Source organism: Daphnia magna, linkage group LG1, assembly GCF_020631705.1.
Source record: "Daphnia magna isolate NIES linkage group LG1, ASM2063170v1.1, whole genome shotgun sequence".
NCBI lineage: Eukaryota > Metazoa > Arthropoda > Branchiopoda > Diplostraca > Daphniidae > Daphnia > Daphnia magna.
Genome location: NC_059182.1, coordinates 18,606,827 through 18,676,588, shown reverse-complemented (window position 1 = coordinate 18,676,588; position 69,762 = coordinate 18,606,827). Strand labels below are relative to the sequence as shown.

At 40.9% G+C, this 69,762-nt stretch overlaps 7 protein-coding genes and 2 long non-coding RNA genes across 19 annotated transcripts; 7 read left to right on the top strand and 2 right to left on the bottom strand.

The window, feature by feature from the left end:
- Positions 1-6,059: 6,059 nt before the first annotated feature.
- LOC116916598 (NK1 transcription factor-related protein 2) lies at positions 6,060-9,694 on the bottom strand. Its single transcript, XM_032921859.2, has 2 exons — positions 8,607-9,694; positions 6,060-7,292 (listed from the first exon to the last, which is right to left on the bottom strand). The coding sequence occupies exons 1-2, from the start codon at positions 8,688-8,690 to the stop codon at positions 6,327-6,329; spliced, it is 1,050 nt and encodes a 349-aa protein (XP_032777750.2). The 5' UTR covers positions 8,691-9,694; the 3' UTR covers positions 6,060-6,326.
- A 12,932-nt stretch (positions 9,695-22,626) lies between these two features.
- On the bottom strand, positions 22,627-24,946 carry LOC116933234 (hexosaminidase D). Its single transcript, XM_032941064.2, has 4 exons — positions 24,191-24,946; positions 23,555-24,114; positions 23,243-23,477; positions 22,627-23,179 (listed from the first exon to the last, which is right to left on the bottom strand). The coding sequence occupies exons 1-4, from the start codon at positions 24,740-24,742 to the stop codon at positions 22,868-22,870; spliced, it is 1,659 nt and encodes a 552-aa protein (XP_032796955.1). The 5' UTR covers positions 24,743-24,946; the 3' UTR covers positions 22,627-22,867.
- Positions 24,947-37,650: 12,704 nt separating this feature from the next.
- LOC123470780 lies at positions 37,651-39,498 on the top strand. The gene is given in 2 exon segments (XM_045171602.1): positions 37,651-39,135; positions 39,138-39,498. Coding segments are annotated over 2 exon segments (1,497 nt in total). The 5' UTR covers positions 37,651-37,865; the 3' UTR covers positions 39,365-39,498.
- Positions 39,499-42,539: 3,041 nt separating this feature from the next.
- On the top strand, positions 42,540-43,364 carry LOC123475200. The gene has a single exon (XM_045177541.1). The coding sequence runs from the start codon at positions 42,552-42,554 to the stop codon at positions 43,362-43,364; it is 813 nt and encodes a 270-aa protein (XP_045033476.1). The 5' UTR covers positions 42,540-42,551.
- A 164-nt stretch (positions 43,365-43,528) lies between these two features.
- Positions 43,529-45,894, top strand: LOC123475198. The gene is given in 2 exon segments (XM_045177537.1): positions 43,529-44,087; positions 44,090-45,894. Coding segments are annotated over 2 exon segments (1,917 nt in total). The 5' UTR covers positions 43,529-43,552; the 3' UTR covers positions 45,472-45,894.
- Positions 45,895-49,913: 4,019 nt separating this feature from the next.
- Positions 49,914-52,959, top strand: LOC123471294. Of its 3 annotated transcripts, none has more exons than XR_006645708.1 (9): positions 49,914-50,064; positions 50,417-50,609; positions 50,670-50,828; positions 50,883-51,060; positions 51,146-51,322; positions 51,387-51,497; positions 51,555-51,623; positions 51,706-52,205; positions 52,268-52,830. It is a non-coding gene; the product is annotated as an uncharacterized LOC123471294 (long non-coding RNA). The 3 variants fall into 3 exon arrangements; XR_006645705.1 differs by lacking the exon at positions 49,914-50,064 and adding an exon at positions 52,836-52,959 and having other exon boundaries at positions 50,190-50,609; positions 52,268-52,772; XR_006645704.1 differs by lacking the exon at positions 49,914-50,064 and having other exon boundaries at positions 50,189-50,609.
- A 2,879-nt stretch (positions 52,960-55,838) lies between these two features.
- Positions 55,839-58,887, top strand: LOC123472405. 7 transcript variants are annotated; one of them, XM_045173880.1, is made up of 9 exons: positions 55,839-55,993; positions 56,348-56,540; positions 56,601-56,759; positions 56,814-56,991; positions 57,055-57,252; positions 57,317-57,427; positions 57,485-57,553; positions 57,636-58,135; positions 58,198-58,677. In XM_045173880.1, exons 4-8 carry the CDS (start codon positions 56,841-56,843, stop codon positions 57,827-57,829), a joined length of 723 nt encoding a protein of 240 aa, XP_045029815.1. In that variant the 5' UTR covers positions 55,839-55,993; positions 56,348-56,540; positions 56,601-56,759; positions 56,814-56,840; the 3' UTR covers positions 57,830-58,135; positions 58,198-58,677. The 7 variants fall into 7 exon arrangements, 6 of the variants coding, with proteins under 6 accessions (XP_045029815.1, XP_045029819.1, XP_045029816.1 ...); XR_006646853.1 differs by lacking the exon at positions 55,839-55,993 and adding an exon at positions 58,764-58,887 and having other exon boundaries at positions 56,247-56,540; positions 57,077-57,252; positions 58,198-58,700; XM_045173884.1 differs by lacking the exon at positions 55,839-55,993 and having other exon boundaries at positions 56,247-56,540; positions 57,636-58,013; positions 58,080-58,135.
- A 1,730-nt stretch (positions 58,888-60,617) lies between these two features.
- LOC123470018 lies at positions 60,618-61,295 on the top strand. Its single transcript, XR_006643384.1, has 2 exons — positions 60,618-60,702; positions 61,120-61,295. It is a non-coding gene; the product is annotated as an uncharacterized LOC123470018 (long non-coding RNA).
- Positions 61,296-61,497: 202 nt separating this feature from the next.
- LOC116933208 (coiled-coil domain-containing protein 186) lies at positions 61,498-65,289 on the top strand. 3 transcript variants are annotated; one of them, XM_032941051.2, is made up of 14 exons: positions 61,498-61,772; positions 61,843-62,149; positions 62,213-62,351; positions 62,419-62,610; positions 62,681-62,800; positions 62,878-63,156; positions 63,234-63,376; positions 63,437-63,617; positions 63,688-63,927; positions 63,995-64,141; positions 64,218-64,478; positions 64,597-64,617; positions 64,747-64,896; positions 64,963-65,289. In XM_032941051.2, exons 2-14 carry the CDS (start codon positions 61,905-61,907, stop codon positions 65,044-65,046), a joined length of 2,202 nt encoding a protein of 733 aa, XP_032796942.2. In that variant the 5' UTR covers positions 61,498-61,772; positions 61,843-61,904; the 3' UTR covers positions 65,047-65,289. The 3 variants fall into 3 exon arrangements, with proteins under 3 accessions (XP_032796942.2, XP_032796937.2, XP_032796947.2); XM_032941046.2 differs by having other exon boundaries at positions 61,498-61,782; XM_032941056.2 differs by lacking the exon at positions 64,597-64,617 and having other exon boundaries at positions 61,501-62,149.
- Positions 65,290-69,762: the final 4,473 nt, after the last annotated feature.

Sequence of the window (69,762 nt, the reverse complement as noted above, 5' to 3'; positions counted from 1 at the left end):
GACCCCACTGTGATGGTTTGTAGTACAACGCCTGTGACGCCGTATATATAGCAGACACCTATTGAGAAGAGCTTCCTGCTCCCAGGCTCATTACAACACTACACGGCAGTTGAGCGATTGATGGCTTAATTAGTGTGCGCGCGCGTCAGCAAACGAGCGCACGGAGAACAGGAAGAAGAGAGTCGAACCTCTTCGTTGTCTCTTCGTTTCGCCATGCGTATTGTACAAGACTCGACGCGAAAAATGATCAATCACAATATTTTCTTGCTTTACACACAGCCAAATTATTTTATTTTCATTTTTTTTGTTTTCGTTTAGGTTGTTTTAATTTGCGTTAGTTGTGGTGCACGAGCCGGATGTGCGTCGCTGTTCTTGTCGTTAAAAACAAAAATGGCTCATGGAGCACAAAGCGAGCCAAAATGGTGTTAATGGCTCATTATAAGATTGCCAACTTGTCATTAACAACTGATGGACCGTTATAATACGCTTGGTTAAATTTTGACCAGCTCGGCGATATATGGCCGGGATCCATCAAAACAGTTTGGCTGCTATTAGTCGACTTTTCGGAGGGGGGAAATTGGCCATTAGCCTTTAGAGTTTTTGCGTGAAATTCAACAAGTTTTCGAGATGGATGAACATCGAGCCCTTTTCAAACTGGACTTTTATCGCCGTGTTTTGTTTTGTGTGTGGGTCTCTTTTTCATTAGAGATTCTCAACTTCCATTCCATTCAGCGTTTTTGTCACCAGGTCAGATGTGAACGAACGTAAACGAGTTTTATCGTTCACTTTTCAAAGTCATTCCCCCCTCTAAATATATTGCATATACACTGACGATGACATTCAAAGATCATTTAAAATCACAAATGCGTGTCGTATAGATGCTGATTTCATTTCAAAGTTGCCGGTTATCATAGTCGACAGTTGGCAAGTCTATTAAGTTTGTGGCGTATACATATAGGGGGAGAAAAAGGCAAAAGGGGTGGAGAGTGTCATGACTGGACCTCAGCAGCATCACTCATTGTGTAGAATATACTAGTCCCTTTTGTACGATGGATAACTGTATAACACGGATAATGATGCCCATAACCGGTGGTAAAGTGACGGCGAAGAGGGAGGTGGCTGCTGGAGTTTGCCGGCGAACTATTAAGGGACATCTTGTAAAGAAGCAGGGCAAACTGCCATTTATACTATGCCCTTTAATATGTATATAGATGAAGCCCGTGACGCAATCCCTCCAGAGACTTGTTACGGTCGTGTTAGTAGAGCCCCTTTCACCCAATTTAGCACGGCACTCTTTCGTCTATACGGAAAATTGTACACGGCCTATACCGCTGCTGTTTTGCGATTATATAGTCTGCAAGGAATCAAATTTTCCCCCCTTTTTTTTCTCTAGTCCACACCGCCCTGAAACTTATTTGAATGCAAATCAAAAAACGATGTCATATGGTGTTTCACCCCTCTTCGTGCCGTTATTTGCTCTTCAAGGCTTGCATGATTGGGATGGTTGCAATTGTTAAACGATAACTCTCTTCCGCTCATGTACGGGAGATTGAACGTTGAAAGTTAAGCGATAAACACAAAAATTATTTTTAATTTGATTAATTTCAAGTCGATTAAAAATGAAATTGCAATTCTGTCTTCATTTTCGGAGGTTATTGTCACTTGTGGCCATCCAGTTGATTCGAGGCTCGTTCTCTTATTCGGATAGCCATCCATCCACATCGTCGGAAAGGCGGAAACATTTCTTCGAAAAAAGAAAAAAAATGTTTGTTTTAGACGGTTATTTCATCATCATTAGCATGACCATAGAGTCTACACATAGAGACGTAACTATAATTCATCCCGGCAGCAAACTCTGGAGGATTTGTCATCTGGCTCGTCACTTAGACGCGTACACGCATAACAGCATGTCCTCTTTAGAGACGACTGATGTGCATATGGAAGCAAAACACATTTAAAGCAATCAGTATGTACACAACGAAAGCCGAAAGAAAATAAAAGGGAAATAACGATGAAAGAGACATTGAAAAAAAAAAAAAAAAAAGGGTATAGATACACACACACAGTCTGTGGTATGTCTATTTAACTGATCTCTCACTCTCTATACGCTGATGATATGCAGTTGTGGTAACTATTGGCTGCTCTTCTGTTATTCGCCTCAGTGATGGAATGGTGTCTTCTTATGTGACCCGCTTCGAGAAAGAGAAGCAAGCAGAGAGTTATTATTATTACGATGATGGATGGGGGCAAGTCTCTTTCTTCACACACAAAAAAAAAAAACTTGCGCTTTTCTGTGTATCGTTAAGTTAGGGCCTGGCTGTTGAATGACGTCTCGTTCGTAAACCCCTCGGCTTGTCCTCCCACCAAAAGCCCATCAGCGGCAGGGGAAAAAAGAGCATTCTGCGCGGGACGAAAAAGAAACTATACTTTTCAAATCGGCAGTTAAATATATAGAAGAAGAAGAAGAAGAAAAAAAAGTTTTAAAGTGGCTTTGCTCACGTAATGGAAGTAGCAACTAGGTGGCACTGACGCGCTCATGTGAATGGCAGTGAAAAGGCAAACCATTAGTGATGATGATGAGTCCCCAATCAAGTTCAAGTTTAGTTGAGTTGCGACATTTGGACGACAGCAAACAGCTTTTCAAAAGATACAATTATAGCTCTGTATGTGTGCGTGTGTGACGCAGAGTGACGCTGTATATACGACGTCCGTGCGTCTATAGATATACCCTATTGTCATTAAGGCTGGAATGTTTTCAAATCAAGGCTGGAATGCAGCCACCAGTCACTCGACCCTTCCTTATTGCCTTTTTGTCTTATGGGATTGGAAGAACGGCGTCGGTTCGGTTCATATACGTGTGGCGTCGCGCTGTAGATGACGGGCAACCAAAAAGAAAAGGAAAATCTGTTATATAGTCTGTGCTATAGATATATACCAAGTGTACAATCAAGAGAAAGAGCCTGAACGGGGAGAGATAAGGAAAAGAGAGAAAGAAAAAAGTTCCAATCGGTCGGGAATGTTTACCTTTGCTCATCGTTGAGTGCAATCTGCTCTTCGTCGCGATAGAAACAACAAAAACTCAAAAAACCAACTTGTCCCCCATTTCGATTATTCATCTGCCGTCAAAATGGCACGAAAACGAACAGATAATTAGACATGGCTCAATATACGCAGCACATCCGTTTTGACACTCGGCTCCTCTACATTATCTTGTTTTGGACGCTTTCCTCTGCTCTTTCCATCTTCGTCTCCGCTGAATTCTTCTTCTTTGACTTTTTTTTTTTTTCTTACCCAAGCGTTTCCTTTCTCTTCATTTTTTTTTCTTCTTCTTCTTAAAAAGACAGGCCCACGCATTTCCAGTTTTGAAATGTCAAAAAGAAAGAGAGAGACTCAAAACTCTTATCGTCATCATCGTATGGGTTTGTATATACATCAGGATAACATCCTTCCGTTTTCTTTCTGCCCTCAAACAAAACGGGCCAGCTCGTTAGCGCAGCTCATGGCAAATTAATTTTCGTCGCATTCCTCCCAACAGCAAAAAGAAACAAAAAAACAGGAAAGTGCAGCTATGCCGATGACGAGCCTTGACAGAAGTCGTCCATTTCTCTCCGTGATGTACAAGTTGCCACGGATGGCTGGATATACTTTTGACGCTACGTTTTACGTGCAGTAGCGCGTTTAGAACCGACGCTGTACTGACGCACCCTAAAACGTGAACACGAATATGAACACACACACCCACACAACAAAAATGATATTCTCCGTCAGCTGTAGAGTTGAATGTTACGAAGGGAAATGATTTAAAAGACCAAACGTTTCTATGTGGCGAACGGAGGACAGAAACCCATTTGGAAAAGTGTTTTGTAGTTTTCCATGTGGACGTGGACTTGCCTTATTAGACAACTGCATATTACACGCAGAGCCGTTTTGCGTTCAAACAAAATCACCGAGTAAGCATCAAGAGGTGAATCATTAAAAGGTTTTCGGAGATATAGGTTGCCAGTTGATTAGACTCGTCACTCGGCTGCTCATTGGCGCAATAAGGATCGGCCAATTAGTTGGACCGATGACAAGTTGAACGACTGCTGGCACACACGACTACTAATATACTCCCGCCATGAGAGAAAGCTGATCGTTGTGCAGCTTTGCTCGGGCGAAAACTTGCTGCCCCCTTTTTGAATCTTCCACCGTGTATGGCAGTTGATCCGTTTCAAAGTTTTTCCCGGGTAACGCACCATGCGGGCTGTATAACTACATAACTCGACAAACTTTATTTTAAGAGCTTGGAGCTGATGCTGGGAACATTGTGTTTAGGCCTAATGATATAGATCGACGACTCGAAATATATAACCCGCCCAGTTGACTGACGTTTTCGAGGCGAAAGAAATCGGAATCGGTTGAATGGAGTGGGACGATCCTTTTCAACGGATATTTCTTGAAGTAAAAAAAAAGAGTCTTGTAAATAAGATGCTAAACTGTGTGCATGTAGTATACGTAGTCTGTGCGGCACGGATGGAGCGGATGAACATCATCCAACGCACTACCCATCAATAGTCCACAATGGGTTCGGATCGTGAACAAAGTGTCGGGGATCATTACCGTTGCCGGGCAAAAGGCTTCCCACCTTGAAACGAGGGATAGATCGTTAAATGCATTTAAATATCGTATTACTGAATTTTTTTTTTTAAGGTGAAAAAAAAAAAAGGATACACGAGCATACAACGATGTAAAATGTTCATCGTCCGCTGGAGATGTAACCGAACGTTGAACAAATGCTGACCAAGCCGGAAGGGGGGAAAAACAAAGTCGTTAACTTTGATTGGCGTTTTGAGGATTTTTTGAAAAGTGAAGATATCGTTTGTTTGAGCACGATGAAGCAGAACTATTACGAGTAGAACGATTAGTGGTGTAGCTATAACGTTTTGCTGGGACGTATGTGTGGAAGAATGTTGGCGTTGCACCAAACTTTGTTACAGCGAGTTAATGTCTAAATTAGTGGCGAAAGTCTTTTCATTTCGTTTTAAAATTTTTATTTCATCGCGTGTCTTCGATTAGACATTATTACTAGGTATATATGTGTCTTAAGCTTTAATAAAATGTCGCTTTAGTTGAATGTCGATCATTCATTATAACCGCACTTGGAACAATCTTACTGATTTGGCCCGATCGGCCCCAAGGTATATAGTCACCATTCCCAACCTAATTTTCTATTTGTTTTTGTTTTGTTTTTAAAACTTCGTTTGTGGTAGAATTCTAGGGAGAAAAAAAGAAGATCGACTTATTCCGGTAATGACGTCTAATGGAGCTCTACACAACAGGATTGAATCGCGTACACTCGATAGCGAACGGCCTACAGTCTAGTAGCTCAAGGCGAGGCCTTTAGAGCCTATATCGTTCTGCGTGCTGTAAAGTCTGATTATACGGGCCAGTAAACAAGCGCTTTGCTTCTATACAATCTATAGTTTGGATTTTTATTTTGCCAAAGAGTCCTACTGTTCGTTTGTCGTCATCCATCGTATACACTTGAAGAGGAAAACAACGGGGGGAAAAAAGAGAGAGACGGAAGCAGATAGGCTACGGCCCGTTGAGCAGCCGCACACGCGGAAAAAAAGGGGGGGGGGAGGCAAAAACAATTCCCCCTTCTCCTCTCTTTTTTTGAGTCTATCCATCCATCTATCTGTGTAATACCACGTAATGGGCCTTTCGATTGACTTGGTATAGAAACGCCATCCGTCTCGATGGCCGCGGATCAGGCTATTACAACTACACCCTGTCCACTTTGTAGAGCGACTAAGACACGCTGGAACGGCCCTGGGCATCTTAACGACTCCATGGTGGTCGTCAATCCCACGCCAAACTTTCAGCTAAAGCTGAAAAGGCTCCATACGGATTTTTCTCCGTTTTTGTACACAGCAGACTCTTTATTAATTGATTTCGTAGTTCCTGCTCCGATTTGCAAATTAACTCCTAGAACATACAACGTCTACGTTCTGCTTCGATTATACCACATACGCAAATTGGCCGCTTAAAAAATAGTTGATGGTCAAAACAGTTAACAGTAACATTAGACGCTTCACTGTATTTTTCAGAACAACACAATGATGGATATAATAGGGAGGATCAATAACTCGTCGATCGCGTTTCGTTAAGGTCAATCAAGATTTCACAGTTATTCAAACGACGAAGTCTGCCGAAAGACGGGAGGGAAATGTACAAGATGGCCAACAATTCCTCTATATTGTGATGTTTTCTATATGTACACAAATAGACAACGGACGCCATTCGAAATGCACAATAACACATTCAAATCGTTTCACAAAATTACACTACACAGTCGCATACGAAGGGAAATCACGAATGGCCAATGTGATGGAAACATGGGTGCCCCGCTCCACCGTTGGCATTGCCCAGCAAAAAGGTAGAGCGGCGGCACTGGCCAGGTAATGCGGATTGTACATCATGGAACCGACAAGGCCGGCCGAATAAGGTGAATTCTGCTGGCCACCTGCAGCGCCATTGCCCGGCTGCTGCTGCTGCTGCTGCTGGCCGTAGACGGGCGAATGTTGTTGCTGTTGATGATGACCTCCAGGCTGATTGGTACTGCTGGGCGGAGAGTTGACATCCAGCCCTGGATTCTGTTTCTTCCACTTGGTGCGTCGATTTTGGAACCAGATTTTCACCTGAGTTTCAGTCAGCGATAATTGCAGCGCCAAATTGAGTCGTTCGCAGACGGACAGGTAACGCGTCGTCTTGAATTTGTTCTCCAACGCTACCAGCTGCTCGTAGGTAAAAGCCGTTCTGGCCCGTCTCGGTTTGCCACCTCCACTTCCGCCTCGATCTCCACCACCGTTCGAACTGGAACAGCTACCATTACCCACTCCGTTACTGTGCTTCAAATTATCATCGGAACCCATCGAATTGATCATCGCCAAATTCTTCATTTTTTTATTCTTCCTCTTCTTCTTCTTCTTCTTCTTCTTCTTCCTGTCCAGTTTCCGGTCCGATTGCTGGGCGTCCATTTGTTGCTGGAGGAGTTCGGCTGCTGCCACCATTTTGTTGGTACCGTCCGTCGCGAGCAGATCGTCACCCGGCGACGTTTCCCAATCGCATGAGGACAGCGGCGGGGTCATTGACTTCATCGCAATCATCCATGTCGACTTCAGTATCTTCATCGTCGTCATCATCTTCTTCATCATCGCAATCGTCATCATCATCTTCGACTCCGTCGTCGTCGTCGTCGTCCCCAGACGAGGCTTTCTGACTGGTGATGGAACGGGCTCGATAGCTCCTCTCTATAATACGTTTTAAATGCAAAACAGATGCATTTTTTTGATTAGTAATATTTTTTGTTAATCCCCTGCTTGAATGCTGTCATTAGGGGGAAATGATTTTGTGTGTGTCAATAATTGCGAAAAGATGGCGACGATGCAATCCCGTGGGTTTGCGAATGCGCCAACCATCCGGAAAACCAAAATTCCCTGGACAGCGAAACGGACTGAATCGCCTCGCGAGAATTGCAGGCACTAAACGGGGAGAAGCTAATTCCGCGCAATGGATGCAACATGGGAGAGTTGAATAGTAGTAGGTCGAAATTAAAGAGGGAGAAACATTTGGCCAGTTGATGACTATACTGCTGGAAAAGTCATCATCTATCTTCCAGTTTTCTTTCGCTGCCTCTAAACGCTAATTTGAAACACCGGGGCTCCACTTTTCTCGTTCGATCTTTAACCCCCTCCACTGGGGAGAAAGTCTTCCCTCCTCCATCTCAAATGTTTCGCTTCTCTATGTCAACTCTCCTGGGCGACACCTTCAACCAAACCCCCTCGTTCTTCAGCATTTGCCAAAGAGACAAGGCGCGACCATTTCGCGGCATTTTGGAAACGATTTGAAAAGAAAAAGAAATCCCACCCTCACATAAATTGAGGGGGGGGGGGGAAACAAGCAGATTGACTTGAAACAAATTACGAGTGACAACTGAAGAAGAAGAAAGAAAAAAAAAAGGGGTTTGCATGACGTGTGTCATCCCTTGCAAAAGGGGGAGGAGTCGTACTCCGGAAGTATCTTTTCGGACGCAACAGGAGGATGAGTCCTTTTTTCTTTAAATGGAACTAAAACTTTGGCTTTCTTTATACGTACACCAAACTTCCGCTTTAGACATTTCTGATCTTTGGGCTATTGACCCTCCTCTCCATTTCTTTTTCTTCCAAGAAGAAGCGATCCTTTATCTGTCTCAATTCATTCCCTGTTGTTTCGACGTATTAATGTCCTGCGCTTACACAATGGACTCGGACGACGGTGTCAAAAAAACCAGTTACCGGAAACCGCGACAGTTGCCTCGTGTCGTCAACTGGACACCGGCCGATTTTGTCTGTCTCTTTGCGCCAACAACGAAAAAGGGGATATCCGTAATAGACCAATAAACTCTTCTTCTTTTGAAGGGGAAACAAGCTCAACAACAGCTGACGAGATGACCATAACAGCAGCCGAACGAAGACATTCAAGACGCAATAGAAAAGAGAACACGTGTCGAACGCGCATCGCCAGATTTTCATGAAAAAGAAGAGGTGATGACGGATGAATGGGGACTACATACGGGACTACAGTACCTGATTCGAGATCGCTACTCCGGTCGTAGAGACTGTCCTCGGATTCGATGGATGTGCTGTGGACATCCACGTGATGATGGACATGCGGATGAAGATGGTGGTGCAACAGACCGGCCGGATTGACGGGCAACACCCACGGATGATGGGTTGGATGGTTGAACAATGCGTGATGAATGTGCTGGATCGGATGCTGGAAAATGTTGTTGTTTAAACGCGGAGGCATCGCCTGCGGATGGCCGGTGAATTTCGTCGGATCGAGAATATTTTCAACGCTAAACTTGAGCGATCTGTGTTGTTGGTGTTGTTGTTGTTGCTGCTGCTGTTGGGGCTGATTCAGGTGATGTTCAGTCCGCACTGCCTTCGGCATCGATTCCTCCTGAACGCAAGCCACTGGTGGCGACACTTTACTCATACCGGCCACGTACGGTCGGCCGTCACTTCCTTCCATAATCGATTCCATCTTCTGATTCAGCTTTTGATGAATCCCAATTTGATTAAACGACGTCTCGACGTTAGGTCTGAATCGTCTCAGATCCACCGGAAAAGTAGCGTCCATCCGCAAAAGCCGACGGAAATTGAAAATCAGCTGACGTCGAAATGGTTTCGCCACTCGGAATCACAACACACGGCACTTCTTCTTCTTCTTCAATCTATACGAAATTCAATTGACTACATGCAAACTGAACGTGGAAGCACCGCTACTTTTCTTTTGAATGAATCTCTTTTTTTTGAAAGAGCGATGAGACTAGTTGTTTGACTGAGATTGAACAACTGAATGAACCTATCGTGGACGACTAGCGATCTCTATATGACTCTGGCTAAAGACGATGGGCAGAAAAAGGCGGTAGATATCCGGTATATAGAATGGGGGATGTACAACTCCTTTTTTGTGTGTGTCTGTGTGTGTGTGTGTGTGTGTGTGTGTGTGTATAAAATACGGGACGTGAAACCGCCCAGCAGCTCTTCGCCGGAGCAATGAAGGCCAAGAGGCTGAGAATAAAGAGCAAAAGTGCCTCCCTCTTTGAAGTCGTTGACGAGACAACACCAAAAACAAGTATACACATATATACATGCACGGATGCTGCTGCGCGCACTCGCCTGGCAATATCATCTACACATGGATGGCTCCGCCCATCCACCAGCATCCCATTGGCTCCACAAAAAAATGTCTTCTTCATTCCTCTCTGGCTGAAAACAGCTGATCGACGCCAACTGATGAGGATGGTGTATGCAATTTTGTTGTTGTTGTTTTGTTTTTTTTTGGGGAGGGGGGGGTTTAGTTGACGACTTTAAATATTTATACTATGCTAGCAAATGAGGCTTGCAGGATGCCCTCGGGCTCTTAATTTCCTCCGCCGCCTACCGAAAACGATCAGACTTATTTCGTTCTTTTTTTCCATCGTCGACGTCGGTGTAGGCAATTGGGGAAAAAAAAAAAAAAAAATGGAGAGCCGCCGGTGGGCTACTAGTATATATTAGTCTACGTGCAGTAGATGATGGCAGAGAGAAAAGAAGGGAGAAAGAGGGAGGAGACGGGAAACGATGAGAGCGGCTTTCACGGTTGAACGTTCGGGCTCCCGCTCGTCCCGCGCCTCGTCGCAGCATTACGCCAGAAAATAAGCTGCGTGAGAGCCGGCCCATTGCGTTTCTATGCGATGCTGTCATTAGCTTTTCCATCATGAGCTTCGATGATGTTGCCTGGCCCATTTTCAAGAGCCCTGCCAACTGGGACTCTACATATCGATAGCATCTCTATGCCAGTTTCTTGTTTTCCTTCTCTCTCTCTCTTCATTTAACTTGGACATTTTTCTTTTGGTCTATTTCGCTCTTCTTTCACGTCAAATCAAGCGATTCCTATTGGAGCTTTTTCGGTAACTCAAATGAGTCGAGAATAATCACCACCACGTCACGCTATTATGGCCGGAATTTCAAAGCTTCTCTTTCTCCCTCTGCTCGTGAAACATCAGATCTATGCGTCTACTTTCATTACTATCAATTAACATTCGTTTTTATGTGCCTCTTTTTTGTTGTTGTTATCTTGTACATCACGAGTTATTGGATTTCATTTGAATAGATGCCAGAATAGCCGCACAATTCCGAACGACACGGAGGGACAATTTACGATAAAGAAGTTGACCGGATGAATCATCCAATGCAAATCCGTCAATGTTCGTAAGACTATGTAATCGCGCATCTAATCTTTAACGATGTATATGATACATAGTAAATGATTGTAAGAGATATTGGGTTGCATGCGTAGTCTCTCTTACACGTTCTCTTAATAGTTGCTGGATATTGCAATTGAACAATTTAGTTTGTACGCCATATCCCTGTGTTTGTGCCCAGTTGACACACCCTCTTTTAGCTTCTCCAGGGAGCCATTTCCATCCGCCTTCTGTTGCTTGTCTCTGAATGCAAATGGCTGCCATTCATCGGTGGGGACTATTGGCCATTGAAAAACCGGCTGTTGTACTCTTCATGTATGCAATTTCTAGTTTATGTTGACATATTATTAAAGAGTATAAATATACGTGTATGGAGATTGTAGTGGCGCGTAGCGAGGGACAAGAGATCAGTCGACCGCCTGAACTGCATCAAATCGACGACGGATGCCACTAATCCAGCTAAACACAACAGCGATTCATGCGTAAAGAAGTATCTTCTGTTTAGCGCTCGCCCCTTCCCCTTATTATGCATTATTTTGCTGCTGCAGGATAATTCGAACGTATTATAATAATCTTCCTCTTGCATCCTTCAAATCAGATGACGTTCTCCGTACAGTATAAACGGCCTCTGCACACAGGCCTATACAGTTGGGTTCTCGTGATTATTGGAGAGCGGTCCGCCGTGTTCCACGATTCATAACGCCAGTTTTTGCGTCGATATTGTCTTCAGGCAGAGAAAAAGATGTAGACAGAAGGTCCAAGTGGCCGTCTAATCATTTGCTAAGAGGTCCTCCTGGTGATACGCCATCTCAAATGGATCTATTTCTTCCACATCCATCGCTTTCGCGTACACCCTAAGCTGATTGAGGGGCGTCCTGTATTGGATAGATGCGGATTTGATCGAGTCATGCCCGAGTGTGTGTACAACGGACGTCTAAGCACAATGCTTTTCGACCGTGCCTTATATACACAGCCAATATAGCCTTTACTCTATCTGTGTACGTCGGATAATACCTACACTAGTTATATAGCGTATATGGATAGTGAAATATCGAGGCCTAGAGAGAGAGAGATCGGCTGTATACAGGCAACAGATATGAAGAGGCAAGGGGACGAAAATTCAGGGAGGGGGGAGCTTTGCTGGCTTCAAATGGGCGTGAAATCGTTCGAGAGAAATCGGATCAAATCCCCGAGACCCCAGGTTTTTGCAATTAACTCCAATCACATCAGCCCTTTACACAAAGTAGTATAGCTCCAATTATAGCCTTAAACCATTCTCGGATCAGGGACTGTTGCGATTCTTTTTCGAACTGTTTCAATTTGCAAACGGCGTTGGTTTGGCTGATTGGAGGTGGTCCTGCCAACAAAACATTGTGGACATTTTTTCTGTTCTTTTCGACGTCACGAAAGGCGATTATTTCCGTGCCCAGCCCCCTCGCTACAAGCGCAAAATGTGTTTTGGTCCAGACCTTCAGACGTTCCCCACTGTCAGCAGAAACGCTAAATGCCTAGATACAATCGCCTAAGTATAGAAAAACAATGAATTGATCAGCGCTGACCTTTTAAAGGGAAAGTGCAAAGAAACGATGAAAAGTGGAGAAAAAAGAAAGATAAAGGACTTCATTTACTGAGCGGTGTTGTTATATATTCCTTTTTTTCCAGTTGAGTAGTGATAGGATAGACTCTGAAAAAGAGGCGATAAAAGACTCTGTATTTATACTAGATATCGATATAATACTTACCTCCCTTGCTTGCCTTTTTTTTTTCATATTTATGTTAGTCGGTGATCTTTGTGGAAAAAGAAAATGGTGACTGGATGTCGTTGTGCTAGCGTTTTTTTTTTCGTTTGGGGACTCTAGAAAAAAAGAAAGAAAAGCTTTAATCCGATTGCACTGTTTATACAGAAACACATAGGCAATGGTGATCTAAAAAAGAGAAAAAGATTTGACGCTGTTTGGGACGCAGTGGGTTGAATTCTCACGCTTTGCTCAATAGTCTGTGCGCCGATAAGACGGATCAAAAAGCGAGCATCAAAGCGCTCGAATAAGACCATCCATCCAGCGGGGCGTTGGAACACGCCGAATTGCAACAGCAGCCAAAGTGAATCGTGTTCAGAGAAAATGTTTACGAACTCGATGTGTAGATTGCGCTTGTCTTTTAGAGTATTATAGAAAGGCCATATTATAATATCGTCAGCGACAGCGACGTTCTACTATCTTGTCAATCCCTTTTTTTTTTTAACTATCGCTTCCCGGTTCGAAATGGAGATCAGCTGATCGACATGTGCAAGGATTGAAAACAGGGATGGCTCTTTGCTGTCCGTTTATTTATGAGATGTTAAACAGCTTGCAATAGAAAGCTGTCCCCGTTTTTCCCATCGCACGGATAATAAGACACTTGACACAATCAATTGCATCCGATTTGGGACTATAAATGACTTATGCAGATTCGGCCTTCTTCCATTTGATGATGATATCTATACAGATTGAAAAACAAAATCCTTAAAAAGTGAACTTCAACTGCTCGCAAAAGGGTCATTTGCAATTGGATCCCCATTCGAATCCAGGAAAAGGCGAGAGGCTCTAATTATTCCAAATTGTCTTTTGTTAAGCCGAAAAGGGGCCTGATTTTCAGATGATTGTTTCGCCCTATATAATCTCTCCCTTTGTCAAGTGATTTCGAGCTGAAAGGTCCCAATAAATTGCTTCGCCTAGAAATCGTCCCCCCACAAAAAAAAAAATAAATAGATGAAAGAATTGATCCTATTAAATCGTCTTTTTGTGTGTGCGTTGTTGTGCTGGATGGTTTTGTGTCACAAGTCGGTATAGAGTCCGTCACATGTGAGAATGAAGAGTCGCATTGAAAAGACGGCCGAGGGCGGAGTTGCGGATGCTGTGGAGAACCGCAATGGCGCGAGACCCGACGCGGTCACACAGAAAAAGAAAAGGTTAAAGAAAAAAAAAAGAAGATGAAAAGGGAAGTCGGGCGGTAGCCTCTGTGTGTTTGATGCGATTGTATTCAACAAAAACGAGTGAGATGGCCGGTACGTATAGCGGAGAATAAGAGACTTAACCATATCCGATTCCTCAATGCTGCCGTCGTATGGAGTTGGTTTTCTTCCATTTCTGCAGCGCGTACTTTGAAAGTGGTGGAATGTCGATCATCTAGGATCACTCGACTTCATTCAGAGCGTTCACACTCGGCCATCACAGTCCTATTTTATGGAGGTTGATTCTTGTTGTGCCAGCCAATGTCTTTGCCAAAATTGTTGACGATGTTGTTATTGTTAATAGCTTTTCCCTCTTTCGAGTTTAATGACCAGCTTCGAGTTCAATTGCGGCTTTCGCGTGTTGTTGGAATTACCAAAATAGGGAAATTGCTTAGAATACCATAAGCAAAACGACTTGGACTTGGACGTGGATGAGTTGGTCCGTTTTTACGAAGACACCGCAAACAAAAAGCGGGGAGGAGGGTGAAGAGAATAAGAGGCTTACGACTTCATTATACATCAAGCCGAGCCATACAGAAAATGTAGGGCTTGACGAGGCAATTAGCGGTCAGCTTTTCAAAACTTCTCTTTTTCTTTCTCGTCTGCATGATGATGTTTGCGCTCTGGATATGACCAACCTTATACTTTCTGTTCATTACTCTTTTTACACAGATGCCGATCAGCACAGAAAATACAACCAACCTCAACAACAGTCTCGTTAGTTTATCTGTAGCCAATAGGAGCTACAGCCAGTTTACTGCAGGCCATCGTTAAAGAAGGAGGAATAGAAGAACATTGAGAAAAGACGAAAGAGATAGTCAAAATGAGAACGAAGCGAAAACAAGCTGGTGAATTGTTGCCAACAAGGACGACAATCCTCAGTGTCACTTTCGCCTTCTCCTCCCACTCACTACACCTACCCTCTCTCTACTTTTCTCCTATTCACATACGTTCATCTTCATCGTCTTCCACGCCCTTGTGTACAGAGAGGCGAGTCCTTTGTGGCTGATGGTTATTTTTTTGGCTTCTAAAAGCGCCGACAAGTGTCGCTCTTATGTTTCAAAGGGCCAACTATCCGCTCCTCACTGTTCCTCATTTCCTACCGGATCAAGTCGGATTCGATTCTTCTTTCCAGCAGCTGATTGTAACCTATACATCACATCGAAAGGCCGTAAAGGATAGCGTTTAAAAAAACGTAGCTTTTCAGGATATACAGAGATCCAGTTTGAGGCACGTGACCCATAACGTCCAATGAGGCAAGTCGATCTTGGAGACGTTCGCATTTATTTATAGAAAATGTGGCGATGTATAGAGAAGAAAATGCGGCCAACCTATTCTAAAATAGGAAGACGGAAATTCAGAAAAATAACTGGAATAGCGTACGTCCCATTGACTGCCACTTCCATTTTCTGTGAGGCAGTACAATGTGTACTGTTCTTTGTTTTCTATTACATTAGCCTGCGTGTGTGCCGAGACATTGGCTGTCGATGGATTTATTGAGACCTTGTTATGTTGAGACGGCAATTGCGTGTAGACGACGCAGGCCGTTGTCGCTGACAATCGAAAAAGATGGCCGGTGCCCTGGGTTCGCCGCTCATTATTTCCAATGGCATCGTCTATTATTTTGTTATCGACTTGTTTCCGACCAAATGTTTTCTGCTAGGAGTCGGGATGGCGACCTCCCGCAGCGGTCACCAACTACCAGCCGCTCCTCTCCTATTGTATAGTTTTCCTTTTTAGGGACACAAGTCCATACACCAAAGTGTATAATATGTAGCGTTACCTGGGTGCCCTTATTTCAAATGGCCGCGCCACCGTTGGCCCTGTTTATAACTGCACATCATCATTATCATCAGCCAGCGTATACGACCTTATTCAGCCATCCAAATACGTGGTATAGGGGCTGTTGTTTCTGCGTTTGCGAGAGCTTCCCCATTATTGAACTATATAATGCACAGCCCATCTTTACGATTTAACTCTTGTTTTCTTTAACAGCACATATACGAACATTCTTTATATTCCGTACCAACCATGTAAGGTTCACTGGCAGAGTCGTTATGGTGCTGACAATCATCAGCTGCTGCGAAAAAGAACGACGGAGAAATTATTTGCCAGCAGGGACCTGCCGTCAACTATGCACGACGGAATGTTTCGGCCAAACGACCATCTACACGGAGACGTTCCTCCTCTTGTTACCAGCACTCGAGAGAAAAGAGGGGAAAATAGTCGGTGTAATTTGTAAAGAGGAAACAAGAGAATGCGACTGACAGAACCATAGCGGAGAACTAGCGACAGAATGAGAGAGGATCATTGTTCCGACCTGACCGAGCGTGACACGCTAGCAACGAGGTGTATATACTTTCTATTCTATTCAAACGACACGCGAAGAGGGGAAGAACTGAACCCACTAGCACATACATGTAGGCAACTATCTCGTATTTGGGGAGCACACCGACGGAGGGAGGTGTTGCACGACAATATGTTGCGACGACGTGCTGCCATAGATTTTGTTCCACCTTGCGACGGTTTCACTTTCACGAACGCTATTATACATCGCGTTTCATGCATTGCCTCTTTTCACCATTCTTTCGTTCGATATTTTATTTTTTTAAATCATTTATCGCTCGTTTATATGTAAGGCTACAAGAAGATAATAGCACGTTTATTTATATAGGGTTGCTTAATCCGTGTAGGAGTAGCAAAGAATCGAACTCGGGAAATCGGAATGGATGGCATGACCCATATGCCTGCGCCATGCAGTAGACTTCATGTAAGCTACTCAATTTTTAATTCGTCATTCGTAGTTCCGTGTTCGATTCCCGCCACATCCCGTGACCTTCCATGCCCCCCTCCCCTCCCGCCCATTGCCCTCCGTTTCCACCCTCGTTTCCCTACATGTTGCTCTTCACATCGGATTCATCGCTCGGATCACCTTCTCCAACACGTCATCGCTCAACAACAACAACTCAACTATATCAAGGTTGAACATGCCGCAAGCATCACTCCTCAATATAAAGGCGCGATAGCTAAAAATCACACGCACGCACACAACTATACACTACAACAAAACAATACTAGCCTACACACACATACGTTGCGTTGCGTACTCTGGGAGCCATGATCCAATTCAATGCCCGCAATTCTTTTTCTAGATTAGATTTTATGTGCATACATTTTACAAAAACAATGATAAGCTGCGTATTTGGTTTTGTTTCCCGTGTTTTCCTTGTGGGGAGGTTGTCGTCTTCCACTCGTTTTCCCCCTGCTGTTGCGCATCCCCCGCCTTGATGAATGACCTAACGACTTCTTGTTCGTCGTCGTCTCCTTTTCCACCTCTTTTGTCCTTGTTTCTACACACACGCTCGCAGCATACTGATGCAATATAAGCTCATTTTGTGTCGTGCCTCTAAAGCTGTTTCTTTAGTCTGTCAATTCTTCGATTTTTTACAGCCGCTGGCAGTCACCCAGTTCTCTTAATTTAAACTGACTCAATATAAGAGAGAAAGTGCGACGTCGACGCATTTCCGGCATGGATATTAAATCCGAGGACATGCAGGAGACCGGCAACAGGCTTGCCATACATGAATATACAGCAACGCTCAGTTTATATCGTTGATCCGATAGGTGTCTAATTACGTCATTCCTCTAATTAACATCAGAAACTGTCTATCATTGCGGACACGTTAAACGAAAAGCAAAAATGAAACACCCTATTACGTATATACACCTCTCAGCGATGCTCTTAACAACCGCTCGAATCCCGACGCCACGGCCCTGATTAGATGATGGCAGCTTGGCATCAACAGCAAGCAAACGATTGTCGCCTTGTTTGGTCTATTATACATCCGACAAAGCCTATACTCTGCCTGGCATCACCTCTCCGTGTATGATAGCCCCAGTCTGCACGAGCCCATCAGTCAGCCCCTGCCCTGGCTATATACATGCACCCATCTCTGCCAATTGCTTTCGCTTGCGCTATAGTGAACTCGAACGATGAGGGAACGTCATGAAATGGATGGTGCATAATATATGGAGATTAAACGGCTATGCTCGTGTATGTATGTATGTAGACGATGGCTGGCGCTTCTGCGGATTTATATCAACGCGACTAAACGGAGTGAACGGTTGACGGCGCCGTGTTAAGGACGGCTTGCTATATACGCTGTGTGCGTTTTGCCTCTATAATATCACTCGGGAATATAAGAAAGCGTTCAGAATTAGATGAGCACAAGTCCCTGTAGTATACAGCGAGGGCCCCCCTCTTGGACGTGTATAATCCAAGTCATTACGGACGACATTGAGAAGCAACCGAGCGACAAATCGTTTCGATAATTTGATCCTCTCAAATCTTTTTTTTCTTTCTCTCTCTCTAGGCTTTCATTTGCTTTCCCTGTTGTATTGTGTATACATAAATATAGGGCCTGAATGTTTGGCCTACTGTGCATGAGCCTTTGGTTGTATATGTACGTATATATACAGGCCTGGCTTGAAATATAAACAGCACGTTCCATTCTATTCAGTTATACATCGTTTGCTAATTTTCTTATAGCTTTTTTATGAAATTATCTTGATTTTCTCTTGCACACGGAATCATCTACGTAGCCCTAAGGAGTATATAGGGTTGGAAGTATAAGAGGAAAAAGGCGACTTCCGCCGGTCCAGTGTCACATACGTATATAGATATAACTGCTCGGCATATAAGGATATATGGACTGTGAAGTTGGAGAAAGATGAACTAGGACAAATGTCAAGGGCCAACCGAGTAATAGAGTGGGTCAAGTCTATGGTATATATATCCTCTGCTCTACACATGAACTATAGCCTGACCACATTAGCTATTTACAGAGTAAAAGGATGAGTCTCTAATGTGTAGTGCTGCGCGTTTAAGGCCAAAACGAACAAAATGAGAGCTGCACTGGTTTCGGCAAATAGACTCAATCAGGGTAGGACTATATAGCTATATGCCTCTACACAGTTTGTCGGTGAGAATGAGCTGTTACTGTTTGAAAAGTGTTTCAAAGAGAGAGCCGGGCGGCCGCTTTGTCTTTCTTTTTTTTTTTTTGGTAGCCCGGTAATGAGGACAACTTAATGACTTGGTGTACATGCTGACATTGATATATCTCGTTTTCCAATTCGCCGCACCCGCTCCTATGCGATTGTGTGTGCTGCACCAGTGGCTCTTTTTTTTTTTTGCGTCCTCTTCGTGCATTGCTGGCTCACCGAGCCGCCACTTGGTGTGACTTGGTTCCACCACACCTCCCTCTACTCCACTTTCACAGCAAAGATCATCATGTTGCATTCTCTTCTTTTTTTCCACAAGTAACGTCACTTTGTTGGCAGCATATGTGTCCAACATCCCATCAACATACGTTGATGGGCCTCTTTGTGTGTACAGGAAAAACATCTTTCTCCTATACCGCATTTTAGTTTCCTTTCTCGGTATTCTTGCTCACGAAAAAAATGTCATTATCATCGTCGATTTTTTTTTGGTGTCTAATTGTTAATGGGACAACATCACGATTTCATCAGAGATTAAATTAATCAACGACATTGTTTGGCATATTTCTATTCAAAAATGCATCTCAATCAATCAGAGAGAACATCACATCTTTTCCAAGTCTGTTTTATGCAATTTAAAAGCTTGAAGACGTCGGCTGACTGAATGCTGATGTAAAGATCAAAAGACAAAGCCTGATCATCAATCCGCTATGACTTTCGAAATAAGCTTGGGTGATGCTGGAACAGTACAGAAATAGGCACTTGGTTGGGCCGTTAAAGTTTTAGAAAATGAACCAAACAACTTTGTCGTCAATTGAGGATTTTCTTGAAATGATTGTATGTTTGCCTATCTAAGAATATAAAGGATATGGAACAATTAGTAGAGCCCAATCAGGCCGCTCAACTGGATAACTCTCTAAATACGTTTTTCTTTCTGTATAGTTTTCATACGCCTCGCTTTACAACTTTTCGGCTTGAAATGCATATGCTTCCTAACTCTTCTTGTTCGTAATAATCATGTAAAGATAAATTATTCAAATGTAAAATTTTTACTCAATTTTCAGGGTTCTTGATTTGAGCTTTAAGAATCCCATTTAATGAGCAAATGCTAGTCTACGCTCTATAAGGGTGATAATAATGATAAACGTTTTTGTCTTCATTATTTAGCGCCTACCAATGTGCGTGTTCTCTTAATCATATACCCAATTTCTTAACGAGCACCTATAACCACTAATAAATTCTAGCGAAGGGGATCGGGAGCAAACACACACTCGAAAGTATTTTAAGGACTCATCAAAGAGGTAGCAGTAAGAAAATGAATGAGGACAAAGGGACTAATAAGTCAAATGATTGAAATAGAACTATACCTGTTTTAAATTGTATTCCCAGAATTAATTCTAATAGGAGTCTCAAAGAAGCATGCCTTTTATGAGCTCGGCCATGGTTGACAAGATTAGCTGCAGGTATACACGTATACGATGTAGGCTAACCATATTGCTGTTTCTTTACAAAACTTGGTTAGTCAACTTTTGATCAATCAGCATATTACGTCGTTCAACTTTCCAGCATCGTGCTGATCAAAACATGTCAAGAGTTAAACGGCCAATCTCATTTTCCAGCAGCCCCAGTCTTCTATAGCCCGTTTGGAAAACTAAGCCTTGCCCTTTATTTTACTCGCTTGTTCTGCAAAGTTGTTTTGCCTGTTAGTGGAGGAACCACCAGCTGTGCACCTTAATCCAAAAGACTGTTGATAAACCATTATCATGTCACGTATAGGTTCGTTATAGTCTTCCGCTACGGTTAAAGTTTTGTCTTTGGCAGTATATGCTCTCTGCGGAATAGGTCACTTTGCCCATTTGATTCCAATTCAGTTATCTTTATCCGAATGTCGTGTACTCGGATGAGGCCAAATCGAAGAGTTGGCCTCTACAATACCCTACCCAAGAGAGAACACACAAAACAAACAAGACATAGGCCTACTGATTGGCGTGATTCAAACGCTATATATTCCAGTCACCCTGTGTATTCCACGTATTCAAATTCTTACATAAAGGCTATCTATTATGAGTGAAAATTCGCCTTGTTGTTGGTTCTGATTCCTCGGAGAAATATGGGAAAGAGAAGAAACCAACAAAGTCAATATGTGTACTTTGAGATGATGTTTGAAAATCCGCAAAGATAAGGTTACATCAAGGACTCCTTATATACATTCCCGGAAAGGAAATTGCCGTAGCACACAAAAAGCAGTGAAGGTTTTTTCAATATATGCGCTGACATTTTCCAATTTCATTTGGCAAACGTCGAGACCATCGCATGTATACATAAACGTTTAACAATCTAGCGCTTCAGTATATTCTCCTCTATTCGTTACATCTTTCCTTGTACAATTGATCTCGTCTCCATTGAAGTGAACCATGAAAAAGTCGTGTCCGACCGACTAGAAAATTGTAGCAACATCATCGGTGGTACCAATAAGCCACGATACATTCATCTTCGTGCATGTATCGGTTGTCGTGTTTGAATTTCCCTCGCTCCTCCTCGGGGACGGTGGTGCTGAAGCGAATGCAACATCAAACAGAGCAAAAGGATGAATAGCAGCCTTCGAACACGGAATTCTCCACACTCCGAATAGTAATACGAAAAGAAAAAGAAAAAAATCTAAATAAATAAACTGCACGGCCTATTTGCATCGACTAATTGAGCCGTTTTCCACAGCGTATTATGGCTACGGCGGCACGCTTCTCCTGCGGTCCTCTATATAAGATTTTCAAAAGGTTTGTTTGTTCAACTATCGATTGATTGGATTATAGTCGGTTTATAGGCCCTAGGCCTAAAGGTCTGTGTGTTTATATAGGTTAGACCTATAGTGTGTGTAGCGCCGCGTTGTTGTGTTGAGTACAGGAATCAATGATGAATCCATGGCGGAGAAGAATGAGAACGAGCCGAGCCAACATTAGAGTTGTGCGTGAGGGGTGTCAAACTAAGGCCAATTCTCCGACGACGAAAGAAGAAAAAAATCACAGCCGAGGGGTTTCAATATTGTATTTTTATTTAGCTTATCACAGAGAAGCATACACACACGTGCATATCACACACCGCAAGTTCCCTTTTTTTTTTTCTTTCAGAGAACACGCGGCAGCTGCCACTGCTGTGCTACCCAGGGCTGTACGCAATGGTAGATGGGAGTTTTCTTTTCAAATGCAAATCGATGTGGTGCCCCTTTCGCAATCCGTTGATCGTCCGCTTCACCCCTCTCTTGGACCAATCGTTCAATTGTTCCAGTCGTAATCGGTCTGACTTTTACGGCAGCATTCGTCTAACCAAAAACTATATACTGGCATCAGTCTGATAATGGGCAGCGCTCAGAAGGTCAGGTCATCCAGCATCCGCTCTTTCTAGAATTCATTCAAAAGAACCCAGATTCCCATTTGGGCAAACACACACACACCCGGCCCATTTCTATCTCCACAATCCCCGCTTTCCATTCCTAGGTTTAATTGGCCAACAAATAGGAGGCGAATAGCCGAAGCAAATCGTCTGCGGAGTTTTCGTTCCGTCCACACAAAATGATTTTTTTTCCTCTTTTTTTTTTTTTTTTTTTTTACTGTGAACTTCTTGTTTGTTCTGGACATTTTTATTGTTTATTTTTGGTTTTGAAGGAGCAACATTGGCCACGCCTTTTCTTTGGATTGATTAATGGATGGTTCGTAATCAAGCCATCACACTCGCACACGTCTACGCACTAGGCCAACCCCTTTCCTCGAGTCGACAAGCCAAGAGTAAGGAGAAAAGGATGTCAAACACCGATTAAAGCAACACGCGATGGCACTATCCACGCGAGCGTACAAAATGAGATTTTAAAAAAAGAGTAGATTGACAAGTGTAATTGAATAGCAAATTAAAAACATCCAAAAAATGGAATCAATACCAAAATCGTTATATCAAGTTTGGACGTTGACGAATAAGAATACTTGGAGTAATACGTATAGTACAAATATAAAAGAATACACAAAGTGAAAGGAGCAAACGTAGTATAAGATATCAAAGTAGTTAACCAGCCGATCGTATTCTTCTCGACATACGTATGCCTGGCGCTGCTCAAATTGCCTTTAAATAGGTCTTCTCGGCCAGACATTTTTGGAGCGTAGAACCTCAATGCCCATAAGGAGCTCACTCACTTTGTCGGCCATGGGTTTGACGTGTGATTCGAACCACTCTTTGGTGGTATTCATGTCGTAAACAGCGGGGAAGGCGATCTCTGATTCGCGCTTCAATGCATCGAAACTGTTTTGTAGATAGCTGAGCTCAGTGCCGATGCCAGACAGGTGGGTTGGACTGGAAAATTGCTTGGCCAAATTATAATCGGTCAACCAACCTCGTACAACAGAGTCGTTGAGCACTTTAGCGTACTGTTCCATTACCTAGAAAACAATCACTTACTGTACTGTATATCATGGCTTTTAAATGTTTATGAATTGCAGTACCTGGCCGTAGTTTTGGATAACGCTAAACACTTCCCAACCGGGGAAATTGCAGCTGGGGTAGTAGGTGTCTTGCGACTGTTGGAAAATAAAACTTCCCGTGCATCCCAAATACTGAACAGCTTCTTGGTCTGCCAAATGTACATGATTCTCGCCGTACTGAAGCAAGAGTAAATCCACGGCGAGCGAAGGAAATGCTGCCGGCAGTAGTTCGCACGTGACTGCAAAGTGGTCGTACCTTCAAGGTGGACAATGTTGACAATCGAGTTATCCTGGAAAGAACGAAATTTGATGACAACAAATATATTGACTTACCGAGACCAGCCGGTAAGCATGATGCCTTTGAATTTGCTTAGATAGGGGGTGTCTCGATACTCGGCGATCAGACGTAGCCATGCACGGTGGTTCTCTACGTGGTACCGAACGCTGGTGATTTGCTGGTTTGAACCAGTGGCACCTTTAAATGCACTAGCTGCCCAAATGGCATCAAAAACGTTCAAATACTTGGTCCAGATATCGCGATCTAGTTCGAGTGTTGGCTTGTAGTTCCAAACAACGAGATCCACTAAGCTACCAATGCCAGACTGAACCAATTGAGGTTCGGTGAAGGAACGAAATTCGTCGTCCCACATCATGGGCCGCATACCCAATTTGCCATTTACAAATTTTGCAACTGCAGAGACATGATCTATAAAGAGATCTGAAGTCGACCACAGCTTGTTATTCATACGATCCTGGCAAGCCGTACATCGACCAATAAAGTAGACTTCATCGGCACCAATGTGAATCCTTTTGGACTCGGGGTGCAATTTGGCAACTTGTTGTAGCAATTGGAATAGTAAAGGCAGGGTTTCATTGTGAGTTGGACATATGGCCTGCACAAAAAAATATAAATGAGCTAAAGAAATTGTATGGGAATGAACACTACTTGTTGCCACGGTAGACACACACCTGAGGCTGATCTGGTACTTCTCGTAGGTGCATATGTTGTGGAAGTTTTAGGAGGAACTCTAGATGTCCAAAAGTTTGAATAAGTGGGATTACTTCCAAATGGTTTTCCTTTGCCAGTTGATTGATTTGCGAGACCATAGATGGGGTGTATGCATTAAGAGCAGGGGTGCTTTCAAGAGATGTGCCAGTATACGGAAACATGTCTTCATATTCAATCAAAATGCCAGTGGCCCCAAGTTTGGCTAGTAATGGAAACAGCTCTGAAAAATATGTTGGCTTAGGTGGTGATCCCTTTAAATCAATGTGAACTATCTTGCTCTTGAACAAGGGTTCATAGCTGCTTGTCTGTTCTGTTTCCATGTCACCATCCTCCATTCTGTTGGCAGCTTCAGAGCTAGAAGTTTGTGAGCAATCAAATTTGTGTTGACCTGTCTCAGCTGAAAGCGGACTTTTCATGTACCAACACAAAGTAACTAATACGAAGACTATTGTCACGAGCCATAAGAAACGTTTGGCACTCCACTGCGTACATAATTTGACTAGAACGGCCATGACAAGCAGCCGTATTTCAATACTTCGAGTATGAAAAATAAAGGAATTGACGCAAAACTCCAAGATAGACAACGACTTACATTATATTCTTAGACGTAAGTGAAATTCTGACGTCCACAGATTGTATCGGTTATAAAAGCAACTGCGTTCCGGCGTATCTCTCATTTCACGTCGGCAAACACTCAAAACAGACTGACTTGACTCTTGACACAAGAGCAGACGAAAAATAATTACGACGCTGGACGCTCTATTTTCAATTTCTGCCCGAGGCTACTGGGTTAACAATTGCTCAAGCTTGTTCCACTTTATTACAAATGCCCGGAAATTCACCTTTAGTTTATGTGAGTTTATTTTAAATTAAGTTCTTTAGGATGGCTTTTGGTTAACTCCTCGGTCGCAGCAAAAATATCCAAACATTCGCATGTTTGTTTTTCTGACGCGACCAAAAGACTCGGCTTCAATCTTCAGCCGCTAGAGGACAGTAAAGGAAAGTACGCGCATAAGGAGTTTAATTTGATCTTCGCTACATCCCAGAGGGACTATTCCGGCCCTCTGATTGGCTCTCTCCACCCTTACACCCTTCCATGTCTTTCTGGTGTCCGCTCCCACAGTTTCCTAATGTACACAGTGTGGTTTTCCGTGGGGCTGCCGCTTTGATTTGTTTGTTTCTTTCGTGTATTTTTATGATTTACATTTATTGTTTGCTCTTTATTAAGTTTTACAAATACAATATTTTTACTTACATTATAATTTTTTTATTTTATATAATAGATTGAATTAAGTACCGGTTTGTTTTTCTTAAATTAGTGTAAATTGTCATTCCATGGGCCTTGGGTTGGCGGTTCCAAAACCCGATCTTGTAATAATAGGGGAAACTATAAGTCCCAAACTTAAAAAAGTTATAGGAATGGATATATCTTGATAAGACCTGTCCATTTCTGCAAAAATATAGCTTAAAAAGTACTTATTGGAAGAGTAACCCGATTTGCTATTTTCCCGGTAGGTCGGTGCGATTGAGCGGGTATCCCGTAATCCCCACCCCCCAATAATACGTAATATTTAAATAATTTTTTAGGGGAAAACTATAAGACCAAAATTAATAAATTTTACAGAAATGGATAGCTCTTGATAAGGGCTATCCATTTCTGTAAAATAATTAAGATAATTTTCATAAACAAAAAAATTTTGGACGAGAAGTTTTTTTGTAGTTTTTGCGCTCTAGAGATATACTCGATCCTATAGATTTAAGTAACAATTTTCATTGTTTTTGAAACTTTTTAGTGTATGAATATTTTTTCATAAATTATAGAGAAATAGATAGCCCTTATCAAGAGCTATCCATTTATATAAAATTTATTAATTTTGGTCTTATAGTTTCCCCGCAAAAAATTATTTAAATTTCACGTATTAATGGGAGATGAGGGTTAACTTAGACCCGCTAAACTGCACCGACCTACCTGAAAAATGGGGAAGCGGTTTACTTCTCCAATGAGTTCTTTTTTAGCAATGTTTTTACAGAAGTTGATAGATCTTATCAAGATATATCCATTTCTATAATTTTCAAAACTTTTGGATTTATAGTTTTCCCGATTCTCCCAAAATTGGGTTTTGAAACCATTTTTCTCCGGCCCGCACCAACCCAGTTGCCCATGAGTTTCCCGATAGGGATTCTATCAAAACTCGCATTTCCCAACCCCCTGATACAGGCACCCTTACCCTTCTACAACGACTGGTGGATCGACCGACACTTTTTCTGAGACTTTACCCCAGAGATGGCGCTGATGGCGCGGCGATTTCAGGGGTGTCCGCACTAATCTTTCGTTCGTTTTTTTTTTTTTAGATGCTGTGCCGCTGAGATTGGTCTCCATTTGTAGAGGAAATAACGCAGCAGCTCCCGGTCGAGTCCCCGTTTTTATCGGCTGAACGACGAAGGAGTGTGGAGCAGTTTAGTCAGCCAACTCGAGTCGATTTCAAGGTCTCGTACGGATCCTTCATACGTTTTCTTATTTTAGATGCTGCGTCGCAAAACTTGACGTCGTGTTGTAGAGGAGATAACGCGGAGATTAACGGAGGGGTCCTGTCAATTATCGACTCAACAATAAAGGAATGCGGAGCAATCTAAGAGCGACTCGACATTTCTGGAGATTTTTTTTCAGAGAGATGGCGCGTCGGTCATGAAGATAGGGAAAAATCAGGCCGCGAAGTTATTTTTCAAGGCGAGGCTTTGTGCGTCGCCCGGCAACGGACAGGTTTTTTCACAGGCCGTGTGAGCTCCATTGTTTCGATCATGGTCGTCAACATAAAAAGGGGCAACTACGGAACGCCGTTTGATCCACTTTTTAATAGACAACTCTTTTTCGATAGTTGTCCGTTTATTTAGGAAATAAATAAAAAACTTGTACTGCCATGTAGCGATTTCGATAGACGACGCCTTCAAGGGAGGAGAAGTCTACAACATATTGAATTTATCGATCGATTGTTAGGCCGATTTCGATTATACCGTCTGATTTTTGGAGAATTTCAAGAGATGTCATTTTTGGCCGATTTTGACAAAAGTGGAAAGGCTATACCCTTCCCACTTTTTCATTTTTGACCAAATTTCAAATTTGGCTTAAAATACATGATTAAGATTCAGAATTGAATGAAAAACACGGAAATCAGGTTTATTTTTCTATTGGTCTTATAGTTTTTCATTTACATGTTAAAAACCATAAATGAAGTTGGTGCGCTAACAGCACTGTTTCGTTAATTTTTGAAACGGCTGGTTTAACGAGAAAACCAATAACTAAATCGAAATCAGCGTTCAATTTCGATTATTCCGTGTGATTTTTGGAGAATTTCAAGAGATGTCGTTTTTGGTAGATTTTGACAAAAGTGGGAAGGCTATACCCTTCCCACTTTTTCATTTTTGGCAAAATTTCAAATTTTGCTTAAAATACATGAATTCGAATTAAAATTGAATGAAAATCACGAAAATCAGGTTTATTTTCCTATTGGTCTTATAGTTTTTGATTTAATCCTTAAAAACCCTAAATTAAGTTGTTGCGCTAACAGCACTGTTTCGTTAATTTTTGAAACGGCTGGTTTAACGAGAAAACCAATAACTAAATCGAAATCAGCGTTCAATTTCGAATATTCCGTGTGATTTTTGGAGAATTTCAAGAGATGTCGTTTTTGGTAGATTTTGACAAAAGTGGGAAGGCTATACCCTTCCCACTTTTTCATTTTTGGCCAAATTTCAAACTTTGCTTAAAATACATGAATTCGAATCAAAATGGAATAAAAATCACGAAAATCAGGTTTATTTTCCTATTGGTCTTATAGTTTTTGATTTAATCCTTAAAAACCCTAAATTAAGTTGTTGCGCTAACAGCACTGTTTCGTTAATTTTTGAAACGGCTGGTTTAACGAGAAAACCAATAACTAAATCGAAATCAGCGTTCAATTTCGATTATTCCGTGAGATTTTTGGAGAATTTCAAGAGATGTCGTTTTTGGTAGATTTTGACAAAAGTGGGAAGGCTATACCCTTCCCACTTTTTCATTTTTGGCCAAATTTCAAATTTTGCTTAAATTACATGAATTCGAATTAAAATTGAATGAAAATCACGAAAATCAGGTTTATTTTCCTATTGGTCTTATAGTTTTTGATTTAATCCTTAAAAACCCTAAATTAAGTTGTTGCGCTAACAGCACTGTTTCGTTAATTTTTGAAACGGCTGGTTTAACGAGAAAACCAATAACTAAATCGAAATCAGCGTTCAATTTCGATTATTCTGTGTGATTTTTGGAGAATTTCAAGAGATGTCGTTTTTGGTAGATTTTGACAAAAGTGGGAAGGCTATACCCTTCCCACTTTTTCATTTTTGGCCAAATTTCAAATTTTGCTTAAAATACATAATTCGAATTAAAATTGAATGAAAATCACGAAAATCAGGTTTATTTTCCTATTGGTCTTATAGTTTTTGATTTAATCCTTAAAAACGCTAAATTAAGTTGTTGCGCTAACAGCACTGTTTCGTTAATTTTTGAAACGGCTGGTTTAACGTGAAAACCAATTTCTAAATCGAAATCAGCGTTCAATTTCGATTATTCCGTGTGATTTTTGGAGAATTTCAAGAGATGTCGTTTTTGGTAGATTTTGACAAAAGTGGGAAGGCTATACCCTTCCCATTTTTTCCTTTTTGGCCAAATTTCAAATTTTGCTTAAAATACATGAATTCGAATCAAAATGGAATGAAAATCACGAAAATCAGGTTTATTTTATTATTGGTCTTATAGTTTTTGATTTAATCCTTAAAAACCCTAAATTAAGTTGTTGCGCTAACAGCACTGTTTCGTTAATTTTTGAAACGGCTGGTTTAACGAGAAAACCAATAACTAAATCGAAATCAGCGTTCAATTTCGATTATTCCGTGTGATTTTTGGAGAATTTCAAGAGATGTCGTTTTTGGTAGATTTTGACAAAAGTGGGAAGGCTATACCCTTCCCACTTTTTCATTTTTGGCCAAATTTCAAATTTTGCTTAAAATACATAATTCGAATTAAAATTGAATGAAAATCACGAAAATCAGGTTTATTTTCCTATTGGTCTTATAGTTTTTGATTTAATCCTTAAAAACGCTAAATTAAGTTGTTGCGCTAACAGCACTGTTTCGTTAATTTTTGAAACGGCTGGTTTAACGTGAAAACCAATTTCTAAATCGAAATCAGCGTTCAATTTCGATTATTCCGTGTGATTTTTGGAGAATTTCAAGAGATGTCGTTTTTGGTAGATTTTGACAAAAGTGGGAAGGCTATACCCTTCCCATTTTTTCCTTTTTGGCCAAATTTCAAATTTTGCTTAAAATACATGAATTCGAATCAAAATGGAATGAAAATCACGAAAATCAGGTTTATTTTATTATTGGTCTTATAGTTTTTGATTTAATCCTTAAAAACCCTAAATTAAGTTGTTGCGCTAACAGCACTGTTTCGTTAATTTTTGAAACGGCTGGTTTAACGAGAAAACCAATAACTAAATCGAAATCAGCGTTCAATTTCGATTATTCCGTGTGATTTTTGGAGAATTTCAAGAGATGTCGTTTTTGGTAGATTTTGACAAAAGTGGGAAGGCTATACCCTTCCCACTTTTTCATTTTTGGCCAAATTTCAAATTTTGCTTAAAATACATGAATTCGAATTAAAATTAAATGAAAATCACGAAAATCAGGTTGATTTTCCTATTGGTCTTATAGTTTTTGATTTAATCCTTAAAAACCCTAAATTAAGTTGTTGCGCTAACAGCACTGTTTCGTTAATTTTTGAAACGGCTGGTTTAAAGAGAAAACCAATCACTAAATCGAAATCAGCGTTCAATTTCGATTATTCCGTGTGATTTTTGGAGAATTTCAAGAGATGTCGTTTTTGGTAGATTTTGACAAAAGTGGGAAGGCTATACCCTTCCCACTTTTTCATTTTTGGCCAAATTTCAAATTTTTTTTAAAATACATGAATTCGAATCAAAATGGAATGTAAATCACGAAAATCAGGTTTATTTTCCTATTGGTCTTATAGTTTTTTATTTAATCCTTAAAAACCCAAAATTAAGTTGTTGCGCTAACAGCACTGTTTCGTTTATTTTTGAAACGGCTGGTTTAACGAGAAAACCAATAACTAAATCGAAATCAGCGTTCAATTTCGATTATTCCGTGTGATTTTTGGAGAATTTCAAGAGATGCCGTTTTTGGTAGATTTTGACAAAAGTGGGAAGGCTATACCCTTCCCATTTTTTCCTTTTTGGCCAAATTTCAAATTTTGCTTAAAATACATGAATTCGAATCAAAATGAAATGAAAATCACGAAAATCAGGTTTATTTTCTTATTGGTCTTATAGTTTTTGATTTAATCCTTAAAAACCCTAAATTAAGTTGTTGCGCTAACAGCACTGTTTCGTTAATTTTTGAAACGGCTGGTTTAACGAGAAAACCAATAACTAAATCGAAATCAGCGTTCAATTTCGATTATTCCGTGTGATTTTTGGAGAATTTCAAGAGATGTCGTTTTTGGTAGATTTTGACAAAAGTGGGAAGGCTATACCCTTCCCACTTTTTCCTTTTTGGCCAAATTTCAAATTTTGCTTAAAATACATGAATTCGAATCAAAATGGAATGAAAATCACGAAAATCAGGTTTATTTTCCTATTGGTCTTATAGTTTTTGATTTAATCCTTAAAAACCCTAAATTAAGTTGTTGCGCTAACAGCACTGTTTCGTTAATTTTTGAAACGGCTGGTTTAACGAGAAAACCAATAACTAAATCGAAATCAGCGTTCAATTTCGATTATTCCGTGTGATTTTTGGAGAATTTCAAGAGATGCCGTTTTTGGTAGATTTTGACAAAAGTGGGAAGGCTATACCCTTCCCATTTTTTCCTTTTGGCCAAATTTCAAATTTTGCTTAAAATACATGAATTCGAATCAAAATGAAATGAAAATAAAAAATTAGGTTTATTTTCTTATTGGTCTTATAGTTTTTGATTTAATCCTTAAAAACCCTAAATTAAGTTGTTGCGCTAACAGCACTGTTTCGTTAATTTTTGAAACGGCTGGTTTAACGAGAAAACCAATAACTAAATCGAAATCAGCGTTCAATTTCGATTATTCCGTGTGATTTTTGGAGAATTTCAAGAGATGTCGTTTTTGGTAGATTTTGACAAAAGTGGGAAGGCTATACCCTTCCCACTTTTTCATTTTTGACCAAATTTCAAATTTTGCTTAAAATACATGAATTCGAATTAAAATTGAATGAAAATCACGAAAATCAGGTTTATTTTCCTATTGGTCTTATAGTTTTTGATTTAATCCTTAAAAACCCTAAATTAAGTTGTTGCGCTAACAGCACTGTTTCGTTTATTTTTGAAACGGCTGGTTTAACGAGAAAACCAATCACTAAATCGAAATCAGCGTTCAATTTCGATTATTCCGTGTGATTTTTGGAGAATTTCAAGAGATGTCGTTTTTTGTAGATTTTGACAAAAGTGGGAAGGCTATACCCTTCCCACTTTTTCCTTTTTGGCCAAATTTCAAATTTTGCTTAAAATACATGAATTCGAATCAAAATGGAATGAAAATCACGAAAATCAGGTTTATTTTCTTATTGGTCTTATAGTTTTTGATTTAATCCTTAAAAACCCTAAATTAAGTTGTTGCGCTAACAGCACTGTTTCGTTAATTTTTGAAACGGCTGGTTTAACGAGAAAACCAATCACTAAATCGAAATCAGCGTTCAATTTCGATTATTCCGTGTGATTTTTGGAGAATTTCAAGAGATGTCGTTTTTGGTAGATTTTGACAAAAGTGGGAAGGCTATACCCTTCCCCCTTTTTTATTTTTGGCCAAATTTCAAATTTCGCTTAAAATACATGAATTCGAATCAAAATGGAATGAAAATCACGAAAATCAGGTTTATTTTCCTATTGGTCTTATAGTTTTTGATTTAATCCTTAAAAACCCTAAATTAAGTTGTTGCGCTAACAGCACTGTTTCGTTAATTTTTGAAACGGCTGGTTTAACGAGAAAACCAATAACTAAATCGAAATCAGCGTTCAATTTCGATTATTCCGTGTGATTTTTGGAGAATTTCAAGAGATGCCGTTTTTGGTAGATTTTGACAAAAGTGGGAAGGCTATACCCTTCCCAATTTTTTCCTTTTTGGCCAAATTTCAAATTTTGCTTAAAATACATGAATTCGAATCAAAATGAAATGAAAATAAAAAATTAGGTTTATTTTCTTATTGGTCTTATAGTTTTTGATTTAATCCTTAAAAACCCTAAATTAAGTTGTTGCGCTAACAGCACTGTTTCGTTAATTTTTGAAACGGCTGGTTTAACGAGAAAACCAATAACTAAATCGAAATCAGCGTTCAATTTCGATTATTCCGTGTGATTTTTGGAGAATTTCAAGAGATGTCGTTTTTGGTAGATTTTGACAAAAGTGGGAAGGCTATACCCTTCCCCCTTTTTTATTTTTGGCCAAATTTCAAATTTCGCTTAAAATACATGAATTCGAATCAAAATGGAATGAAAATCACGAAAATCAGGTTTATTTTCCTATTGGTCTTATAGTTTTTGATTTAATCCTTAAAAACCCTAAATTAAGTTGTTGCGCTAACAGCACTGTTTCGTTTATTTTTGAAACGGCTGGTTTAACGAGAAAACCAATCACTAAATCGAAATCAGCGTTCAATTTCGATTATTCCGTGTGATTTTTGGAGAATTTCAAGAGATGTCGTTTTTTGTAGATTTTGACAAAAGTGGGAAGGCTATACCCTTCCCACTTTTTCCTTTTTGGCCAAATTTCAAATTTTGCTTAAAATACATGAATTCGAATCAAAATGGAATGAAAATCACGAAAATCAGGTTTATTTTCTTATTGGTCTTATAGTTTTTGATTTAATCCTTAAAAACCCTAAATTAAGTTGTTGCGCTAACAGCACTGTTTCGTTAATTTTTGAAACGGCTGGTTTAACGAGAAAACCAATCACTAAATCGAAATCAGCGTTCAATTTCGATTATTCCGTGTGATTTTTGGAGAATTTCAAGAGATGTCGTTTTTGGTAGATTTTGACAAAAGTGGGAAGGCTATACCCTTCCCCTTTTTTATTTTTGGCCAAATTTCAAATTTCGCTTAAAATACATGAATTCGAATCAAAATGGAATGAAAATCACGAAAATCAGGTTTATTTTCCTATTGGTCTTATAGTTTTTTTGATTTAATCCTTAAAAACCCTAAATTAAGTTGTTGCGCTAACAGCACTGTTTCGTTAATTTTTGAAACGGCTGGTTTAACGAGAAAACCAATAACTAAATCGAAATCAGCGTTCAATTTCGATTATTCCGTGTGATTTTTGGAGAATTTCAAGAGATGCCGTTTTTGGTAGATTTTGACAAAAGTGGGAAGGCTATACCCTTCCCAATTTTTTTCCTTTTGGCCAAATTTCAAATTTTGCTTAAAATACATGAATTCGAATCAAAATGAAATGAAAATAAAAAATTAGGTTTATTTTCTTATTGGTCTTATAGTTTTTGATTTAATCCTTAAAAACCCTAAATTAAGTTGTTGCGCTAACAGCACTGTTTCGTTAATTTTTGAAACGGCTGGTTTAACGAGAAAACCAATAACTAAATCGAAATCAGCGTTCAATTTCGATTATTCCGTGTGATTTTTGGAGAATTTCAAGAGATGTCGTTTTTGGTAGATTTTGACAAAAGTGGGAAGGCTATACCCTTCCCCCTTTTTTATTTTTGGCCAAATTTCAAATTTCGCTTAAAATACATGAATTCGAATCAAAATGGAATGAAAATCACGAAAATCAGGTTTATTTTCCTATTGGTCTTATAGTTTTTGATTTAATCCTTAAAAACCCTAAATTAAGTTGTTGCGCTAACAGCACTGTTTCGTTAATTTTTGAAACGGCTGGTTTAACGAGAAAACCAATAACTAAATCGAAATCAGCGTTCAATTTCGATTATTCCGTGTGATTTTTGGAGAATTTCAAGAGATGCCGTTTTTGGTAGATTTTGACAAAAGTGGGAAGGCTATACCCTTCCCATTTTTTCCTTTTTGGCCAAATTTCAAATTTTGCTTAAAATACATGAATTCGAATCAAAATGAAATGAAAATAAAAAATTAGGTTTATTTTCTTATTGGTCTTATAGTTTTTGATTTAATCCTTAAAAACCCTAAATTAAGTTGTTGCGCTAACAGCACTGTTTCGTTAATTTTTGAAACGGCTGGTTTAACGAGAAAACCAATAACTAAATCGAAATCAGCGTTCAATTTCGATTATTCCGTGTGATTTTTGGAGAATTTCAAGAGATGTCGTTTTTGGTAGATTTTGTAAAGAATCGAGATCTCTGACAACAGAGAAACGATGTCTTCGACTTTCTAAAAAGTCACCCCTCTGGCGCCCCAAGCAATACGGGGAGTTGACCGTTGCGGGAAAAACCCCCCTTGTTCTCGAACAAAGAAGAAGGTCAAGTTGACCGTTGGAAAGGACGCTACCACGACCCCCACGCCAACCAAGGAAAAAATGCTTCCTCAAGACCTAATAAATAGAACTAGATTTAGCTCGCCCCTCCAGTCTTCTGTTAGCATTCTCGCTAGTTATTCCTGTCTGTCCCGGCCTGTTCCAGCCCTACTGTGCCTACAAAATACAACATGCGGTAAAGTCAAACAAAGATTCTCTATTTACATTAAATTCTTGTGATAGTTTGCACGCTCCACGCGCGTGTAAACCATTACATTGGTGGCAGCGACTATCATACTCGTGTGTCTTATCCTTCAAATTGCTGCATGATTTATTTTGGCTCCAGGACCCCCGTGTGGTCATTTCCGGATGAGTTTTACATTATACGTTTAACGTCATTCCGAAGCGGCTGTCGAAAGATTTAGCGATCGTATGTACACGGCGTGGATCTTGTCAGTCGGGTTAGGGATTGATTCTCAGTATATTGCTGGCTTTCAGTGACATACGCGAGAGTAAATCAAAAACTTTCTTAATGGCTATGCCGGCAAGAAAGCAACTTTAACCACCCTCCAATCGTGAAAAGGGGTATAATGCGCCACGCACACACGTTGTATAGCAGTTCTGTTGGTCTTCAGCTAACTCTGCCATTTTTTGTATAACCTGTATAGCAGTTCTGTTGGTCTTCAGCTAACTCTGCCATTTTTTGTATAACCTGTATAGCAGTTCTGTTGGTCTTCAGCTAACTCTGCCATTTTTTGGATAACCTGTATAGCAGTTCTGTTGGTCTTCAGCTAACTCTGCCATTTTTTGTATAACTTAGATAGCAGTTTTGTTGGTCTTCAGCCAACTCTGCCATTTTTTTTCTCCATCCATTTTTTTCCTCCCTCTGCAAAGCATCGCCGCCATTTTTTTTCGGTGATGCGCTTTACGACCAACGAAAACCCCTCGTCAACGAATGACCAATGCAAAGCCAGTAATTCTAAGGCGAAATCAGACAAGCCGGGAATTATTTTTTTTTCAACTCACCGAGAAGGTCTATTTTAATTGTTCTCCCAAAACAGCTGGCTCTGCCAATTGTTAGGTCGAAGTTGATTTCCTCCTTACGTTAACTGTCTTTTTTTTTCTCCCCATCCATTTTTTTCGCTCTCTGCAAAGCATCGCCGCCATTTTCTTTTTTCGGTGATGCGCTTTACGACCACCGAAATCCCCTCGTCAACGAATGATCAATGCAAAGCCAGTAATTCTAAGGCGAAATCAGACAAGCCGGGAATTCTTTTTTTCCAACTCACCGAGAAGGACTTTTTAATTTGTTCTCCCAAAACAGCTGGCTCTGCCAATTGTTAGGTCGAATTTGATTTCCTCCTTACGTTAACTGTTTTTTCCCCCATCCATTTTTCTCTCTCTGCAAAGCATCGCCGCCATTTTCTTTTTTCGGTGATGCGCTTTACGACCACCGAAAACCCCTCGCCAACGAATGACCAATGCAAAGCCAGTAATTCCAAGGTGAAATTAGACAAGCCGGGAATTCCTTTTTTCAACTCACTGAGAAGGTCAATTTTAATTGTTCTTCCAAAACAGCTGGCTCTGCCAATTGTTAAGTCGAGTTTGATTCCGCCTTACGTTAACTGATTCTTTCCTCCACCCATATTTTTTCTTCTTCTTTGCAAGCATCATCACCACCATTCTATTTTTACGGGATGCGATTTACGACCCCAGAAAACCCCTCGGCAACAAATGCCAATGCAGCGTCAGTAACTTTAAACCGAAGTCAGACAAGCCGGTTTCTTTTTTGAAACCCACTTGGAAAGCCCAATTGAATTTTCTCCCCAAATCAGCTGACCCCGCCAATAGTTAGTGCACAGTTTCATTACCTTCTTATCTATCGTCACCCCCACAGTTTTACAGCCTTGTTCAGCATAACGGTAATTTTTTTTCCCCCTTTACGATATTTTTTGGGGTGATACAATTTGCACCACCTGGATCGAATGCGTGCACCGTCCCGACCGCAGAAAACCACTCGCCAACTAATGGCCCACGCAACGCCAGTAGCCCCTAAAGCAAAATTAGGCAAGCCTAGCTTTTTCAACACACTCGGGAAGTCTATCTTGACCACTTTCTCTCCGAAATCAGCGGAACGACGCCAGCCCGTCGTTGACGACGACTGTTACTCAGACGACGACTATTACGAAGACGAGAACGACTACCTTGTCGAGCCTAAACCTCTGCCCGGAAATTTCTCGTTCGAAGAAACCCGTGCAGCATTTTTAAGTAAAGGAAAAGGTTTACATAGCCCGTCCAATCCAATCCGAAACTTGATCGGGGAAACGTCCAGTCAGCGTCAAGACGATAGGGCCCACGCCGTCAGCAAATCCCTACCTAGGACACCGGTCACCCATACTCGCCTTTATCCCGAATTAAACGCTGACGTGGAAGACGTTGAACTTCGCACCGAAGAGGCACCTGAGCAGTCGGGTCCGGGTCTAACGGTGCGGAAAAATCGCAACATCCGAGTAAAGGGCCAGCCGCCGACCCGAGTCAGTGAACGTAATCGAAACAAAGCTTTCCAGCCCCTTGTGCCAGAAACGATTAAACCTGTCGAGTCCACTCTGATTGACGACATCTATCTCAAACTCGAAAGCGATCCCGAGTCAGCAGAAGAGAACGACGATTTCAGCAGCGTGAAGTCTCATAACGATTTAGAAGTCGAGCAAGACCTTGAACGCACCAGAGAACGTGTCGAGGAAGATTTAAGAGGGAAAGAGAAAGTAAAAACGCCGGCCGACGACCAGTCACTCCCACCCCTTAAATATTCTTCGACGCCTATTAGCAGATATCAGAATTATTATACAGACCAATCACAACAAACGACAGAGAAACTAGCTCCTACTAATCAAGCAGGAACACAGACGATCCCCCCTTCAACCCGATTGGTGGGAACGCAGACGCCTCACCCGTGCACTCGACAAGTAAAAACTCAAACGACCCTTCCCCCCTTCGAAAAACCCCAGCCGTCCTCGTCAAAACAAATAGAAACAAAGTTCACACCGTACAAAAGCGTAAATTTCAAATTGACCCCTTCTCAGCAAACGATCGACACGAACCCACCTAGACCAACGATGGCGCATCCAAACCCATATGAGACTTTGTACAAATGTCTGCGGGAGACAGGGGCGTCAAGAGAAGAAGCCGCAGCAGGAGCGAAAGCCGCCTTGGCATTGACAAAAACAGCTTGTGGCGCGAGCGAGTTCCGCGCGGTAGATATAGTCGAAAAAGAGGTCAACTACTCCACTGCTACGAACCAGAGCTATTACAATAGTCAAAAGTTATTGCAGAACCAGCAACAACAAACGATAGCGTTATTAGCTCAGGTACCCGCTTTCAATGGAATGGGGTCAACCAAATTTGAGGACTGGATACAACATTTTGAAAGGGTAGTCGACACTGCTGATTTTGAAGAAGGGAGAAAAATAAAACTTTTAGGCTCAAAGCTTTTTGGGTCTGCAGGGGACTGTATTACAACCTTCCAGCTAAACTATCCAAGGGAAGCAAAATCATTCGTTAAGGTTAAACAGAATCTCCATGAACGCTTCCACGGAGGGGATAACAGAAAAATGTACTTTACAGAGTTTAAAAATTGCATCCGTAATTCTGGGGAATCTATCAGGGACTACGCTTGCCGGTTACAGAAGCTTTACTCGTTTGCCTACCCAACGGAAGTAGGAAAGACAATTGATGCAGATGTCCTCAAATTAAGAGAGACTATGTTAATGGATGGCTTTCTGGGAGGGTTAAAATCCAACCTACGCGAAAGAATGAGTTTTAAAGACTATAGGAACTTAAATGACCTGGTAAAAGCAACAGAGAAATGTGCAGCTATCTTAAATGAAGCCAAACTAGAGAAACGGAGCGTCGAATTTGTCAACGCCGTTTCGGCAAATGCTAATGCCCAGGAATTGAGGGAAACAAAAAACGAGATCTTAGAACTAAAATCAGTCATTGAGCAGCTTTCGCAGAAAATGAGAGCCACCCAACTTACAGATAAGAGTCACGAGTCAATCAATGCCGTCGCCACGGGCCATAACGCACAATTAGCAGAAAGCAAACAGGAAATAGAGGAATTGAAAAACCTTTTGAAGGCTAGTAATAAGAGTTATAGCGATATGATGAAACAGTCCAGAGACTCAGAGAAAATGATGAGAAATCTGCAGCTCCAGGTCGCCGGTATGAGCCAAGCGATCCCCCAGGCTCAACCAATGAGACAGTATCAACAAAATCACAGTGGCCTGGTTACAGACAATAGTACTCGGGCTCCGCATCAACCGCCAGTACATCGTAATCCACCACCATTTTACAAGGATAATCACAATAATCCGGTTAATGGACCCCCCACAGAGGAGAGCGGTATTGTGCTTATTGCGCAAATAACGGCAGGAACCCAACAACTCACAACACTGACAAGTGTGGGTGGGGACCAAACGGGCCAACCTGCTTCAAATGCCACCAAGGTGGGCACATTGCGCGTGATTGCCCATCCGCACCACTTCGTTCCGACGCCCGATATGCGTCGCCAGCTCAGAATCCTGGTCAGCTCAACCCCTGGAATCAGGAAAACTAGAAGCCACCAATTGTAACGTGGGGCAAAACGGTGGGCCTTGTCCTAAACCCCGGCAGATTATTAATCAAGTAATAGAAACCAGAAAAAATAAAATACCACGGCTTCCCATCCAAGTTGGAAATGAGAAATTCAAGGGCCTTTTAGATAGTGGGGCGGGTAGAAGTTTAATTAAGACAGAAGTTTTTAACAGATTGAAGGAAGGTGTAATGAAGTTTACTGCTGACGTTCCGGTCGATTTATACGGTGTAGAGAACACCAGACTAGTTACAAGAGGGCTAGTGACCCTACAAGTTCAAGTTTTAGGCGATAATCTTCTGCAGGATTTTATCGTCGTTGATAGCATCAGCGAGGAGTGTATCTTAGGTTTAGATGCACTGTACGAGCACAAGTTCATCATTGATGGTAGCGAAAGGAGAATTTACCGAGTCAAACAAACCTTGAAACCGGACTCCTCGCCCACCATCGTAGCAAGAGAGAAGATCACGATCAAGCCCTTTAGTGCCACTGTCGTTGAATCGGAAGGGAATGGGGGTAAGCTACCTCCCAATCTTGCGTTTTTTTTCACAGAGGACCGGGACTGAACAGCGGATTACGAGTTGATCCTTTCATCAATAAAAGTAGTGAGGAGGCCGTTTTTACAATAGCGTTAGTTAATGAAACGAATAAACCCATCTCCCTGCCAAGGTATGAAATAATTGGAACGTTAGGATTTTGCCGGATAGAAAAAGATAATATCAATTATTGTGCTGAGCGCGAGCTGTCGTCCAGTGCTGTAGATTTTGACAACAATTTGCCACCTGATATGTCAGGAGTAGATAGAACCAGCATTACAAATTTTTTAATCGATAGAAAATCAATATTTGCCTCCACTACAGGAGAATTAGGGAAAACGGGGCTAGTAAAGCATCACATTAATACGGAAGGACAAGGACCCATTAGATTACGCCCCTATCGGATACACCAAAACGTAAAACCAGAGCTTGACAGTATTTTGCAGGAATTATTAGTTAACAAGATAATAAGGCCGTCCGTATCTCCATGGGCGGCCCCCGTAGTATTAGTAAAAAAGAAAAACGGAGGAATCCGACTCTGTATGGATTATAGGAAACTCAATGGTATAACAAAAAAAGATTCCTTTCCCTTACCTAGAATAGACGATGTTCTAGACTTACTCCACGGGCAAAAGTATTTCACTACCTTAGATTTAGCTTCAGGCTATTGGCAGATAGAAATGGACGACAGCTCCAAAGAAAAGACAGCGTTCATAGTGGATAACAATCTGTACGAATGGAATAGGTTGTCGTTCGGGTTGACTAATGCACCTGGCACATTTCAACGGTTAATGAATTATGTTTTACGTTCCGTCATCGGGAAAATATGTTTAGTTTATCTCGATGACATTATAGTCTTCTCAAAATCGAAAGAAGAACATTTAGTAAATTTAGGACGCATCTTCAACCTTTTTAAAAGAAGCCGATTTAAAACTCGGCCTCTCAAAATGCAAATTCATGTGTGAATCAGTGCAATATCTAGGGCATGTGATTTCAGCCAATGGAATCGCCCCGGACCCAGAGAAAATTACACTGTTGAAAAATTATAAAAGGCCGACAACCATTGTAGAAATTCAATCGTTCTTAGGGCTCGCATCCTACTATCGGCGTTTTATCAAAAATTTCGCGGATATCGCGCATCCGTTAATAGAATTGACTAAAAAGAAAAAGGACAGGGATAATAACAACAAGAAAGTTAAGAAAATTGTAAGAGAACAGAATGCTGGGGATGCCACCTTCACATGGGGAGAGGCCGAACAAAAGGCTTTCGAAACGTTACGCGAATGTCTCATTACGCCACCTGTCGTCGCCTTCCCTGATTTCGATAAAGAGTTCCTTATTTTCACCGACGCTAGTAACTATGGAATCGGCGCGGTGCTCAGTCAAATTCAGGATGGGAAGGAAGTCGTGATTGCGTATTCGAGTAGACACTTGAATTCGGCGGAACGGAACTACTCAGCTATAGAGCGCGAAGCTTTAGCCATCGTTTATGGAATCAAAAGATACCGTCACTATTTACAGGACGACAAATTTGAAATCATTAGCGATCATAGACCACTCCAGTGGTTGGAAACCCATAAGGATGAGAAAAGCAGACTAGGTAGATGGGCGATTGAATTGTCGGCAGTCAAGTATAAAATTACTCACAAACCAGGAAAGGAGCACGCAAACGCAGACTTCTTCTCTCGTATTCGTGTTGTAACTGCCGAGGAACGAACGGATTTCACTGACAATATTATCGAGGAGCAACGAAAAGATGAAACTTGTTCAAAAATCATTCGTTATCTCAACGAAGGTACATTGTCCGAACAAGACGAATTGGAAAACCCAGACTGGATAAAGGAGATCGAACTGTTCCACATTAAACAAGGGGTTTTGAGGAGGGATTTTCTCCCACCATCGAAAAAAAGGAGGCAATTCATTCAAGAGCAAACGGTCGTGCCGTATTCATTGAGGAAAAGTATTATTAAAGAATATCACGCTTCGCTATTAGCAGGGCACCTCGCCTTTTTACGAACGTATCTCCGGATACGGGATAAATACTATTGGCCCCACATGTTGCGTGATATTAAGGATTATTGTAAGTCATGCGAAGCTTGTGCGTTACAAAGACGGGTAGTAACGAGAGCGTTCTTACACCCGTTAGATATCGCGACGGCTCCATTCGAAGTTATCGGCATGGATTTTCTAGGGCCGATTAAACCCGAATCCTCTAAAGGAAATAAATATGTACTCGTCATGACTGATGCTTTCTCTAAATGGACCGAGGTCGTAGCCTTGCCCGATCAAACAGCAGAAACGACCTGTCGGGCACTGATGGACAAAATCGTTTTATATCATGGGCCCCCAAAAATTATCATAACAGATAGGGGGACGAATTTCACATCTCAATTATTCAACAGTTTATGTCAAGAGCTCAGGACTAAACATAAGACAACGACGGCGTATCATCCTCAATCGAATGGGATGACAGAACGCTTTAATAAAACAGTGGTGGACATGGTGCGAAAATATATTGCTAACGGCTTCGAGCAATGGGAAGAAGTCCTCGGCCCAATGGCCTCGGCATATAGAAACTCAGTACACTCTTCCACGATGGAGAGTCCGTATTTTTAATTACAGCGAGGGACCCAAACATGGTTGTCGACAGGTTTTTAAGACCGGAACCGGAGTTAATCACCCCTCGTGATTACAAAAGCCAAACGATGCAACGGCTAAGAGAAGGTTTTGCGCTAGCCAGAGAAAACCTATTGGAAGCTAGAAGGCAGCAAAAGATCCAGTATGATAAGAGAGCCAAGGAAGAGAACTTTCAAGTAGGTGATCGCGTCCTCCTGGACGTAAGGGTCACTCAATTAGGAACGAGCAAAAAATTAAACCCTCGATATCAAGGCCCCTTTCGAGTTTCAAAAGTCTTCCCTAACCATACGGTGGAAATCCGTACGTACAATGGAAATGGTATCCAGCTTACGCACGTCAACCGCCTGAAGGCGTTGACAGAGTGCATGATTTGGAGAGATGAGGAATGCGTCGATTTCGACGATTTACGAGAGTCTAAGCTAAGAGCCACCAGGCTAAGAGAAGAGGACTCCGACAACGAAGAGGATCTTGCCGACGTAGAAGCAAGAGATGAAGTCAATACCCCGGATCACGAAGGTGACAGGGAACTGATTGAATTGGACGCTGTCGCGCCGAATGACGTCAGAGACGCCCACTTAATTGATTTCGACCCTCTCACCCACTTGAACCAGGCGGCTACAAAAGAACCCATCGGATACCAGATCGAACCAAATCTGGGTCATGAGCCAAGTCGAGTTGACTGGTCAAACCTCCCCCCTCCGCTAACCCCCCTTAGAGTACCTCCAGCACCCCTGGAAGGAAGTAACACAATTGTACGCCCAAAAAGAGCTACTCGTCCTCCGGACAGGTTCCGAGACTTCCTATTAGATTAGCGATAAACACCCAGCCCCACTCCCATCTTCCTCTACCGTTGTATACTCGTCTTGTTCCGTAAAATTTTTTTGTTTGTGGTTGTTTGCCCATTCAACATGTTAGTTCGGTATATCAGACTCAATTTGTCTTCTTCTCTAGTTATTTCGTGTTAGTTCTCCTCGCCAGCCTACACACGACAGGGGCCATCATGACCACTGTATGTGACTGTAGTAACGAGCGAAAGGATGGGTTCATCGCCTTCGACGATGAAGACTGCCTCCTTGGATCGGAAGATCCTGCCCCCCCAAAAAATGTTACGTACACCCTGTACTCCCATTTACCAGAAGTTAAACGATTCCCAGGACACGTTTGTCGCATGTGGGCGGTCACTCGATCTATCTTTACCGACTTCTTCGGTTGGCATTACACTACTGAAAGTAAATGGGCCGTCCCAGTATCCACTTCCGACTGTGAAGAAATGCGGGATCTAAGGAAATGCAAAAACGAGACAATGTACGCGAAAGGCAGTCACAAGTACACCTATGACGTGATACCCTCGTTACAGCCGGTTTGGATGACAAAACGTTGGGCCGTCACATTCCATTGTAAAATCGCGGAGGTCGCACTGGAAAGTGAGTGCGACAATTGCACTATCAACTCCCCCGTCGGTACAATCGAATTCCCCTATAACGGATCCGTGACCAGAAACCTTCAAACGCTTATTTGGGAAGACGCGTACAAAGAAAAAAACCATGTGATCTCAAACTAGCAGGCGAATCGGTAAACGACGGCCTGTTGTACAAGACTCACGACCCAAAAATGCGACGCTTACAGGATCGGATCAGCCAAACAGACTACCTCGTTAATGTTACGAAGGAATTAGAACGGTGTGGCAAATCCGCCTTGTTCAGCATAAATGGAATGGAAAAAATCCTGATTGTCATTAACATACCAACGCCGGAACTGTATACCTCATATGCCTCGGGTTTTACGAACGCTACAGAACCACTAGCCACTCCATTGTTAGTCGAAGTACACTCAAACGGGTCTTACGACAGCATCGATTCCCAGAATACCACAGAGCGTAAGATTCCGCCGTCATTAGCAGCAGAGATCAAGCAGGCGGCTCATCATCAATATACCAGGGATCTGGCACTAGACCAAGTAAATCGGCTGGCGAATGAAATTAGACGCCTCCAATGCGAGAACCGAAAAGCAACACGCAATAGTATCCTCTTGAGTGCTAAGAACGATGGGTGGTACGCGGCTACCCAACTCCAACTGCCTAGTTGTTCAAGATTAACGGTGTATGGAGCGCAGGTTGAGGTTGCACGTTGCGCACCTTTTAATGTATCCTTCGGGGCCGAGCGGACGAAATGTGGAAATCAGCCCCGTTTTATGAACTTCACAATAGCCCATAACGGATGGCAACTTGTTCCATATCACCCATGTTATTGGCCCGAACCTAACTACGTCAACTTTAATGGGAAAACTCACATCTACGCGGATGGTGGGTGGGTTCCGGTAATCTCAACAGTTCCAACAAACGGCAGACGCCTGGTCGGATTGGCGACGTATGAAGCTGATAATTCTCTACAAAATTTTTTGCAAATGAATCCCGCGATGCAAAACGGGCCGTTGAGTCACGCGTCGGTGATGGCCGACATCTTGGCTTCTATTCATGAACATTACGCAGAAGATAACTCACGTCAATTACTGACATCAAACGTACTCATTCATCACGGCGACGCACCGAACATTGATTTCGTCGCTAAGATCGGTGGATGGGTAAAGAATTTCGGAGCAGTCTCGGGATTTGGCGCGTTGTCAGTATTGGCCGTGAGATTTTGCGGAATCGGTTCGCTACTACTCAAGGCTTTCCCCCTCCTTTCCAAAATCCTCCAAATGACTTGTTTCAAAAAGCCTCCATTGGCCATCACCGCTGCAGATCTACCCATGTCAATCGACGTACAACCAACAGCAGTGACCAACCCATCCCAATCCACCGCATTCGCATCGACAGCAGTTCCACCACGCCGTACGCGACCGCGCCAACCACGACCGCCACACACGACTCAGGAAGGCGAGGCCTTCTTACCACGTAGACAGCCACGAAGAGTAGAATAAAATTGCCATAGTGTCGTTTTTTTATCACTAGTACCTTTCCTTTTCCCTTATAATTTCGCCGCTGTGTACCTATAATCAATATGCTCCAATTTGTGTACTTTCCTTAAAACCCTCTTCTAGACTCAATAGCATAATTTTCTGGTGTCGGATTGTCCACTTTTCAAACCATGTTTCATTTTTTCGTCTCCTCAGTAGAAACGGGTCAGCAAAGGAAGTTACAAGGGAGAATGTAAAAGAGATCAAAAGTATACGCACCCCCCAAAAACAAAAACAAAAAAGCACTGTAATAATACTCACGAAGGATATGCCGGCTGAATGGTTCAACTCGGGAGCACGACAAATAGACGAAGTCTAATCCAGGAAACTGAAACGTCGTACCCGTGTCATCAGCGTAGGATTCACACATCATTCGATGAAACTAAAATACAGAAGCTAGGACTGATTGTTGCGGGACGCAACAAAAGAGGAGGGGGGGTGATGTAAAGAATCGAGATCTCTGACAACAGAGAAACGATGTCTTCGACTTTCTAAAAAGTCACCCCTCTGGCGCCCCAAGCAATACGGGGAGTTGACCGTTGCGGGAAAAACCCCCCTTGTTCTCGAACAAAGAAGAAGGTCAAGTTGACCGTTGGAAAGGACGCTACCACGACCCCCACGCCAACCAAGGAAAAAATGCTTCCTCAAGACCTAATAAATAGAACTAGATTTAGCTCGCCCCTCCAGTCTTCTGTTAGCATTCTCGCTAGTTATTCCTGTCTGTCCCGGCCTGTTCCAGCCCTACTGTGCCTACAAAATACAACATGCGGTAAAGTCAAACAAAGATTCTCTATTTACATTAAATTCTTGTGATAGTTTGCACGCTCCACGCGCGTGTAAACCATTACAATTTTGACAAAAGTGGGAAGGCTATACCCTTCCCACTTTTTCATTTTTGGCCAAATTTCAAATTTTGCTTAAAATACATGAATTCGAATCAAAATGGAATGAAAATCACGAAAATCAGGTTTATTTTCCTATTGGTCTTATAGTTTTTGATTTAATCCTTAAAAACCCTAAATTAAGTTGTTGCGCTAACAGCACTGTTTCGTTAATTTTTGAAACGGCTGGTTTAACGAGAAAACCAATAACTAAATCGAAATCAGCGTTCAATTTCGATTATTCCGTGTGATTTTTGGAGAATTTCAAGAGATGTCGTTTTTGGTAGATTTTGACAAAAGTGGGAAGGCTATACCCTTCCCACTTTTTCATTTTTGGCCAAATTTCAAATTTCGCTTAAAATACATGAATTCGAATAAAAATGGAATGAAAATCACGAAAATCAGGTTTATTTTCCTATTGGTCTTATAGTTTTTGATTTAATCCTTAAAAACCCTAAATTAAGTTGTTGCGCTAACAGCACTGTTTCGTTAATTTTTGAAACGGCTGGTTTAACGAGAAAACCAATAACTAAATCGAAATCAGCGTTCAATTTCGATTATTCCGTGTGATTTTTGGAGAATTTCAAGAGATGTCGTTTTTGGTAGATTTTGACAAAAGTGGGAAGGCCCTTCCCACTTTTTCCTTTTTGGCCAAATTTCAAATTTTGCTTAAAATACATGAATTCGAATCAAAATGGAATGAAAATCACGAAAATCAGGTTTATTTTCCTATTGGTCTTATAGTTTTTGATTTAATCATTAAAAACCCTAAATTAAGTTGTTGCGCTAACAGCACTGTTTCGTTAATTTTTGAAACGGCTGGTTTAACGAGAAAACCAATAACTAAATCGAAATCAGCGTTCAATTTCGATTATTCCGTGTGATTTTTGGAGAATTTCAAGAGATGTCGTTTTTGGTAGATTTTGACAAAAGTGGGAAGGCAATACCCTTCCCACTTTTTCATTTTTGGCCAAATTTCAAATTTTGCTTAAAATACATGAATTCGAATTAAAATTGAATGAAAATCACGAAAATCAGGTTTATTTTCCTATTGGTCTTATAGTTTTTGATTTAATCATTAAAAACCCTAAATAAAGTTGTTGCGCTAACAGCACTGTTTCGTTAATTTTTGAAACGGCTGGTTTAACGAGAAAACCAATAACTAAATCGAAATCAGCGTTCAATTTCGATTATTCCGTGAGATTTTTGGAGAATTTCAAGAGATGTCGTTTTTGGTAGATTTTGACAAAAGTGGGAAGGCTATACCCTTCCCACTTTTTCATTTTTGGCCAAATTTCAAATTTTGCTTAAATTACATGAATTCGAATTAAAATTGAATGAAAATCACGAAAATCAGGTTTATTTTCCTATTGGTCTTATAGTTTTTGATTTAATCCTTAAAAACCCTAAATTAAGTTGTTGCGCTAACAGCACTGTTTCGTTAATTTTTGAAACGGCTGGTTTAACGAGAAAACCAATTTCTAAATCGAAATCAGCGTTCAATTTCGATTATTCCGTGTGATTTTTGGAGAATTTCAAGAGATGTCGTTTTTGGTAGATTTTGACAAAAGTGGGAAGGCTATACCCTTCCCATTTTTTCCTTTTTGGCCAAATTTCAAATTTTGCTTAAAATACATGAATTCGAATCAAAATGGAATGAAAATCACGAAAATCAGGTTTATTTTATTATTGGTCTTATAGTTTTTGATTTAATCCTTTAAAACCCTAAATTAAGTTGTTGCGCTAACAGCACTGTTTCGTTAATTTTTGAAACGGCTGGTTTAACGAGAAAACCAATAACTAAATCGAAATCAGCGTTCAATTTCGATTATTCCGTGTGATTTTTGGAGAATTTCAAGAGATGTCGTTTTTGGTAGATTTTGACAAAAGTGGGAAGGCTATACCCTTCCCATTTTTTCATTTTTGGCCAAATTTCAAATTTTGCTTAAAATACATGAATTCGAATTAAAATTAAATGAAAATCACGAAAATCAGGTTGATTTTCCTATTGGTCTTATAGTTTTTGATTTAATCCTTAAAAACCCTAAATTAAGTTGTTGCGCTAACAGCACTGTTTCGTTAATTTTTGAAACGGCTGGTTTAAAGAGAAAACCAATCACTAAATCGAAATCAGCGTTCAATTTCGATTATTCCGTGTGATTTTTGGAGAATTTCAAGAGATGTCGTTTTTGGTAGATTTTGACAAAAGTGGGAAGGCTATACCCTTCCCACTTTTTCCTTTTTGGCCAAATTTCAAATTTTGCTTAAAATACATGAATTCGAATCAAAATTGAATGAAAATCACGAAAATCAGGTTTATTTTCCTATTGGTCTTATAGTTTTTGATTTAATCCTTAAAAACCCTAAATTAAGTTGTTGCGCTAACAGCACTGTTTCGTTAATTTTTGAAACGGCTGGTTTAACGAGAAAACCAATAACTAAATCGAAATCAGCGTTCAATTTCGATTATTCCGTGTGATTTTTGGAGAATTTCAAGAGATGTCGTTTTTGGTAGATTTTGACGAAAGTGGAAAGGCTATACCCTTCCCACTTTTTCATTTTTGACCAAATTTCAAATTTGGCTTAAAATACATGATTTAGATTCAAAATTGAATGAAAATCACGGAAATCAGGTTTATTTTTCTATTGGTCTTATAGTTTTTCATTTACATGTTAAAAACCATAAAGAAGTTGGTGCGCTAACAGAACTGTTTTCGTTAATTTTTTTAACGGCTAGTCTAAAGAGAAAACCAATGAGTAAATCGAAATCAGCGTTCAATTTCGATTATACTGTCTGATTTTTGGAGAATTTCAAGAGATGTCATTTTTGGCCGATTTTGACAAAAGTGGAAAGGCGGGATGAAGGCGTTGATGATCAGCGCACGCCTCATAGGACATGTATACGGAGTCTGTTTTGCCGGAAGAGCAAACGGTTTCCGAGATATTATGGGAAATTGGCGACCAGGCCGTACCCTATCGGGAACTTCCTGAACGGAGTGAGGGCCCCTAGTATTCATTCACAATAATTTCCCGATAGGGATTCTATCAAAACTCGCATTTCCCAACCCCCTGATACAGGCACCCCTACCCTTCTACAACGACCGGTGGATCGACCGACACTTTTTCTGAGACTTTACCACAGAGATGGCGCTGATGGCGCGGCGATTTCAGGGGTGTCGACACTAATCTTTCGTTCGTTTTTTTATTTTAGATGCTGTGCCGCTGAGATTGGTCTCCTTTTGTAGAGGAAATAACGCAGCAGCTCCCGGTCGAGTCCCCGTTTTTATCGGCTGAATGGCAAAGGAGTGCGGAGCAGTTTAGTCGGCCCATTCGAGTCGATTTCAGGGTCTCGTACGTATCTTTTATACGTTTTCTTATTTTAGATGCTGTGGCGTAAAACTTGACGTCATGTTGTAGAGGAGATAACGCGGAGATTAACGAAGGGGTCGTGTCAATTATCGGCTCAACGATAAAGGAACACGGAGCAATCTAAGAGCGACTCGAACTTTTGGGAGATTTTTTTTCCAGAGAGATGGCGCGTCGGTCATGAAGATAGGGAAAAATCAGGCCGCGAAGTTGTTTTCAAGGCGGGGCTTTGTGCGTCGCCTGGCAACGGACTGGTTTTTCCACAGGCCGTGTGAGGCTGTAAACATGGTCTCACTACATATGTATTAAGGTAACACCTATTGCACCTCAAACAGCGTTGCCAAACTATATCAATTTTCCATTTATTTTATTTATTTATTTTTTTTCCCCTTATTTTTTCAACTTGATGTCGGTCGTCGGGGCGAACCCTACCGTCTTTCATGCCGACACAGAAAGGTGGTAGGGCAGAGTCATAGAACCCTATTTTATGACATATATATGGGTTCTATACTTCTATGACTCTGGGTAGGGTTCGCCCCGACGACATGAGAGCGATATTTTGAAATCGTGAATTTTGTGCCACTGACGGGCTGAGTGTGTGCTTGTGTGCGTGTGTGGTGTTTGTTTACAAAAATACAAACGCAGCTACCTGTCGGTTTTAGATTTTTTCATTAGAAAACTCAGTGTCAAAGAGAATATGAACTCAAGTCAGTTACCATGGCAAGTGGAAATAGTGAAGATGCTAAAATTGGCTCGGATTATGGGCAGTATTGCTTGGAAAATATTCCTGCTGCTCAAGCAAATCAATTTGAATTTGGAAAAGGATATGATGTATCCTTTTTTCAAGATATCAGGGTATGTTTTCATAAATGATACTAATTTTCATTGTTTCTCATTGTTGTTATTATCTTTCAGGAAAAATATCAAGGAAGAAAGAACAACAATTGAAGGAGAACTCAACATCCAACCCTTGTTCAAGGCGTTCCAAGATATCCCACCCGCCCAGCACTTTGGTTGGATTTCAAGAAGCGCAAAGGGACCTGCAGCTCGAGGCGTACTTCTATACATGATATAGTATGTATTCATGAATTTTTTTAATATTATCCTAATACTTCATAATTGTTGTAGAAAACAAAAATAGCTATAGAAGATGGCATGGATCATTTTACACTGTCAGCGTCCAAAAACACAAAGGAGTGGTCTACTGATGTTGGTGGGTATGGAAACCTTGCCAATGAATTCATGCAAACTCCAGAGTGCCATGCTGCAGTAGATACATGGACTAGCATCGTAAGAAAACACCAATGTATGTAACTCATTTATGTTCAGTGGTACAACCACCTACAACTGTTAAATGACTAATTATTAGTTGCTTCTTTTTCATGCTATAGTGGCGAGAGAGAAAGATCCAGAATGGATTGCCCACCACAAGGAAAGCGAGATCTAACGCAAAAAAAAACGCGTGGAAACAATGTATGGCAAAATTTTAGGTCGTTCGACTTCAATACGGACGGAGGCCGCAACTGCAATTGCCAGTCATCAAAATAATGGATTCGAAATGATCAGAGGTAATTCTGAAGGTCATGTTCGATGATTGATACGCTTCATCAAATGAATAATTTCTTTTTGTAGACTTAGATGGAGATGTGGCCCGATTTAGTACCCCTTCTCCTAACGAACATGATGTATTGCTAGAAAGTCGTGATCCTGGTCATCAACAAGTATTGCCTGATGTTCATGAAGGTATACTGGTTACTATTATTCAAATAAACCCGGTATATCTCAGTTTGCTTTTGCCAGAAAATGGATCGCATCCAGAAACTTGGCCTAAAAATTTTCAATCCGCTGGAACTGATATTCTTGATTCAGGTAGGCCTTATTTAGGCATGGCATGCAAAAATTTAAGGTTTTGAGGAAGTTCTTTACATAATATATCAATTCTACGTTGTAGGGAGTGAGCAGTCTGTTTCAAATATTACTACGCGACCGATGGCAACTTGTGTAGCTATCTATGGGTGTGATTCATCGAGACCGAATTTCAGTAGGCCAAGTGGTGAGCTAGTTGGACCAACTACCACCACAGTTCCAAATGCTTCAGGAAGCGATGGTTACGCTTCTGCTCGCGGCAATGTTCCACGAAATTAACCCGCTCCAATGCTGATACCTACTTTATCATCGACCTCGTCTGATTCTACCCAAATTCCTTCCGCTTCTGCCAAGCCTGGGAGATGCCCTCCAAGTGGCCGTGGTGTCACTGGCGCAAAAGGACGCAATGGCTCGAAAATCCTTGGTAGTTCTGCGGAGCGCCCAATTGTGCACCCGTTAAGTGGTATTAGTAGTATAGGTACAGAAAATAATGCTAGCTCTCAGCAGGCAAAAAACATGTTTATTGTAGCCTACTGCTACCAGTCGACGTACCAGGCCCTGAAACCTAATTCCAACCCACCAGAAGTAAGTTACAGATGTTAGAAGCCATTTTATGTTTGTTTGATTGACTGAGTTTATTCTTACAGTATTACTTCATAACAAGAGGAACGTTTCCACCCCAGTGAGCACGAACCATAGGACTTCCGGAAGCGCCTCGCATGGCTAAGTTTTAGAGACGGTTTTACTGCAAAGCATGTAACTTACCCGTTTGCTCACCAAAGTGTTCAAAGAATTTCTTTTACGGTGTGACATGATTTTAGTTTTTTCTTACCAATCAAGATTTCAAACCAACCCAACAGTTGCAAGCTGAAGCTGTTTATATGTGAATGTTGTACTTCTGTACTTTTTTTATAACTGCCAGAGCAAAGAAAAAGCTTTGTTTTAATGTAAACAAGACACTAAGCAAGTTTTAACGTCACCATTCTCTTGCCCTATGTTTACGCTGTCGTCCGTCCAGCGGCGAAGTAAAAGGTAGAAGACCACAATGCATTCAAGAAGATTTTATGTAAAGATACCGGCTGTCTGTTCATACAAATCGGAAGAAAATTAAACAAAGATAACACACTAAGCCCAGACAAGAAGAAAAAAATGGTAGACGTAGTATTGTTTCAGTCAAAGTTTAAAAATCTAATAAAAAAATGAACTTACATCCAGTACACTGGCGCTTGCTTTTGCGAAGGACTCGCCGGGCAGTGACGGGATTAATGATGAACATGTCTTAAGGGTGATGACGAAGCCATGGTAGATTTTAAACCAACCAGTACAACCAGAAAGAAAGGGAAATGGCAATCGTTTGGTTGTTTTTATTGCGCACCACGTAGAAGACATTCAAGGCACAATTAGTCGACGACCAAGTAGAAGAGAAATGGGCTACGTCTAATCACAATGTTGGGAAGTTTACGAAACAAGTTTCGTTGGTTCCATGTCGTCCGGAAGGACGGTGTTGCATGCTAATAGTTAGTCACGCAACCGAACTAATTTTTCCCTTCTTGGATTACTTTTTCTTTCGATTAGTAGAAAATCACAAATGGCATCATACAGTGTATTGTACAGCTATACGGTCTATGAAATAACTTCCGGTTGCTGAACGGGTAATTATTAGCACGCATGCTGGAGAATCGCACGGAACAGGGTGATCGAAATGTTGAACGGAAAAAAGACAAGTAACAGCAGAGCGCAAAATAACCTCCCCCCGACCCCAGGCTTCTTTTTCAGTTGCTTTTCGTTATTCATCGTTCTCCTTCTGCTTGCCCATTGTTTTAATTATATGGCCATACTCGTCATCGATCATCACGTGCGCCCAAAGGCGTTACCGTGTGATTGACCCTTTATGTTCTTCTCCTTCTTGTCAACTTAAGGACTGTTACTCAGTCGCTTGAATCGCTTGATTGTTGCTTTGCGCATTCAGCGGCAAAAATAGCAGCAGTTGGTAGATCGGGGTTGCTGTGAGGCAGTTCTTTCCCTCAAATCATCAACTTCTAAGCGACGATGAAAAAGAAAATAATTTAACGAACTTGTCCCACTTTCTCGTTTCTCTATAGACGGGAGGGAAAGGGGGGCGAATAAGACACGCACGAATAAGACATGCTATCACCCCCTGACAATGATCGCCTCTTCATACAGGCAAATTTTTTGGCTTACATGTTTCATTTCCTTCCTCAAGGAAACATTTCTTTTTTTTTAAAAGCTCGCTTCTTAATATAATTATATTTACTTTGTAAAAATCTTTAAAATATTCTCATGGATGATAAAAGTGAATAAATATATACTGATTAATCCTAATACATAAAGCACTTTGTGATTTGTTTCATCGAAATAGGCGGTAGTCGTATAATACGCGTGAGACCGCGTACGTCGTAGTGCGCGTGAGCGCGAAAAATTGTTTGGCGTTGATTCAAGGCATATGCATAAAAGATAGTCTGTTTTTGACTTCATATTTAAAATCAGCTCAAAAAGTTGAATATATAGTAATATTTTCATAATAGTATAATCATCATAATATCCCCAAGCGTATGGGGATATTTGGCGTTGAAAATGTTGAAAAATCGGATTCATTTCCTGTTTAAATCCTTCGTGCTTTCTAATTTCACCTATGCATTCATCACGCAAACTGTTATTCGATGGAAACTCATGGAAAGAATCACGTTTTTTAAAAACTGGTATTTGCACACCTGTGCACTACGCAACTTTTTGTGACCATTCTGTAGACAATAGAAACACGTGTAAACGTGAAACACCGCGTTAATTCAATAATGTTCGCTCTCCTAGATTGTAGCCTTACAGAAGACAAGATTTCTGTACATTTAACAGGTTCGAAAATAGAACGAATGATATTTATTTGATTGTTATGCATGCGAAAAAAAAACATATCCGTTTCATAACTAATTTCCCTTAATTTTTTGTTTATTTTTTCATTTCATGCCTCAATATTGATTATTTATTTTACAACGAGTTCGATTCTGAACGCCAGATGGCGAAGCCTTCGCCTCCTCTTTTCGTCTTATTGGCTCTCACAGGGGTAGGGATAGGAATTCTGGCTACACCTCGGACACCTAATACCTGCTTAACGAGTTATATTTTGGCGACTTTGAGGTAAGCGGATGTTATTTGGGTAATAAAATATTGCGGGACTCGGGTTGCAATAAGAAACAAGCCCCTAATGGTTAATTCCGGAAAATTTGCGTGACAATTTGCAAAAACTAAAAAATGAGCTGTTTTATTCTAACAAATTCAAATACTTTTTCTTGCATGCGTTAAGATGATGGAGCTATTATTCCGTTTTTTTTTCGTCATTATCAGTACAGGCTGACCTTTCGAGCAATTAAGATACTTATTATAATTAAAAATCCGAATGGAGCTTCTTTCTTTTTTATTTGTTTGTTTCCAAAGGTAATTTACTACCGCTAGATGACGTTTAACTTGACACTAGTTCGTCCAGTTTGAACGTTTCTTAAACAAACTGTTTGCCCATCGATATAACTAACTTGCTCTACTTGATTACTCACAGCCTCAGTCGTCAGTTTTTCCGGAAGAGCAAATGATTTCCGGGTTTCTGTGTGGCGAATTGGCGTCCAGGCTGTACCCTATCGGGAACTTCCTGAACGGAGTGAGGGCCCCTAGTTCTAATGAAAACATACCGATGTTTAATTCATTCCTGTTTTATAAATTTCCCGATAGGGATTCTATCAAAACTCGCATTTCCCAACCCCCTGATACAGGCACCCCTACCCTTCTACAACGACCGGTGGATCGACCGACACTTTTTCTGAGACTTTACCCCAGAGATGGCGCTGATGGCGCGGTGATTTCAGGGGTGTCGACACTAATCTTTCGTTCGTTTTTTTATTTTAGATGCTGTGCCGCTGAGATTGGTCTCCTTTTGTAGAGGAAATAACGCAGCAGCTCCCGGTCGAGTCCCCGTTTTTATCGGAATGGCAAAGGAGTGCGGAGCAGTTTAGTCGGCCCATTCGAGTCGATTTCAGGGTCTCGTACGTATCTTTTATACGTTTTCCTATTTTAGACGTTGTGGCACAAAACTTGACGTCATGTTGTAGAGGAGATAACGCGGAGATTAACGAAGGGGTCGTGTCAATTATCGGCTCAACGATAAAGGAACGCGGAGCAATCTAAAAGCGACTCGAAGTTTTGGGAGTTTTTTTTTCAGAGAGATGGCGCGTCGGTCATGAAGATAGGGAAAAATCAGGCCGCGAAGTTGTTTTCAAGGCGGGGCTTTGTGCGTCGCCTGGCAACGGACTGGTTTTTCCACAGGCCGTGTGAGGCTGTAAACATGGTCTCACTACATATGTATTAAGGTAACACCTATTGCACCTCAAACAGCGTTGCCAAACTATATCAATTTTCCATTTATTTTATTTATTTTTTTTTTTTCCCCCTTATTTTTTCAACTTGATGTCGGTCGTCGGGGCGAACCCTACCGTCTTTCATGCCGACACAGAAAGGGGGTAGGGCAGAGTCATAGAACCCTATTTTATGACATATATATGGGTTCTATACTTCTATGACTCTGGGTAGGGTTCGCCCCGACGACATGAGGAGATATATTTTGAAATCGTGAATTTTGTGCCACTGACGGGCTGAGTGTGTGCTTGTGTGCGTGTGTGGTGTTTGTTTACAAAAATACAAACGCAGCTACCTGTCGGTTTTAGATTTTTTCATTAGAAAACTCAGTGTCAAAGAGAATATGAACTCAAGTCAGTTACCATGGCAAGTGGAAATAGTGAAGATGCTAAAATTGGCTCGGATTATGGGCAGTATTGCTTGGAAAATATTCCTGCTGCTCAAGCAAATCAATTTGAATTTGGAAAAGGATATGATGTATCCTTTTTTCAAGATATCAGGGTATGTTTTCATAAATGATACTAATTTTCATTGTTTCTCATTGTTGTTATTATCTTTCAGGAAAAATATCAAGGAAGAAAGAACAACAATTGAAGGAGAACTCAACATCTAACCCTTGTTCTAGGCATTCCAAGATATCCCACCCGCCCAGCACTTTGGTTGGATTTCAAGAAGCGCAAAGGGACCTGCAGCTCGAGGCGTACTTCTATACATGATATAGTATGTATTCATTAATTTTTTTAATATTATCCTAATACTTCATAATTGTTGTAGAAAACAAAAATAGCTATAGAAGATGGCATGGATCATTTTACACTTTCAGCATCCAAAAACACAAAGGAGTGGTCTACTGATGTTGGTGGGTATGGAAACCTTGCCAATGAATTCATGCAAACTCCAGAGTGCCATGCTGCAGTAGATACATGGACTAGCATCGTAAGAAAACACCAATGTATGTAACTCATTTATGTTCAGTGGTACAACCACCTACAACTGTTAAATGACTAATTATTAGTTGCTTCTTTTTCATGCTATAGTGGCGAGAGAGAAAGATCCAGAATGGATTGCCCACCACAAGGAAAGCGAGATCTAACGCAAAAAAAACGCGTGGAAACAATGTATGGCAAAACTTTAGGTCGTTCGACTTCAATACGGACGGAGGCCGCAACTGCAATTGCCAGTCATCAAAATAATGGATTCGAAATGATCAGAGGTAATTCTGAAGGTCATATTCGATGATTGATACGCTTCATCAAATGAATAATTTCTTTTTGTAGACTTAGATGGAGATGTGGCCCGATTTAGTACCCCTTCTCCTAACGAACATGATGTATTGCTAGAAAGTCGTGATCCTGGTCATCAACAAGTATTGCCTGATGTTCATGAAGGTATACTGGTTACTATTATTCAAATAAACCCGGTATATCTCAGTTTGCTTTTGCCAGAAAATGGATCGCATCCAGAAACTTGGCCTAAAAATTTTCAATCCGCTGGAACTGATATTCTTGATTCAGGTAGGCCTTATTTAGGCATGGCATGCAAAAATTTAAGGTTTTGAGGAAGTTCTTTACATAATATATCAATTCTACGTTGTAGGGAGTGAGCAGTCTGTTTCAAATATTACTACGCGACCGATGGCAACTTGTGTAGCTATCTATGGGTGTGATTCATCGAGACCGAATTTCAGTAGGCCAAGTGGTGAGCTAGTTGGACCAACTACCACCACAGTTCCAAATGCTTCAGGAAGCGATGGTTACGCTTCTGCTCGCGGCAATGTTCCACGAAATTAACCCGCTCCAATGCTGATACCTACTTTATCATCGACCTCGTCTGATTCTACCCAAATTCCTTCCGTTTCTGCCAAGCCTGGGAGATGCCCTCCAAGTGGCCGTGGTGTCACTGGCGCAAAAGGACGCAATGGCTCGAAAATCCTTGGTAGTTCTGCGGAGCGCCTAATTGTGCACCCGTTAAGTGGTATTAGTAGTATAGGTACAGAAAATAATGCAAGCTCTCAGCAGGCAAAAAACATGTTTATTGTAGCCTACTGCTACCAGTCGACGTACCAGGCCCTGAAACCTAATTCCAACCCACCAGAAGTAAGTTACAGATGTTAGAAGCCATTTTATGTTTGTTTGATTGACTGAGTTTATTCTTACAGTATTACTTCATAACAAGAGGAACGTTTCCACCCCAGTGAGCACGAACCATAGGACTTCCGGAAGCGCCTCGCATGGCTAAGTTTTAGAGACGGTTTTACTGCAAAGCATGTAACTTACCCGTTTGCTCACCAAAGTGTTCAAAGAATTTCTTTTACGGTGTGACATGATTTTAGTTTTTTTTACCAATCAAGATTTCAAACCAACCCAACAGTTGCAAGCTGAAGCTGTTTATATGTGAATGTTGTACTTCTGTACTTTTTTATAACTGCCAGAGCAAAGAAAAAGCTTTGTTTTAATGTAAACAAGACACTAAGCAAGTTTTAACGTCACCATTCTCTTGCCCTATGTTTACGCTGTCGTCCGTCCAGCGGCGAAGTAAAAGGTAGAAGACCACAATGCATTCAAGAAGATTTTATGTAAAGATACCGGCTGTCTGTTCATACAAATCGGAAGAAAATTAAACAAAGATAACACACTAAGCCCAGACAAGAAGAAAAAAATGGTAGACGTAGTATTGTTTCAGTCAAAGTTTAAAAATCTAATTAAAAAATGAACTTACATCCAGTACACTGGCGCTTGCTTTTGCGAAGGACTCGCCGGGCAGTGACGGGATTAATGATGAACATGTCTTAAGGGTGATGACGAAGCCATGGTAGATTTTAAACCAACCAGTACAACCAGAAAGAAAGGGAAATGGCAATCGTTTGGCTGTTTTTATTGCGCACCACGTAGAAGACATTCAAGGCACAATTAGTCGACGATCAAGTAGAAGAGAAATGGGCTACGTCTAATCACAATGTTGGGAAGTTTACGAAACAAGTTTCGTTGGTTCCATGTCGTCCGGAAGGACGGTGTTGCATGCTAATAGTTAGTCACGCAACCGAACTAATTTTTCCCTTCTTGAATTACTTTTTCTTTCGATTAGTAGAAAATCACAAATGGCATCATACAGTGTATTGTACAGCTATACGGTCTATGAAATAACTTCCGGTTGCTGAACGGGTAATTATTAGCACGCATGCTGGAGAATCGCACGGAACAGGGTGATCGAAATGTTGAACGGAAAAAAAGACAAGTAACAGCAGAGCGCAAAATAACCTCCCCCCGACCCCAGGCTTCTTTTTCAGTTGCTTTTCGTTATTCATCGTTCTCCTTCTGCTTGCCCATTGTTTTAATTATATGGCCATACTCGTCATCGATCATCACGTGCGCCCAAAGGCGTTACCGTGTGATTGACCCTTTATGTTCTTCTCCTTCTTGTCAACTTAAGGACTGTTACTCAGTCGCTTGAATCGCTTGATTGTTGCTTTGCGCATTCAGCGGCAAAAATAGCAGCAGTTGGTAGATCGGGGTTGCTGTGAGGCAGTTCTTTCCCTCAAATCATCAACTTCTAAGCGACGACGAAAAAAGAAAATAATTTAACGAACTTGTCCCACTTTCTCGTTTCTCTATAGACGGGAGGGAAAGGGGGGCGAATAAGACACGCACGAATAAGACATGCTGTCACCCCCTGACAATGATCGCCTCTTCATACAGGCAAATTTTTTGGCTTACATGTTTCATTTCCTTCCTCAAGGAAACATTTCTTTTTTTTAAAAGCTCGCTTCTTAATATAATTATATTTACTTTGTAAAAATCTTTAAAATATTCTCATGGATGATAAAAGTGAATAAATATATACTGATTAATCCTAATACATAAAGCACTTTGTGATTTGTTTCATCGAAATAGGCGGTAGTCGTATAATACGCGTGAGACCGCGTACGTCGTAGTGCGCGTGAGCGCGAAAAATGGTTTGGCGTCGATTCAAGGCATATGCATAAAAGATAGTCTGTTTTTGACTTCATATTTAAAATCAGCACAAAAAGTTGAATATATAGTAATATTTTCATAATAGTATAATCATCATAATATCCCCAAGCGTATGGGGATATTTGGCGTTGAAAATGTTGAAAAATCGGATTCATTTCCTGTTTAAATCCTTCGTGCTTTCTAATTTCACCTATGCATTCATCACGCAAACTGTTATTCGATGGAAACTCATGGAAAGAATCACGTTTTTTAAAAACTGGTATTTGCACACCTGTGCACTACGCAACTTTTTGTGACCATTCTGTAGACAATAGAAACACGTGTAAACGTGAAACACCGCGTTAATTCAATAATGTTCGCTCTCCTAGATTGTAGCCTTACAGAAGAAAAGATTTCTGTACATTTAACAGGTTCGAAAATAGAACGAATGATATTTATTTGATTGTTATGCATGCGAAAAAAAAACATATCCGTTTCATAACTAACTTCCCTTAATTTTTTGTTTATTTTTTCATTTCATGCCTCAATATTGATTATTTATTTTACAACGAGTTCGATTCTGAACGCCAGATGGCGAAGTCTTCGCCTCCCTTTTTCGTCTTATTGGCTCTCACAGGGGTAGGGATAGGAATTCTGGCTACACCTCGGACACCTAATACCTGCTTAACGAGTTATATTTTGGCGACTTTGAGGTAAGCGGATGTTATTTGGGTAATAAAATATTGCGGGACTCGGGTTGCAATAAGAAACAAGCCCCTAATGGTTAATTCCGGAAAATTTGCGTGACAATTTGCAAAAACTAAAAAATGAGCTGTTTTATTCTAACAAATTCAAATACTTTTTCTTGCATGCGTTAAGATGATGGAGCTATTATTCCGTTTTTTTTTTCGTCATTATCAGTACAGGCTGACCTTTCGAGCAATTAAGATACTTATTATAATTAAAAATCCGAATGGAGCTTCTTTCTTTTTAATTTGTTTGTTTCCCAAAGGTAATTTACTACCGCTAGATGACGTTTAACTTGACACTAGTTCGTCCAGTTTGAACGTTTCTTAAACAAACTGTTTGCCCATCGATATAACTAACTTGCTCTACTTGATTACTCAGAGCCTCAGTCGTCAGTTTTTCCGGAAGAGCAAATGATTTCCGGGTTTCTGTGTGGCGAATTGGCGTCCAGGCTGTACCCTATCGGGAACTTCCTGAACGGAGTGAGGGCCCCTAGTTGAAAAGCGATTCAATAAAGGTATATATAATGTAATAGCATAAATAAATAAATTACAAATAATAAACGTAAACATAAATAGCATAAATAAAACACGAAAAAACAAAACAAATGAAGGCGGCAGCCCGACAAAAAACTCCACACACGCCCCACACACGCCACACACCACAAGCAGAAAGGGTTGAGAGGGCTTTAGGGTGAGGAGAGGGAGAGAGCCAATCAGAGGGCCGGAATAGTCCCTCTGGGATGTAGCAGTGACGGTCTCGACTAGGGAAGACCGATGTTCTATGCTTTAATAGATTAATGCTATGAAATTCTTTAGTGCGTCAAGGTTTTCTGTTTTTTGTCTTGGCTTGTTAGTTAATGATTGGCATCCAACTATTTACCGTAGTTTTACATAGAAATTAAATGGCTAAAAACAATTTAACATGGAAATAGCATGCAATCCAAAAAGCAGACGAAAAGAATATGTTGTCATGACGATGGTGGGATTTGACACGTCCAATCAGCTGTACAAGAAAAGCGGAGTATCCAACAAATGTCAGATTAGGTCGAAAGTTTATTCATTTCTGTCCAACAAATACAATAACGGTACTTGTTGCAATTACAGTGAGAAAAGTATGGAAGTGTGATACGGGTTCACACTGAGTGTGAACACTTCCCTCGAGAAGGATGATGGATCCGTCTTGTTTGGAAAACGTTGCAATTTCTGAAGTGAATGGTACAACTGTACTAAACGAACTGAATGTAATAATCCCCGAGAACGTTGTTCCAAATGGGACACATACAGATCCAGATGGGTCAGCTCCAGTTATTTATGACATAATGAAAGAGAAATCCCAAGATTTGTCAGTTGGATCTGATTTTTCAGAAGTTGTTAACCAAGTGGATCCGCTCCAAAGTGATCATGAAGAAAGGTACAATTATTGCAAAATTATATAAATTCATATTTTATTAAAGAAACTGTTTTACTGGTACAGGTATAACAGTCTGCTAGAAGAACGGAATAATTGCCAAAAAGAGATTTTGGAATTGAGAAGCCATCTTATTAAAAGTGAAGAATATTGGCAACAGCAACTTGCAAAGCTGAAAACTGAATATGAATCCAAATTATCCAAAGTAATTTGTTTGTGCTTCTACTGTTTGGTTTCTTATGAAAACAAATGTTTCTTCCTGTGTATAATAGGTGCAAAAAGAAAGGGATTCTATGGTTGTCAAGTACGCACACAGTGAAAAAGAAGTCATTGTTGCCCACAGCCAGAGAGACAGCATGGAAAAGAAAATGAAAGACTCATTCAAAGAGCGAGATGTTCTGTTGGAGAAGATCAAAGCAATGAATAACGAAAAAGCTAGAGTGTGCAATATGCTGGAAGTTAAGGTACATTGGAGATTTTTACCTTCCTTGTTCTTGGAAAATGAAATTGTTTCATTTGATTTCTTGTAAATAGTCCAATGAGTATTTCGCCTCCCAAAGAGAAGTTGATAGACTAAAAGAAGAAGTCAATTCCAGAGAGATCAAACTCCGTTGGGGCCAAAACAAGCTAAAAGTTGAAACCGAAAGTCATCAGGTAAGAGTTTTTGTGATTTGGTATCTGTGACTTACGTGTGGGTGAATGAAATTGCATCTTACTTGTTTTTGACTCAGGAAACACAATCGAAATATGAGAAAAGCGTGCAGCTAATCAAACTACTCAAGGATGAAATAGAAGACCTAAAGCGCAACTGCAACGAACTGAAATCCAAGCAGAGTGATGCCAAAGCAATCAATGACGCCCATCTGCTCGAAGAAAAAGCACGCCTTATTATGGAAAAACAAAGTTTGGAGGAGAAAACGGCTGGTTATAAAAACGCCCTCAAAGAGTTCGAGATGGTGAAAACTAGACATACCCAGCTAGTTGAAGAAAATAGCAGCCTTTTGTCCAAAGTAATTAATATTCAACAAAAATTCAATTTCCTGAGTATCCCTACTGTATTTACGGGAGCATCTTGGCATTTTCGCAGCTACAAGTTATTCAGAAAGAGCGATCGGAACAGGAAGACAACATCAACCAATTAAAAGAACAAGTCTGTCAGCAGCGGGATTCTCTGATTCAAGCTCAAACCAAATTGGCCGAAATGGATGGAGTGCAAACACAGTTAGAATAGTGAGGTTTACATCTTTAAAAATTAACAAACATTCATTAACCTTGTTCTTGTTGTAATAGCCAAAGGCAAAGAGACTCGAAACACCAGGAAGAACTTGACCTCATCAAGCAATCTAATATAGATTTAGAAGAGGACATGCAAAGATGCCGGGCGAAAGAAAGTGAACTTCTTGAATTCACTCAACGACTTACTGAAACTAATGTTCGACTCCAGTCAGAATTGGCCACCGTCCACGAGGAGGTACGTTTTCGGAATACGTCTATTCATCTAAAGCGCTATAAATTATATTTTGTCTGTTAAATTTGCGTAGGCCCAATTATTGAAAACTCACAGGGATGAAATCCTTGCCAAGCTGGAAGAAGTCGAGCGCAAGTGGAAGAATGCCAAGCTAGAGTTAACACATGAGCAAGAGAACCGGAATGGCGAGGCGACCGCTTGGGCACGTACTGTCTCGGAGAAATCTCGGCTTTGCGAAGATTTGCAAACACAAGTCCGCGAACTACAGAACGAGCTGGCATCGGTCCGTAGAAAACACGCCATTAATCTCAAGGTGGAACCTTCTCATGTTTACTATTTAGTTGTTAACCTCAACTGATTCTTAAATTTTCACGTAACAGGAATTGACACGAGAGTTGAGGGTGACTAAGAAACGGCTTGATCAGATTGAGTCGTCATCAGCAAACGCCAACGCTACTCACAACAATGACGGAACCAGTTTGGGTTCCAGGACGAGTTCGAACACGTCCTTGAACACCACAGGCATCGTAAGAAAATCAATTTGAATTTAAGCAGTAAATTTGCATGTCGGTATACCTAATGGGCATGTTTTCCATTTGACAGGAGCATCGAACCCCAGAGCATTCTCCTTCTCCCACGTCTGCACCGGTCAACATGTCACCGGATTGGGAGCGTAGCGCCCTTTTTGAAAAAATGGTTCGCGTCCAACGTGACAATGCCCGAAAGAGCGAGAAACTCGATTTCCTGGAAGAGCACGTCCAAGATCTTGTGGCTGAAGTCAAGAAAAAGAACCGAATCATCCAATTCTTCTTTGCAAAGGAGGATGCAGGGTCGCTGGCTAGTGAGGCTAGTGATCGACACAAGGTGAGCGGTCAAGTAACTGAATTCTCCAACTGTTCCATACACCAGAGTAACATTAGAAAACTGTAGATCAATCTGTCTTGTTTCTTTTTCACTCTTTCATCATTTGCTGCGCTTTCAGGACATGAAGTTGTTGTATCAGGTAAAGAAAACTCAGAAACCTTCTGGAATATCCTTGTCGCTTTGCTTCTCGTTATCAAAGTGTCAATGAATGGTCATAGGAAAATGTTTAATGGACAAAACAATTCTCCATGTTTCCCCTTTCGTCTAGGCTGAGATGGCGAAGCACGGTGGCATCATGTCGTCCATGTACAATATGAAGAGCCTGGACAACGGTCTGAGCTTGGAACTGAGCATGGAAATCAACCAGAAACTGCAGAGTGTCCTGGAAGACACACTTTTGAAAAACATAATGCTTAAAGTATAGAATGTGGTGTTTATACGTTGTTCAAATTGCCTACGTAACACATCTCTCGCCATTTTGCAGGATAACTTGAGTACATTAGGCGCTGAAGTAGCTAGGATAAGCCAACAATATCAATCGCTATTGCAACAACAAAAGCAAGCGTAAACGCGTCAAAAAGTGCAAATGAAACGAAGATGACTCTTCGCATGGCGGCATCTCATCGTTTTAACTGATTTCTTTTTTTGTCAATAATTTTTTTATGGAAACATATTATTTCTTTTTAAATAGGTTAACTTAAATCAGACTACTATTTCTGTACCACTATCCATTATGTTGTCGTTATTGTTGTTGCTGTTGTTGTTAAATGTGTGCAATCAGACGTTACGAGCTATTATATTCGGAAGCATATCTCGAAATTGTGATGTGTCTGCGTGTGTAATGTAGCGCGAAATCGTCCCGGGATCGCGTGCAGCCGTGATCGTGAAGTCGTTCACATCTCCTACAACGATTTTCGAGATAGTGGCCAGCTTTAGTGTCTTGTGTTTGCTGCTTCTGGTCACAGCGCGGGTGCAGAGTAAACGAGGTGGAAGTCGACCGATAAAGAAGAGACTCAATTCTTTGCCCATTTTTGCGAAGCTGTCGTATAGGGAAAATGGAACTCGTAGAGCGTAGCAGATTCCCCTTCGTTTCCTGTTGAAGTCAATTTTTATTTTGTTTTTTTAGGCTTTTTACTCTCCGAAACTTTATTTGTCGAAGAGGTTAACTCGATTCATTCTGTCACCGAATAGACTCAACAAGAGAAAACGGTTTCATAAACGGAAAACGCGTAAAACTAAAAGAATTGCATTCGTTCAGGCACACTTTTTTCAGATCAGAAATTCTAGATTTGGTATTCAGAACATTGAAATGAAAATTGAGATTTGAAGGTAGAAAAGGGAAGGAAAAAAGAAAAGGTCAAAGTGTGTTTTTGATGCCAAGCTTTCGGCTTGGTCAAATCGTTTAGTCGAGTAACTTCTCAAAAGAAAAATCTAACGTCCGCATGCAGTTTCCCGAATAAAAGAAGAGAAAAAGAAAATCTCGGACATCAGGTACTTGACATGCTAATTCGTCCTCTTCTTTCTTCGTCCAATCATGAATATGATAATGCGATATGGCGGCTTCAAACGCCGGCGTGCTGTGTGTAAAGATGGATAGTTAGAACGCCGAACCGTGAAAAAAAAAATAAATAAACGAGAGATGTGAGATGCTACAGGACGATTGCCAGAAGAAAAGAGTCATCATTGTACATGCAGCAACGATGTCGACGGGCCAAAGTGGGATACATCGGTGAACGACAGGTAATGATTAGCGATCGTATGCATCCTAAACTGACGGTGAACACGACAAAAGATTTCTTCCCAACCGTGGGGGAGGTGAAAGAATCTTTTTGCCTAGTTGTATATCCGAGCAAAAGTCTAAATATACACGAACGAGCTGAAAAGGCAAAGCCGCTGGCTAACAAGACGAAATACTAGACGTCGAGGAGGGAGGAGAAGATAAGAAAGAAAAAAGAGGCATCGTTGTGTGTGTGTGTGTGTGTGTAAGCATGAGTTGAGCAATCTTTCAGTGGGCTGCCAGAACGATTAGACTAAATGCGGATCATGCGGAAGATGTATATACTTTTCTGGCTGGCCTGCGTTATTATGTACACACTGGTCTATAAATTTATCTTTATTTGTAGACCGAGCTATATGTCTTACATTTGTGACGAGCAAAAACAGAAACACTCACACACAGCACGTCTGTATATATTTCGCTGTATGTATATTAGTTTGCGAGCTTATGGAAGAGGAAATGGAAGAGCCAAAATGTCGTCCGTATTAAAACGAGCGAGATGAGAGAGTTGGTTGTACTGCACGAAGCCATGAAGGCAATGCAATGATGGCCGTTTGTCATGTGTCGGTGATAATGAATAGGCCGCATCGCCCCCAAAAAATGGGCCACTAACTACGCGTTCCCCTTTCTGCCGTTCTTTCGTCGTCATCGTTCGTGTAATAGTTTGTGCGTCTTTAGATGTGCGCAAGCCATGCCAACTTCTCGAAAATAAACAGAGATACAAGGATGCACATGATGAGAGCCACATATTTTCCTTCCCCTTTTTTTTTGTCTTGTTTAAGTTTTTATTTTTTTTTTCTTCTTTGGCTTTGGCCGCCTTCCATTCTGAAGAGGAGGTGGGAGGAGCCTGCACGCGGGAATGCGCCAGGATGATGGCCCATTTGACTCATGACCATTTGAGCTTCTCTAATAATGCCAACACTGTCATATCTCATTAGATAATTACTGCCTTCTGCCTTTTTGTCTAGTTTTTTTGTGGCTCTTTTTCTATAGCTAAAAAGATAATGATGGCTCGTAGACATAGACACACGCACACACACAGACACACGAGAAAGAGGAGTAAACTCATCGCTGGAAACAGGCGACGGAATAGGGCATTCTTTTTTGTCTGTCGATAACGAAACGATGAAAGAAGAATTGCGCAGCAACGATGCAAAGTGTAAAACAACACGGCAGATGGCCAAAACCGCCTTCATCCTAAGAAGAAAATCTTTGGATCAATCGGCCATGTTGAGACAGTCAAATCTACCAACTTTTCAGTCGTGTCGTGTCTGACACTTAATGGATTTATAACACAGACGGGGGCTGCCTAGCCGAATGGCTTAGTCATTTTCTTATTAAAGCAAATAACGTGCAGTCGTTGGTCGACAGATTTATCCGCCAGTTTTCCCACTCGAAAGAACAGCGCGACGCAGCCTTAAAAACAAACACATGTCATAATAAAAAATGAGAATATAAAGAACGCTTATATTGCAGTGCCTGAAACAGCAGCAGCAGCACCAGCAAACTCTGAGGCCTTTCGTATATAACAATAAAGTCTACATATAAAATGATTTGAGATTGATGTTCGCATCGTCTAGCGGCTGTATCGACCTTGCCGGTTATAATATACAGGTGCTGAGGCCCCCAGATGATGTGCTGTCGGGAGCAATAATTTAATAATACAACCTGCCTGCAACGCAAAGGCTTTTTATTAGAAATCCTACACTCGTTTATTTTTGGTTTTGTTTGCTTTTTTTCACATGCTGATTCAGAGCTTTGTACCGTGTGCGATATGTTTGATAAGGTCGCAACAACGTCAACAACACGACGTGTGTGTGTGTGTGTGGAAGGGGGGACGGGACGTAATGAAAAAGAGAGACAAGTCCTTTATAGAGTTATACGACCACAGCTAATGTCGTATAGCATAATTGATTTACAACAGTGGGTGATAGTGTCAGACTCTTTTGTACATGGTGCTATACGGTGTCGTAAAAGTATAGCCTTTATATCCTCCATCGCGCGTATATATATATACGTATAGAGTCTATTTTGCACGCAGGTCGTGAGCTCTGCGACGACCGGTGATGGAACTTGTGCGTTTTTCGTCTGATTATCGCGCTATACATATACATTTGCACGCAAATGCCGGAACAAAATAAACTTGGAAAACGATTTCACTTTGATGGTCACAATAATGACACGCTGCGACAACAACAAAACAAACAGCACATCATCGCCAACTGTATACGCTGTATTCAAAAGTAGTAGGTCGTATAGCGAGTCGCTTTGTCGTGTTGCGTGAGTTTTAAGTGACTCACTTTACGAAAAAGGATGTACGCAACAGTAATAAAATGAAAACAGATGGAAATGAGGCTATAGGCAAAAAAATAAAGAGCAACCTACCCTCTATGTGCTGTAAATCGTTATATATAAAAAGCCTTCTCACAGTGATGGTCGAAAATAAGAGTCATCATAATCTCGACTATACTATTCCATTTCGCTGCTGTGTGGCTCATCGTTAGGGACATAATCCTTTTTCTGTCTGTCAAAACTTTTCTAGAATTGTTTTTTCTTTTTTTCTTTTTTCTGTAGTGTTTTTATTGTTGTTGTGTGTTTTGCGTGTCGTTGTTAAGGAAATGCTATATGCTGCGCGCATCGTAAATAATAGTTTGTGGAACAATCCGAGTAATGAATCATGACAGAGTAGTTTGCTTGGGAGGGGGTTCCAGCAGCGGCGGAGTTGGTCCCCCCTCCTCAAAGCAAAACGTTTTACCTTGTTTTGTTTGTTTTTTCTTTTCATTCCGAACCGGAAGTAATTAAAGTCCACCCAAAATGTTAAATCCCGTTCAGTGATGTAATATTTGCTCTGCGTTGTACACATCACCGCCACGTCTATATACGCACATTTATCGTGTAAGAATCCACAGCTATTAAATCTATAGTCGTTGTGTTGTTTGTTTTATAATGGACTTTGCCTTTTGTGACGTGCTTCGTCTAAGCTTTCCATTTGAAGGGAAAACGAGCTAATAAAGAGAGCAGTCATCATCATCATCGTTTTCGTCGTCGTCATCATACCACCGTGCGTCCCGAAAAATGCGTTTTGACTAGCGCCGTGTCGACTGATTTATAGACACACGAAAGAAGAAGAAGAAGAAGAAACAAAAAGACAGGACTAAAAGGGTAGAAATTAATAATTAATACACAAGAAGAGTTAGAAAAATGAGTTGGCATGCTATGGCGCTGCTGATGTTAAAGTCTCATTATTATTCAATCGGATGGGGGGAAGGCCGATTCGTTTAATGAGCGCATCGCGGAGGGTTATAGTCTCTATATAGCTCTAATGAATAAAGGTGTTTTCCAGCTGTTGAAACAGTTACAACGTATAAATAATGATCAATACCATCCAGCGTTTTGTTTCCAAGTCAAAAAAGAATTCGGATTTTATTTTTCTTGCGAGATTTCAGCTCTCGCTCCTCGTTTTCTCTTGCATTATGCGCAACCATGTAATACATACACATTTTTCTT

Coding starts and splice junctions, on each gene's coding strand:
- LOC116916598 (XM_032921859.2), bottom strand. CDS start 8,690: ATGTCCATCATCACGTGGATGTCCACAGCACATCCATCGAATCCGAGG. Junction 7,293..8,606: donor GAGTAGCGATCTCGAATCAG/GTACTGTAGTCC, acceptor AACGTATTATAG/AGAGGAGCTATCGAGCCCGT.
- LOC116933234 (XM_032941064.2), bottom strand. CDS start 24,742: ATGGCCGTTCTAGTCAAATTATGTACGCAGTGGAGTGCCAAACGTTTC. Junction 23,478..23,554: donor ATGCTTACCGGCTGGTCTCG/GTAAGTCAATAT, acceptor TCCACCTTGAAG/GTACGACCACTTTGCAGTCA. Junction 23,180..23,242: donor TTATCCAAAACTACGGCCAG/GTACTGCAATTC, acceptor ATTGTTTTCTAG/GTAATGGAACAGTACGCTAA.
- LOC123475200 (XM_045177541.1), top strand. CDS start 42,552: ATGGTTGTCGACAGGTTTTTAAGACCGGAACCGGAGTTAATCACCCCT.
- LOC123472405 (XM_045173880.1), top strand. CDS start 56,841: ATGGATCATTTTACACTTTCAGCATCCAAAAACACAAAGGAGTGGTCT. Junction 57,253..57,316: donor TGGATTCGAAATGATCAGAG/GTAATTCTGAAG, acceptor TTCTTTTTGTAG/ACTTAGATGGAGATGTGGCC. Junction 57,554..57,635: donor AACTGATATTCTTGATTCAG/GTAGGCCTTATT, acceptor TCTACGTTGTAG/GGAGTGAGCAGTCTGTTTCA.
- LOC116933208 (XM_032941051.2), top strand. CDS start 61,905: ATGATGGATCCGTCTTGTTTGGAAAACGTTGCAATTTCTGAAGTGAAT. Junction 64,479..64,596: donor AGGCTAGTGATCGACACAAG/GTGAGCGGTCAA, acceptor CTGCGCTTTCAG/GACATGAAGTTGTTGTATCA. Junction 64,618..64,746: donor ACATGAAGTTGTTGTATCAG/GTAAAGAAAACT, acceptor CCTTTCGTCTAG/GCTGAGATGGCGAAGCACGG.